Source organism: Lynx canadensis, chromosome X (assembly GCF_007474595.2).
Source record: "Lynx canadensis isolate LIC74 chromosome X, mLynCan4.pri.v2, whole genome shotgun sequence".
Lineage (NCBI taxonomy): Eukaryota > Metazoa > Chordata > Mammalia > Carnivora > Felidae > Lynx > Lynx canadensis.
Genome location: NC_044321.2, coordinates 122,460,654 through 122,532,742, shown reverse-complemented (window position 1 = coordinate 122,532,742; position 72,089 = coordinate 122,460,654). Strand labels below are relative to the sequence as shown.

Here is a 72,089-nt window from a genome sequence, read left to right as displayed (position 1 = left end):
GGACCTGGAACATCACCATGTCATTTCCAAGGCACGGCTGCAGCTTCCCGAGAGGATTCCAGAGGCCTACATGACCAATGGCCGATAAAGTTGTCTGGCATTGGAACCCAAATACTAAACCTGACAACCACACTCCCATGTGCACTCCACTGAGCCCTTTGGGTAGACAACTGCACTGCTACGGTTTCAGCGCCTGGAGTCTCCTGAGACCTAAATGTAACCCTAACTATAACCCTACCCTAACCCTAACCCCTAACCCCTAACCCTAACCCCTAACCCCTAACCCTAACCCCTAACCCTAACCCCGAACCCCTAACCCTAACCCCTAACCCTAACCCTTAACCCTAAACCTAAACCATAACCAAAGCTAAGGTTCTCTCTCCATGGGGACACACTTCAAAAGACTGACAACTCCACCTATATGGGGTCCAGAAGCGATGCAGGTTCATTTGTATACAAAATAGAACAGCAACATATCATTTGCAAAGCTCGGATGCAGCTGCTCCAGATAATTCCAGAGGCCTAACCTTAGAGTTGCCCACAGAGTACTCTGGCTTTCAAACGAAAAGTCTTATCCTTACAAGAACCGCAAGAACTCTAACCCTGACCCTGACCCCTGACCCCTGACCCCTGACCCCTGACCCCTGACCCTGACCCTAACCCCTAACCACTAACCCTAACCCCTAACCCCTAACCCTAACCCCAACCCCAACCCAAACCCCAACCCCAACCCTAACCCTAATGCTAACCCCTAACACCAACCCTAACAGTAACCCTAACCCCTAACACCAAACCCAAACCCAAACCCAAACCCTAACCCAACGCTCATGACACCCAGGAATGGTGTCACTTCAGCACTGGTGAAGTCCCTGGACCGAACATTAACCCTAGTTAAGGATCTCTCTGGTTGGGGACCCAAACTCCTATCTCTGAGAACACCACAAACAAAGATCCCAAAGTGGTGCAGGGTTACTCAGCATGGAACGTGGAACAATCATCATGACATTTCCAATGCCTGCATGGAGCTGCACAAGGGGGATCCCGAGGCCCAACTGAAGATGGCACACACACGAGGCTGGCCCTGGCACACAAAGACTAAGCCTGAACAGCCCATTCCGATGAGGCCTACACTCAATCCTCCAGGGAGACCACTACCGTGCTGGAGTTTCAGCACTTGGAGCTTCCTGGGACTTCACCCTAACCTCAACCGTGACACTCAGCATACCGCTCAACCTAAACCTCACCCCAACTCTAAACCCAAACCTACACCTGACCCGCACCCGTGCATGGACCCTCATTCAGCCCTCCAGGGTGATTATGGCACTGGTGTCGCTTTGGCCTTGGCAATGTCCCTGGACCAAACCTTAACCTTGGCTAAAGATTTCTCCCAATGGGGACCCAATTCCTAAATCCGAGGACACAACGGACATGGGGCCCAGAGGCAGAGGAGGATTACTCAGCAAGGAAATTAGAACATCACCATGTCATTTCCAAAGACAAGAAGGAGCTTCAGAGGGGACTTGATAAGGCCTGAGGAGTGGCCCCGGCACCCAAACTCAGCCTGACAGGGACACTCACAAGAGCCCTCCACTCAGCCCTGCGGGAAGACCACTGCCCTACCAGGGGTAGATCTCCAGGAGCCTAGTGTCCAAACCCTAATCTTAACAGGGACCTTAGTATACACCAGAACCTAAGCCTCACCTCATCTTTAACACTCACCCTGCACCTGAACCGAACCCTCGCTGTGGCATCAGTGCCTAGAGCCTCCTGGGACCTCACCCTAACCCTCAACATAACGCTAGCCATAACCGTCCACCGAAACCTTACCCTATCCCTAATCCTAACCGTAAACTCCACCAGCAGCCCTACATGGGCCATCACTTCACCCTTGTGGGAGATCACAACACTGGAGTCGCTTTGGCCCTGGCAACATCCCTGGTCTGAACCCTAACCCTAGTTAAGGTTTCCTCCCCATAGGGACACAATACCAAAGTCTGACAACACCAGACATGTGGGGTCCAGAAGTGGTGGAGGATCACTCGGAATAGGACCTGGAACATCACCATGTCATTTCCAAGGCACGGCTGCAGCTTCCCGAGAGGATTCCAGAGGCCTACATGACCAATGGCCGATAAAGTTGTCTGGCATTGGAACCCAAATACTAAACCTGACAACCACACTCCCATGTGCACTCCACTGAGCCCTTTGGGTAGACAACTGCACTGCTACGGTTTCAGCGCCTGGAGTCTCCTGAGACCTAAATGTAACCCTAACTATAACCCTACCCTAACCCTAACCCCTAACCCCTAACCCTAACCCCTAACCCCTAACCCTAACCCCTAACCCTAACCCCTAACCCCTAACCCTAACCCCTAACCCTAACCCCTAACCCTAAACCTAAACCATAACCAAAGCTAAGGTTCTCTCTCCATGGGGACACACTTCAAAAGACTGACAACTCCACCTATATGGGGTCCAGAAGCGATGCAGGTTCATTTGTATACAAAATAGAACAGCAACATATCATTTGCAAAGCTCGGATGCAGCTGCTCCAGATAATTCCAGAGACCTAACCTTAGAGTTGCCCACAGAGTACTCTGGCTTTCAAACGAAAAGTCTTATCCTTACAAGAACCGCAAGAACTCTAACCCTGACCCTGACCCTGACCCCTGACCCCTGACCCCTGACCCCTGACCCTGACCCTAACCCCTAACCCCTAACCCTAACCCCTAACCCCTAACCCTAACCCCAACCCCAACCCCAACCCCAACCCCAACCCTAACCCTAATGCTAACCCCTAACACCAACCCTAACAGTAACCCTAACCCCTAACACCAAACCCAAACCCAAACCCAAACCCTAACCCAACGCTCATGACACCCAGGAATGGTGTCACTTCAGCACTGGTGAAGTCCCTGGACCGAACATTAACCCTAGTTAAGGATCTCTCTGGTTGGGGACCCAAACTCCTATCTCTGAGAACACCACAAACAAAGATCCCAAAGTGGTGCAGGGTTACTCAGCATGGAACGTGGAACAATCATCATGACATTTCCAATGCCTGCATGGAGCTGCACAAGGGGGATCCCGAGGCCCAACTGAAGATGGCACACACACGAGGCTGGCCCTGGCACACAAAGACTAAGCCTGAACAGCCCATTCCGATGAGGCCTACACTCAATCCTCCAGGGAGACCACTACCGTGCTGGAGTTTCAGCACTTGGAGCTTCCTGGGACTTCACCCTAACCTCAACCGTGACACTCAGCATACCGCTCAACCTAAACCTCACCCCAACTCTAAACCCAAACCTACACCTGACCCGCACCCGTGCATGGACCCTCATTCAGCCCTCCAGGGTGATTATGGCACTGGTGTCGCTTTGGCCTTGGCAATGTCCCTGGACCAAACCTTAACCTTGGCTAAAGATTTCTCCCAATGGGGACCCAATTCCTAAATCCGAGGACACAACGGACATGGGGCCCAGAGGCAGAGGAGGATTACTCAGCAAGGAAATTAGAACATCACCATGTCATTTCCAAAGACAAGAAGGAGCTTCAGAGGGGACTTGATAAGGCCTGAGGAGTGGCCCCGGCACCCAAACTCAGCCTGACAGGGACACTCACAAGAGCCCTCCACTCAGCCCTGCGGGAAGACCACTGCCCTACCAGGGGTAGATCTCCAGGAGCCTAGTGTCCAAACCCTAATCTTAACAGGGACCTTAGTATACACCAGAACCTAAGCCTCACCTCATCTTTAACACTCACCCTGCACCTGAACCGAACCCTCGCTGTGGCATCAGTGCCTAGAGCCTCCTGGGACCTCACCCTAACCCTCAACATAACGCTAGCCATAACCGTCCACCGAAACCTTACCCTATCCCTAATCCTAACCGTAAACTCCACCAGCAGCCCTACATGGGCCATCACTTCACCCTTGTGGGAGATCACAACACTGGAGTCGCTTTGGCCCTGGCAACATCCCTGGTCTGAACCCTAACCCTAGTTAAGGTTTCCTCCCCATAGGGACACAATACCAAAGTCTGACAACACCAGACATGTGGGGTCCAGAAGTGGTGGAGGATCACTCGGAATAGGACCTGGAACATCACCATGTCATTTCCAAGGCACGGCTGCAGCTTCCCGAGAGGATTCCAGAGGCCTACATGACCAATGGCCGATAAAGTTGTCTGGCATTGGAACCCAAATACTAAACCTGACAACCACACTCCCATGTGCACTCCACTGAGCCCTTTGGGTAGACAACTGCACTGCTACGGTTTCAGCGCCTGGAGTCTCCTGAGACCTAAATGTAACCCTAACTATAACCCTACCCTAACCCTAACCCCTAACCCCTAACCCTAACCCCTAACCCCTAACCCTAACCCCTAACCCTAACCCCTAACCCCTAACCCTAACCCCTAACCCTAACCCTTAACCCTAAACCTAAACCATAACCAAAGCTAAGGTTCTCTCTCCATGGGGACACACTTCAAAAGACTGACAACTCCACCTATATGGGGTCCAGAAGCGATGCAGCGTTCATTTGTATACAAAATAGAACAGCAACATATCATTTGCAAAGCTCGGATGCAGCTGCTCCAGATAATTCCAGAGACCTAACCTTAGAGTTGCCCACAGAGTACTCTGGCTTTCAAACGAAAAGTCTTATCCTTACAAGAACCGCAAGAACTCTAACCCTGACCCTGACCCTGACCCCTGACCCCTGACCCCTGACCCCTGACCCTAACCCTAACCCCTAACCCCTAACCCTAACCCCTAACCCCTAACCCTAACCCCAACCCCAACCCAAACCCCAACCCCAACCCTAACCCTAATGCTAACCCCTAACACCAACCCTAACAGTAACCCTAACCCCTAACACCAAACCCAAACCCAAACCCAAACCCTAACCCAACGCTCATGACACCCAGGAATGGTGTCACTTCAGCACTGGTGAAGTCCCTGGACCGAACATTAACCCTAGTTAAGGATCTCTCTGGTTGGGGACCCAAACTCCTATCTCTGAGAACACCACAAACAAAGATCCCAAAGTGGTGCAGGGTTACTCAGCATGGAACGTGGAACAATCATCATGACATTTCCAATGCCTGCATGGAGCTGCACAAGGGGGATCCCGAGGCCCAACTGAAGATGGCACACACACGAGGCTGGCCCTGGCACACAAAGACTAAGCCTGAACAGCCCATTCCGATGAGGCCTACACTCAATCCTCCAGGGAGACCACTACCGTGCTGGAGTTTCAGCACTTGGAGCTTCCTGGGACTTCACCCTAACCTCAACCGTGACACTCAGCATACCGCTCAACCTAAACCTCACCCCAACTCTAAACCCAAACCTACACCTGACCCGCACCCGTGCATGGACCCTCATTCAGCCCTCCAGGGTGATTATGGCACTGGTGTCGCTTTGGCCTTGGCAATGTCCCTGGACCAAACCTTAACCTTGGCTAAAGATTTCTCCCAATGGGGACCCAATTCCTAAATCCGAGGACACAACGGACATGGGGCCCAGAGGCAGAGGAGGATTACTCAGCAAGGAAATTAGAACATCACCATGTCATTTCCAAAGACAAGAAGGAGCTTCAGAGGGGACTTGATAAGGCCTGAGGAGTGGCCCCGGCACCCAAACTCAGCCTGACAGGGACACTCACAAGAGCCCTCCACTCAGCCCTGCGGGAAGACCACTGCCCTACCAGGGGTAGATCTCCAGGAGCCTAGTGTCCAAACCCTAATCTTAACAGGGACCTTAGTATACACCAGAACCTAAGCCTCACCTCATCTTTAACACTCACCCTGCACCTGAACCGAACCCTCGCTGTGGCATCAGTGCCTAGAGCCTCCTGGGACCTCACCCTAACCCTCAACATAACGCTAGCCATAACCGTCCACCGAAACCTTACCCTATCCCTAATCCTAACCGTAAACTCCACCAGCAGCCCTACATGGGCCATCACTTCACCCTTGTGGGAGATCACAACACTGGAGTCGCTTTGGCCCTGGCAACATCCCTGGTCTGAACCCTAACCCTAGTTAAGGTTTCCTCCCCATAGGGACACAATACCAAAGTCTGACAACACCAGACATGTGGGGTCCAGAAGTGGTGGAGGATCACTCGGAATAGGACCTGGAACATCACCATGTCATTTCCAAGGCACGGCTGCAGCTTCCCGAGAGGATTCCAGAGGCCTACATGACCAATGGCCGATAAAGTTGTCTGGCATTGGAACCCAAATACTAAACCTGACAACCACACTCCCATGTGCACTCCACTGAGCCCTTTGGGTAGACAACTGCACTGCTACGGTTTCAGCGCCTGGAGTCTCCTGAGACCTAAATGTAACCCTAACTATAACCCTACCCTAACCCTAACCCCTAACCCCTAACCCTAACCCCTAACCCCTAACCCTAACCCCTAACCCTAACCCCGAACCCCTAACCCTAACCCCTAACCCTAACCCTTAACCCTAAACCTAAACCATAACCAAAGCTAAGGTTCTCTCTCCATGGGGACACACTTCAAAAGACTGACAACTCCACCTATATGGGGTCCAGAAGCGATGCAGGTTCATTTGTATACAAAATAGAACAGCAACATATCATTTGCAAAGCTCGGATGCAGCTGCTGCAGATAATTCCAGAGGCCTAACCTGAGAGTTGCCCACAGAGTACTCTGGCTTTCAAACGAAAAGTCTTATCCTTACAAGAACCGCAAGAACTCTAACCCTGACCCTGACCCCTGACCCCTGACCCCTGACCCCTGACCCTGACCCTGACCCTAACCCCTAACCACTAACCCTAACCCCTAACCCCTAACCCTAACCCCAACCCCAACCCAAACCCCAACCCCAACCCTAACCCTAATGCTAACCCCTAACACCAACCCTAACAGTAACCCTAACCCCTAACACCAAACCCAAACCCAAACCCAAACCCTAACCCAACGCTCATGACACCCAGGAATGGTGTCACTTCAGCACTGGTGAAGTCCCTGGACCGAACATTAACCCTAGTTAAGGATCTCTCTGGTTGGGGACCCAAACTCCTATCTCTGAGAACACCACAAACAAAGATCCCAAAGTGGTGCAGGGTTACTCAGCATGGAACGTGGAACAATCATCATGACATTTCCAATGCCTGCATGGAGCTGCACAAGGGGGATCCCGAGGCCCAACTGAAGATGGCACACACACGAGGCTGGCCCTGGCACACAAAGACTAAGCCTGAACAGCCCATTCCGATGAGGCCTACACTCAATCCTCCAGGGAGACCACTACCGTGCTGGAGTTTCAGCACTTGGAGCTTCCTGGGACTTCACCCTAACCTCAACCGTGACACTCAGCATACCGCTCAACCTAAACCTCACCCCAACTCTAAACCCAAACCTACACCTGACCCGCACCCGTGCATGGACCCTCATTCAGCCCTCCAGGGTGATTATGGCACTGGTGTCGCTTTGGCCTTGGCAATGTCCCTGGACCAAACCTTAACCTTGGCTAAAGATTTCTCCCAATGGGGACCCAATTCCTAAATCCGAGGACACAACGGACATGGGGCCCAGAGGCAGAGGAGGATTACTCAGCAAGGAAATTAGAACATCACCATGTCATTTCCAAAGACAAGAAGGAGCTTCAGAGGGGACTTGATAAGGCCTGAGGAGTGGCCCCGGCACCCAAACTCAGCCTGACAGGGACACTCACAAGAGCCCTCCACTCAGCCCTGCGGGAAGACCACTGCCCTACCAGGGGTAGATCTCCAGGAGCCTAGTGTCCAAACCCTAATCTTAACAGGGACCTTAGTATACACCAGAACCTAAGCCTCACCTCATCTTTAACACTCACCCTGCACCTGAACCGAACCCTCGCTGTGGCATCAGTGCCTAGAGCCTCCTGGGACCTCACCCTAACCCTCAACATAACGCTAGCCATAACCGTCCACCGAAACCTTACCCTATCCCTAATCCTAACCGTAAACTCCACCAGCAGCCCTACATGGGCCATCACTTCACCCTTGTGGGAGATCACAACACTGGAGTCGCTTTGGCCCTGGCAACATCCCTGGTCTGAACCCTAACCCTAGTTAAGGTTTCCTCCCCATAGGGACACAATACCAAAGTCTGACAACACCAGACATGTGGGGTCCAGAAGTGGTGGAGGATCACTCGGAATAGGACCTGGAACATCACCATGTCATTTCCAAGGCACGGCTGCAGCTTCCCGAGAGGATTCCAGAGGCCTACATGACCAATGGCCGATAAAGTTGTCTGGCATTGGAACCCAAATACTAAACCTGACAACCACACTCCCATGTGCACTCCACTGAGCCCTTTGGGTAGACAACTGCACTGCTACGGTTTCAGCGCCTGGAGTCTCCTGAGACCTAAATGTAACCCTAACTATAACCCTACCCTAACCCTAACCCCTAACCCCTAACCCTAACCCCTAACCCCTAACCCTAACCCCTAACCCTAACCCCTAACCCCTAACCCTAACCCCTAACCCTAACCCTTAACCCTAAACCTAAACCATAACCAAAGCTAAGGTTCTCTCTCCATGGGGACACACTTCAAAAGACTGACAACTCCACCTATATGGGGTCCAGAAGCGATGCAGGTTCATTTGTATACAAAATAGAACAGCAACATATCATTTGCAAAGCTCGGATGCAGCTGCTGCAGATAATTCCAGAGGCCTAACCTGAGAGTTGCCCACAGAGTACTCTGGCTTTCAAACGAAAAGTCTTATCCCTACAAGAACCGCAAGAACTCTAACTCTGACCCTGACCCTGACCCCTGACCCCTGACCCCTGACCCCTGACCCTGACCCTAACCCCTAACCACTAACCCTAACCCCTAACCCCTAACCCTAACCCCAACCCCAACCCAAACCCCAACCCCAACCCTAACCCTAATGCTAACCCCTAACACCAACCCTAACAGTAACCCTAACCCCTAACACCAAACCCAAACCCAAACCCAAACCCTAACCCAACGCTCATGACACCCAGGAATGGTGTCACTTCAGCACTGGTGAAGTCCCTGGACCGAACATTAACCCTACTTAAGGATCTCTCTGGTTGGGGACCCAAACTCCTATCTCTGAGAACACCACAAACAAAGATCCCAAAGTGGTGCAGGGTTACTCAGCATGGAACGTGGAACAATCATCATGACATTTCCAATGCCTGCATGGAGCTGCACAAGGGGGATCCCGAGGCCCAACTGAAGATGGCACACACACGAGGCTGGCCCTGGCACACAAAGACTAAGCCTGAACAGCCCATTCCGATGAGGCCTACACTCAATCCTCCAGGGAGACCACTACCGTGCTGGAGTTTCAGCACTTGGAGCTTCCTGGGACTTCACCCTAACCTCAACCGTGACACTCAGCATACCGCTCAACCTAAACCTCACCCCAACTCTAAACCCAAACCTACACCTGACCCGCACCCGTGCATGGACCCTCATTCAGCCCTCCAGGGTGATTATGGCACTGGTGTCGCTTTGGCCTTGGCAATGTCCCTGGACCAAACCTTAACCTTGGCTAAAGATTTCTCCCAATGGGGACCCAATTCCTAAATCCGAGGACACAACGGACATGGGGCCCAGAGGCAGAGGAGGATTACTCAGCAAGGAAATTAGAACATCACCATGTCACTTCCAAAGACAAGAAGGAGCTTCAGAGGGGACTTGATAAGGCCTGAGGAGTGGCCCCGGCACCCAAACTCAGCCTGACAGGGACACTCACAAGAGCCCTCCACTCAGCCCTGCGGGAAGACCACTGCCCTACCAGGGGTAGATCTCCAGGAGCCTAGTGTCCAAACCCTAATCTTAACAGGGACCTTAGTATACACCAGAACCTAAGCCTCACCTCATCTTTAACACTCACCCTGCACCTGAACCGAACCCTCGCTGTGGCATCAGTGCCTAGAGCCTCCTGGGACCTCACCCTAACCCTCAACATAATGCTAGCCATAACCGTCCACCGAAACCTTACCCTATCCCTAATCCTAACCGTAAACTCCACCAGCAGCCCTACATGGGCCATCACTTCACCCTTGTGGGAGATCACAACACTGGAGTCGCTTTGGCCCTGGCAACATCCCTGGTCTGAACCCTAACCCTAGTTAAGGTTTCCTCCCCATAGGGACACAATACCAAAGTCTGACAACACCAGACATGTGGGGTCCAGAAGTGGTGGAGGATCACTCGGAATAGGACCTGGAACATCACCATGTCATTTCCAAGGCACGGCTGCAGCTTCCCGAGAGGATTCCAGAGGCCTACATGACCAATGGCCGATAAAGTTGTCTGGCATTGGAACCCAAATACTAAACCTGACAACCACACTCCCATGTGCACTCCACTGAGCCCTTTGGGTAGACAACTGCACTGCTACGGTTTCAGCGCCTGGAGTCTCCTGAGACCTAAATGTAACCCTAACTATAACCCTACCCCTAACCCCTAACCCCTTACCCTAACCCCTAACCCCTAACCCTAACCCATAACCCTAACTCCTAACCCCTAACCCTAAACCTAAACCATAACCAAAGCTAAGGTTCTCTCTCCATGGGGACACACTTCAAAAGACTGACAACTCCACCTATATGGGATCCAGAAGCGATGCAGGATCATTTGTATACAAAATAGAAAAGCACCATATCATTTGCAAAGCTCGGATTCAGCTGCTCCAGATAATTCCAGAGGCCTAACCGTAGAGTTGCCCACAGAGTACTCTGGCTTTCAAACGAAAAGTCTTATCCTGACAAGAACCGCAAGATCTCTAACCCTGACCCCTGACCCCTTGACCCCTGACCCCTAACCCCTAACCCCTAACCCTAACCCTAACCCTAAGCCTACCCAGAACCGGGACCCTCCATCGAAACCTAAGCCTGCCTCGATCCCTAACCCTGCAATTGACCGCATTCTGCCATGGGCCCTCACTCCAGCCCTCGAGGGAGATCACGAGACCGCCGTCGCTTCAGCCCTGGCCGTGTCCCTGATGTGAACTCTCACCCTAGCTAACGCTCAGTCCCCATGGGGACCCAATTCCAACGTCTGACAACACCACGTGCCTGGGGTCCAGAATCAGTGCAAACTCACGCGGCATGGAACCTGGAAGCTCACCACATCGTTTCCCAGGCCAGGCTGCAGCTCCCAAGAGGATTCCGGAGGCCTCCTTGATCACGGGCGGAACAACATGTGTGTCCTTGGCAGCCAAAGAGGGATCCTGACTGGCACCGCCCCTTGTGCCCTCAACTCAGCCCTTCGGGGAAACCACTGCCCTGCTGTGGGTTCGGCGCCTGGAGCCTCCTGGGAGCTAGCCCTAACCCTAACCCTACCCCAAACCTGCACCCTCCCCCAAAACCTAAGCCTGCCTCGATCCCTATCCCTGCAATTGAGCCGCAGTCTGGCATGGGCCCTCACTTCAGCCCTTGAGGGAGATCACGAGACTGGAGTCGCTACGGACCTGGCGACGTCTCTTTACCGAACCCTAACCCTAGCTAAGGCTCTCTCCCCATGGGGACCCAATTTTTACGTGTGACAACACCATGCGCCTGGGGTCCAGAAGCAGTTTATACTGACTCGGCATGGAACCTGGAAGCTCACCATGTCATTTCCCAATCCCGGCTGCAGCTGCCCGAGAGGATTCCGGAGGCCTCCTCGACCAGGGGCCCAATCACGTGTGTGGCCTTGGCAGACCAAGAGGGATCCTGACCAGCACCCTCCCTTGTGTCCTCAACCTAGCTCTTCAGGGAGACCACTGTCTTCCTGTTGGTTCATCGTCTGGAGCCTCCTGGGTTCTAAACCTCACCCTAAACCTACCCTGTGTCAGAACCCTCCACCGAAATCTCAGCCATCCTCAAAACCTAACCCTCTACTTGAGCCACCCCATCATGGGGCATGGGCCCTCATTTCAGGCCTTCAGAGAGATTACGGGATCAGTGTGGCTTCGGCCCTGGAAACATCCCTCGACCAAACCCTAATCCTAGCTAAGGCTCTCTCCCCGTGGGGACCCAAACCCTACGTCTGACAACACCATACGCCTTGGGTCCTGAAGAGTTGCATGGTCACTTGTTATGGTATCTGGAAGCTCACCATATCGTTTCCCATGCCTGTTGCAGCTGCCAGAGAGGATTCCTGAGTCTTCCCCGACCAGGCGCTCATAGAGTTGTGTGGCCTTGGAAGAACAGAGTCTGATCCTGCCCGGCACTCTCCCTTGTGCCCTGAACTCAGTCCTTCGGGGAGACCGCTGAAGTGTTCTGGCTTCAGCACCTGGGGCCTCCTGGGATATAACCCCAACCCTACCCTTAACCGGACCCTCCTCCGAATCCTAAGCCAGACTTGAACCCTATCCCTTCATTTTAACCTCACCTTCACATGAGCCCTCACTTCATCTCTTAAGGGAGATCTCGAGACTGGAGTCACTTCGATCCTGGCTACATCCCTGGTCCAAACACTAACCGTAGCTAAGGCTCTCTCCCCTTGTGGACCCAATCCCAAGGTCTGGCAACACCACGCGCCTGGGGTTCCAGAAGCGGGGCAGTGTCCCTCGGCATGGTGCCTGGAACCTCACAATGTCATTCTGCAGGCCCGGCTGCAGTTGTCTGAGAGAATTCCTGAGGCCTACCCGACCAGTGGCCCATAGATTTGCGTGGCCAGGAAGCCAAAGACTGAACCTTATCGGCCCTCTCCCCTGTGCCCTCAACTTAGCCCATTCGGGTGACCACTGCCCTGCTGTGGGTTCAGTACCTGGAGCCTCTTGGGTCCTAACCCAAACCCTACCCCTAACCGGAAACCTCAACCGAATCCTAATCCTAACCCGATCTTGAAACCTAATCAAACACTTGACCCCCGCTGTCTCCTGGTCCCTTACTTCATTCCTCTAGGGAGATCATGAGACTGGAGTTGCTTTGGCCTGGGCAACGTCCTGGACCGAACCCTAACCCTAGCTCAGACTCTCTCCAATGGGGATGTAAACAACAAACTATAAATCGTCTATGAGAAAAATTGAAGAAACCCAAAGAAATGGAAAACATTCCATGCTCACGTATTAGAAGAACAAACATTGTTAAGATGTCAATACTACCAAAGCAATCGACACACTCAATGCAATCCCTATCAAAATAACACGAGCTTTCTCCACAGAGCTAGAACAAACAACCCTAAAATGTGTAAGGATCCAGAAAAGATACCAAAAGCCAAAGTCATGTTGAAAAAGAAAACAAAGGTGGAAACATGACTATTTTGGATTTATGGTGTATTAGAAAGCTGCATTCATCAAGACAGTATGTACAGGCACAGAAACGGAGACAGACGTCAATGGAACAGAATATGGAACCCAGAAATATACCCTCAAACATACGTGAGTAATCTTTGTTAACACAGAAAGAATATCCAATGGAATAAGAGTCTCTTCAGCAAATGGTACTAGGAATACTGGACAGTGAGAATGATGAACCTGGACACTGTTCTTAAACCACACACACACACACACACACTCACACACACACACACACACACCTCAAAATGGATGAATTATCTAAATGTAAGTCAGGAACCATCAAAATCCTAGAGGAGATAACAGGCAATCTACCTCCTTGATCCTGGCCGCAGCAACTTCTCGCTTGTCATGTCTCCAGAAGCAAGGGCAATAAAATCCACAATGAACTATAGGGTCCTGAAGATAAAAAGCTTCTGCACAGCAGGGGACAAAATCAGCCAAACTAAAAGGCAACTGAATGAAATGGGAGAAGATATTTGCAGGTGACATATCAGATAAAGGGTTAGTATCCAAAATCTATAAAAAACTGATCACACTCAACACCCAGAAACCAAATAATCCAGTGAAGAAATGGGCAAAAGACATGAAGAGACACTTTAAGAAAGATGACATCCAGATCGGTCACACATGAAAAGATGCTCAATCTCACTGGTCATCACTGAAATACAAATCAAACCCACAATGAGATATCCCCTCACACCTATCAGAATGGCTAAAATTAACATCTCTGGAAACGACAGATGTTGGCAAGGATGCAGGGAAAGGGAACCCTTTTGCAATGCTGGTGGGAATGCAAAGTGGTGTAGCCATTCTGGACAATAGTATGGAGATTCGTCACAAAAACAAAAAAATAGAACTACACTAGGACCCAGCAATTGCACTACTAGGTATTTATCCAAAAGATACACTAACGCTGACTCGAAGTGGCACGTGTACTCCAATATTTATAGCAGCATTATCAATAATAGCTAAGTTATGCAAAGAGCCCAAATGACCACTGACAGATGAATGGATAAAGAAGATATGGTATATTCATACAATGGACTATTACTCGGCGATCAAAAAGAATGAAATCTCGCTCTTTGCAACAACGGGGATGGAACCAGACTTTATTGAGCTAAGCAAAATATGTCAGAGAACGACATACATCCTATGATTTCTCTCATCTGTCGAATTTAATAAAACTGATGAACATAGTGCAAGGAAAGCAAAAATAAGATACACACAGAGAGGGAGTCAAATGATAAGAGACTGTTAAATAGAGGGAAGAATCCCAGGGTTCCTGGAGGGTTACTGAATAGGGGTATGGGCTAAATGGGTGATGGGCATTAGGGGTGGACCTTGGGATGAGTATTGGGTATATTTTGTACTTGATGGATCACTAAATTCTACTGCTGAAACTGTATTCCTCTATAAGGTAACTAACTTGGGCTTAAATTGTAAAAAGAAGAAATATTAAAAATAAGTAAAGAAATGTACCACCAGTCAAAAGAAAAGAATATTTAAATCGGGCTCTTGAGTGGAAAGGAAAGACTAAAAGTGTTACAGACAAGAAAGGATCAGAGAAAACATTAAGAAACAATGACAAAACAACCAGTAGGATGGGACTAAATATATACCTATCAATAATCACTCTGACTATAAATGGACTAAATTCTCCAATCCAAAGACATTGGATAGGGCATCAGAATGGACAAAACAAACAAACAAACAAGCAAACAAAAAACAATGTCTATCTAGATGCTGCCTACAAAGCCTTATTTGGACTTAAGTCTCCTGCAGATTTGTTATTTTTTTAAATTTCTTTAATGTTTATTTATTTTTGAGACAGAGAGAGACAGAGCATGAACGGGGGAGGGTCAGAGAGAGGGAGACACAGAATCTGAAACAGGCTCCAGGCTCTGAGCTGTCAGCACAGAGCCCGACGCGGGGCTCGACCTCACGGACCACGAGATCATGACCTGAGCCGAAGTCGGCCCCTTAACCGACTGAGCCACCCAGGTGCCCCAAGTCTCCTGCAGATTTGAAGTTAGGGAATGAAGAAATATTTATCATGCCAATAATGTCAAAAGAAAGCCAGTAGCAATACTTATATCAGGCAAAATAAACTTTAAAACCGAGACTCTATTTTGGTACCCTTTGGGTAAATACCTAATAGTGACATTGCATGCACCCAATATTTATAGCAGAATTATCAACAGTAGCCCAACTATGGAGAAAGCCCAAGTATCCATCAACTGATGAAGGTGTAAAGAAGTTGTGGTGTATGTATACGTATGTATATGCATATGGACATATGTGTATGTTCATATATACATACATACGTATATACAATGAAATATAACTCAGCTTCAAGAAGAATGAAATCTTGCCATTTGCAACGATGTGGATGGAGCTCGAATGTATTATGCTACGTGAAATATGTCAATCAGAGAAAGACACATCTATGATTTCACTCATGTGGAAGTTAAGAAACAAAACACATGAAAACTAAGGAAGGAGCCAGGAAAAGAGAAGCGTGGTAACAAACCACATGAGTCTCTTAATGTTAGAGAAAAAAAAAAGTGAAAGTTGATGGAGGGAGATGGGTCAGCGCTGGGCTAGATGGAGGACGAGTATTAAGGAAAGCACTTGTTGTGATGAGCACTGGGTGTTGTATGTAAAGGATGAATCACCGAATTCTACTCCTAAACCCGAGAATGCACTGTATGTCAACTAAGACTTAAATTAAAATACATACATACATACATACATACATACAGCTATAACAAGAGATGAAGACAGACACGATCTCATACTAAAGGGGACAGCCAAACAAGAAGATCCAATGATTGTAAATTTTGATGCACCCAACATGCGATCACCAAGTATACAAAACATTTAGCAACAACCGTAAAGGAACTCATTTATAATAATATGATGATAGTAGAGGACTTTAACACATCACTCACATCAATGGACAGAACCTATAAACAGAAAGTCAACAAGGAAACAATGGCTTTGAATGACACACTGGACCAGAAGGGTTTAACAGATATATTCAGAACACTCCATACTAAAATGGCAGAGTACACATTCTTTTCAAGCATACCTGGGGCGTTCTCCAGAATTGATCACATTCTAGGTCACAAATCAGGCCTCAAGAGGTACCCAACGACAGAGATCAGACCAAGCATCTTTTCTTTTTTTTTTTTTTTTTTTTTTTCGTTTATTTATTTTTGGGACAGAGAGAGACAGAGCATGAACGGGGGAGGGGCAGAGAGAGAGGGAGACACAGAATCGGAAACAGGCTCCAGGCTCCGAGCCATCAGCCCAGAGCCCGACGCGGGGCTCGAACTCACGGACCGGGAGATCGTGACCTGGCTGAAGTCGGACGCTTAACCGACTGCGCCACCCAGGCGCCCCCCAAGCATCTTTTCTAACCACAAAGCTAGGAAACTTGAAGTCAACCACAAAAAGAGGGTGGGGGGGGAGGCGGGAAGGCCACAAATAAAGGGAGGTTAAGTAACATGCTACTAAATGAATGGGTCAAACAGGAAATCAATGAGAAAATACACTGAAACAAATGAAAATGAAAATACACTGGTAAACCCCTTTGGAATGCGGCAAAAGCAGTCTATGATGGAAGTATATAGCAATACAAGCCTACCTTAAAGAGCAAGAAAAATCTCAAAGAATCCTAACTTACACCTAAAGGAATGAGAAAAAGAGCAGCAGAAGGAAGGAAATAATAGAGTTTAGGGCAGAAATAAGGAATATAGAAACCAAAAAGACACTAGACCAAATCAATGAAACCAGGGGCTCGTTCATTGAAAGCAGTAATCAACTTGAAAACCTCCTAGGCAGACTCTTCACAAAGAAGACAGAAAGGACTCAAATAAATGAAATCACAAATAAGAAAGGAGAAATGACAGTCAACACCACAAAAATACAATTAGAAGATAATATTATGAACCATATGCAACAAATTGGACACTCTGAGAAAAATGGACAAATTCCTAGAAACAAACTACCAAAACTGAAACAGGAAGATACCTAAAATCTGAAAACAGAAAGATACCCCATCAGTAACTAAAAAAATCTCCCCCCAACACAAGAGTTCATGGCCAGATGGCTTCATTGATGAATTCTACCATCCATTCAAGGAAGAGGTAATATGTATTCTCCTCGAATTATTACAAAAAATAAAAAAAGAAGGAAAACTTACAAATTCATCGTATGAGGCCATCATTACCCTGATACCAAAACGAGATGAAGCCTCCACTAAAACCGAAAACTGCAGCGGCGCCTGTGTGAGTCGGCCGGTTTACTGTCCAACTCTTAATTTTGGATTAGGACATTATCTTGCGGTGCGTGGGTTCAAGTCCCACATTGGGCCCTGCCATGACGGTGTGGGGCATAGCCAGGATTCTCTCTCTCCCTGTCTCTCTGCCCCTCCCTCACTTTTATGTACTCTATCTAAGGAAAGAAATAAGCATTTAAAAAGATGTTTAAAAAATTTTAAGTAAAACTGCAGAGCAATAGCCTGATGACTATGTATGCTGAAATTCTCATTAAAATACCTTCAAATTAAAGTCAACAATACATTAATAGAATCATTTACCATAATCAAGTGGGATATATTCCTGGGCTGCAAGCGTGGTTCCACATTCACATATCAATCAACATGATGCACCACAGTAATAGAAGAAAGGATAAGAACAATAGGATGCTTTCAACAGATGCAGGAAAACTATCTGATAAAATGTCACATCCATTCATGATAAAAACCCTCAGCAAAGTACATTGAGACTCAACCTACCTGCACATAATAAAGGTCATCTATGAAAAACCCACAGCTCAGCTCATCCTCAATGGGTAAAAATTGAAAGTTTTTCTTCCAAAGTCAGGGACAAGATAGGAATGACCCCTCTCACCACTGTTATCCCACATAGTACGGGAAACCCTAACCACAGCACTCAGACAACAAAAAGAAATAAGAGGCATCCAAATCGGCAAGGAAGAAGTAGCACTTCCGCTGTTTGGAACTGACATGATAGGTTCTATAAAAAAACATGAAAGCCTCCCTTAAAAATTGCTAGAATCGGTATATGAATTTGACAAGTCACAATCTACAGAAATCAAGGAACATAGATGTATTGAATTTCTAACACAAATCATGAATTAACACAGAGAGAAAGTAAGGGATCAATCCCATTGACAGGCTCACAAATACCACAAGAAACCAGGAATAAACCTAACCAAAGAGGTGAAAGACCTGTACTCTAAAGGCTATGAAACACTGATGAAATAAATGGAAGAGGACACAAAGAAATGGACATACATTTCATGTTCATGGATGGGAAGCACAAAATACTGTTAAAATGTCTACACTCCTCAAAGCAATCTACACATATAATGAAATGAAGTGTGATAGGGATATCACACTAACAAAAACATTTGTCACAGAACAAGAACAAATAATCTCAAAATTTGTATGGAATGACAAAAGTCCCCAAACAGCCAACACAAACTTGTAGAAGAAAAGCAAAGCTGGAGACATCACAATTCCAGACTTTAGGTTATATTACAAAGCTATACTGATCAGAACAGTATGATCAGTATGTCCGTACTGAACAGTACTGACAAAACAACAACAAAAAATAACACAACAACAAACTCATACGCATAGATCAATAGCATGGAAACCCAGAAATAAACTCACACCTCTATGGTCAATTAATTCTCAACAAAGCAGGAAAGAACATCCAATGGAAAAAAAAGATAGTCTTGGGACACATGGGTGGCCCAGTCACGAAAGCGTGTGATGGTGGGTTCAGCTCAGGTCATGATCTCAGGGCAGTGCAGAGCATGCGTGGGATTCTCTCTCTCCATATCTCTCTGCCCCTCTTCTGCATGCTCGCTCGCGCTCTCTCTCTCTCTCAAAACTAAATACATAAATTTAAAAAAAGGCTCCTCAACATATGGTTTTGGAAAAACTGGACAGCAATCTGCAAAACAAAACAAAAACAACGGACCACTTTCTTACAACATACACAAAAATAAATCCAACATGGACAAAGACCTATATGTGAAACCTGAAACCATAAAAATCCCAGAGGATAACACGGGTAGTATCTTGCTTGACATTGCCTGTACAAACGTCTTTGTAGATATATCTCTAGAGGTAAGGGAAACGCAAGCAAAAATAATGAGACTTTGTAAAAATTAAAACCTTCCGTCACCAAGGAAATAATCAACAAAACTAAAACATCAACAGAATATTTGCAAACGACATCGGATAAAGGGTTAGTGTCCAAAATATATACAGTTATACAGCACCCAAAAAATGAGAAATCTGATTAAAAATGGGCAGAAGACACGAGTGGACATTTCCCGAAGGAAGACATATACATGGCCAAGAGACACATGAAAAAATGCTCAACAATACTGATCTTCAGGGAAATACAATTCAAAAGTACAATGAGAGAACACATCACATCTGTCACAATGACTAAAATCAATGAAGGATGAAACAGCAGGTGTTGCCCAGGATGTGGGGAAAGAATAACCCTCTTGCACTGTGGGTAGGAATGCAAACTGGTGCATCCACTCTGGAAAACCACATGGAGATGTCAAAAAACAAAACAAAACTGGAAATAGAAGTACCTTACAATCCAGCAACTTCACTACAAGGTATTTCCACAAAGAATACAAAATCTTCAAAGGGATACATGCACCATGATGTTTACAGCAGCATTTTCTACAAAAGCCAAATGACAGAAACTATCCAAGCACCCATCAACTGATGAATAAATTGAGATGTGGTATAGGGAATGTAATATTATTTAGCCGTAAAAACATGAAATCTTGCCATTTGCCACGAGGTGGATGGAGAGAGAGAATGTTATGTTGGATGAAATAAGCCTGTCGGAGGAAGACAAATACCCAATGATTTCACTAACACATGGCAAGAAAACAAAACAAAGGTGGGGGGGGAGACAAACGGACTCTTAACTAGGAAACAAACTGAGGTGTTCCACAGCGAGGTGAGGGAATGGGTGAAACAGCTGATGGGGATTAAGAAGTGCACCTGGGATGAGCACCGGGTGACGTGTGGAAGTGTTGCTCTATATTGAGCACCTGAAACTAATATTACACTGTGTCTTCACTCACTGGAATTTAAATTAAAAGATAACATAAGGTTAATGAGACTTACCTACCAGGTTTTCTGTAGTTTTCAATCACTTCACTAGGTTGGAAAAATAACCATGAAATTTTTTTAAAAAGCATGTATGATGTGCGGGACAATTTGTGCCCTTACCTTGGTCTCTGGTTCCAGCAGGACTCGGAACATGGGTCCCAGCTCATTCTTCTAGAAGGTCGTGAGACGAGCATTTCATTATCCACGTCCTAATTGAATGCAGCTCCTGTGCTTCTGAATTTCTGTTAGGGTTACTTCCCGGAAACAAGCCTAAATCTGGAACAAACCATCGACTGCATCTATGAGGTGATGTCGCGGGACCCCGCAATCCACAAGTCCTTTAGTAAAATACGTCTTGTTCAAAAACTGTCCGGGAAGGGGTGGAATGAAACACGGGAACAGCCCAGAAAATGCAAAGGCCTGTGCAGCTCAGCAACCAGCTTGACCAGGGAAGCCATCCGGCGCCCCCTCCTCAGCACTCAGTACAACAAGGCAGCTTCTCTCTGGCGACTCAGGAGATGCCAAGTTGCTAAGCTCCCAAGGTTTCCCCTGGGGCGGGTGGCAGAACCTGCTGGAAATGCATCTCTGCTCTCTGTACTGAGGCACCAGCAGAGGCCTGAGTCCTCTGAGAGCAATCTAAGCCCTTCCTGCTCTGAGGTGCCCTGGGTCAGAAAAGCAGATGGTGCGCCCTCTGCTGGCTATCACTGCCCAGCAGAGGAAACCGCCCCTCGGGGGTCTGTGGTTCTTGAGCTCTCTCTGCTGGCCACCATGGGAATTCCTTCAATGTTGAAGGCCCTGGTTGCTCAGCTGAGAGACCGAAGGTGCTCTGGGCAACTAAGCCTGTTCTCCTCGTTGGGAAGGTTTTAGTGACAGGGCCTGGGACACAAAATCTTTTCCTTCTCTTTCTTGTGAGTGAAGAATGAAACCGAATTTATTAACGTAACGACATAATTTGTAATGTTTTAAGCAATATTCACAGAAAAATAGACCACCGATTTACACATGCTGAACAAGAGGTGATTTTGTTTACCACCAAAATACTTAGGTTAGATACAGAATGGACACCTTTGAGAGAGAGAGATACCGGCGTCCAGCTATGGAGTGAATGAGTTCTAGGGATACAAGGGACAGCCAATGGAATGGAGTCAATCCTGTAACAATATTGTTGCATGCTTTCACAGGATAGCTCCACTTGTGGTTGAGTACAACATAACGTATAGACATATGGAATGACTACAATGTATGCCTAAAACTAACACAACAAATGTGTGAACAATATTTCAATTAAAAATAGACATCCTTTACACTATCTTGAATTTCTTCTTCTTTGCCACTAAACTATCCTTCCTGGGGCGCTTGGGTGGCTTAGTCGGTTAAGCATCCGACTTTGAGTCAAGTCATGATTTTGCAGTCCACGAGTTTGAGCCCCGCATCAGGCTCTGTCCTGAGAGCTCAGAGCCTCGAGCCTGCCTCAAATTCGGTGTCTCCCACTCTATCCCCCTCCCCAGCTCGGGTTCTCTCAAAAAAAGAAACATTAAAAATGAAAAATCATTCCTCATTTAGCATCTGCAAATTTCCATTTATACCAGATTCTCTAACATCACCTTCTTGATGTTGAAAGCTTATCTGAAAAGTCACGAATAATATCTTTGACAAGGTCAGAATGCAACTTCCAGGGAGCTACACATCTGTTGTGAATTTACAGTGTGTATCCTTGGCTGATATTTCCAATGAAATGTGCTTTAGGGATGCGGATGGATGGAATAATGTCCATCAGTCATATAGGTCAATTTCCTATAGGGCTATTATGCCTTCAATTACTAATTGCCATCTCTTCAGAATTAAAAGAAAGCTGGGTCAAGAAAAGGTCTTTGAATTTCTTGTAAGAGAAGACTAGGGTGTCTGAAAGGGTCCACCTACCTTCTGGATTCCTCAGATTGGTTGTGGAGAGGAGGATAGCAACCTTTGATTTGGACGCACACCGCTAGTCCCAGAGGGAGGATGTGTACCTTATTCTCAAATATATATATTTTTTTATCAATATTACTAGTCCACCTCTGCCAGGTGCAGACTGCAGGACCTGGGGGCAACACGATGCCTGATGCCTGCGTTCAGAACCTGAGGAAGGCCAGCTGGTGGGGGAGGGGGGAAATCCAACAGGGCCTGGGGCAGTGAGGGAGATGGCCCCGGGACACCCCCCACAGGGCAGGCTTGGAGCTTACCTGCCAAAGAGCAGCACAATCTCTTGCCTGAGTCACTCCCAGTGACTGAAGTCAAAGTCACACTCAGTGTCTGCAGTTACTCCTAGTGACGGCAGTCGTCATTCCCAGTGACTGAAGTCGTCACACCCAGTGCCTGAAGTCTCCACTGCCAGTGCCTGAAGTCGGCACTCCCAGTGCTGAAGGAACTGCAAGGGAATTACAGAGAGACAGGAGACACAGAATCCCAAGCAGACTGCAGGCTCTGTCGCCTCAGCACAGAAACTCCAGGGGAAGGTCAGAGAGAGAGACACACACACAAAATCCCATGCAGCCTCCAGGCTCTGTGCTGTCATCACAGCGACTCCCGGGGAAGGACATAGAGAGAGAGACACAGAATCCCATGCAGCCCCTCCAGGCTCTGTGCCATGAGCACCGTGCCTCCAGGCTCTGCGCCGCGAGCACCGGGCCTCCAGGTTCTGTGACACGAGCCCAGAGACTCCAGGCCCTGAGCCACTCACCATGGATGATGGCACTCCCCATGCATGAAATGCACAGGCACATTCTGAGGATGCACGCCATGCCCGAGGGTAGTCTCTCTGTCTCCTTGAGTTCCCTGTGCATGATGCGGCACCCCTTGTTGAAAGACACATGTACTCCCCTTTCCTGAATGGCACATGAGCTCCCCGTCCTGAAGTTGTGCCACATGCCTGAAAAAGCTCCCAGTGCCTGAAGGCAAGCCCCATGTCTCAAGGCGCTCCCCATGACTCAAGGGCACAGGCACTCCCGGAAGGCTTGCCCCATGCCTGACTGCGCACCCCTTGCCTGAGGGCGCCATGTGCCTAATGGCGAGCACAGTGCCTGATGGCGTGCCCAGTGCATGAAGAGCACAGAGGCTCCCCTTGCCTGAAGTGGCGCCCTGTGCAGGAAGCGGCTCCCTGTACCTGAAGGTGCTCCCAGTGCCTGAAGACAAGCCCCATGGTTGATAGTGCGCCCCATGCCTCAAAACGCTCTGTGTGCCTGAAGCCGCTCCCTATACCTGAGAGAAAAGAGTCACAGAATCCCAAACAGCCTCCAGACCCTGTGGTCTCACCTCAGAACTCCCGGGAAGGTCCGAGGGAATGCGAGGACAAGAATCCCAAGCAGCCCCTATGAGCCCAGGGCCCCCAGCCCATGGGCTGCGTGCCCAGGGCCCCTAGGCACTGGGCAATGAGCCCAGGGCCCCTGGGCCCGGGGCTGCGAGCCCAGGGTGCCCAGGCCCGGGGCTGCAAGCCCAGGGCCTCGAGGTCCTGAGTCACTTACCATGGCTCACCATGGCTGAAGCCGCTCCCTGTACCTGAGAGAAAGGGGTCACAGAACCCGAAACAGCCTCCAGACCCTGGGGACTCAGCTCAGAATCTCCCGGGGATGGTCGGAGAAATCAGAGGGACACAGAATCCCAAGAAGCCCCTCCAGGGGCTCTGCAGCGAGCACAAAATCCCAAGCGAGACACTAACTAGAATCCCAAAAATCCAACAAACCCTGTGGTCTCAGCTCAGAAACTCCCGGGATAGGTCCGAGGGATGCGAGAACACAGAATGGGTAGCAGCCCCTGGGAGCCCAGGGCCTCCAGGCCCTGAGTCACTTACCATGGCTCACCATGGCTGAAGCCGCTCCCTGTACCTGAGAGAAAGGGGTCACAGAATCCCAAACAGCCTCCAGACCCTGGGGTCTCAGCTCAGAAACTCCCAGGGAAGGCCCAAGAAATGGGAGACACAGAATCCCAAGCAGCCCCTCCAGGGGCTGTGCAGCGAGCACAAAATCCCAAGCGAGACACAAGCTAGAATCCCAAAAAGCCAAAAAACCCTGTGGTCTCAGCTCTGAAACTCCCGGGATAGGTCCGAGGGATGCGAGACACGACGGGTAGCAGCACCTGCGGGCTGCGCCTCCAGGCCCGGGGCTGAGGTCCCCGGGCCTCCAGGTCCGGAGTCACTTACCATGGCTCACCATGGCTGAAGCCGCTCCCTGTACCTTCTCGCCCCGGGCCTCCAGGTCCTGAGTCACTTACCATGGCTTACCATGGCTGAAGCCTCTCCCTGTACTTGAGAGAATGGGGTCACAGAATCCCAAACACCCGCCAGACCCTGGGGTCTCAGCTCAGAAGCTCCCGGGGAGGTCCGAGAAATGGGAGACACAGAATCCCAAGCAGCCCCTCCAGGGGCTGTGTAGCGAGCACAAAATCCCAAGCGAGACACAAGCTAGAATCCCAAAATGACATCAAACCCTATGATCTCAGCTCAGAAACTCCCGGGATAGGTCCGAGGGATGCGAGACACACAATCCCAAGCAGCCGCTTCGAACCCTGGCCTCCAGGCCCTGAGTCACTTACCATGGCTCACCATGGCTGAAGCCGCTCCATGTACCTGAGAGAAAGGGGTCACAGAATCCCAAACAGCCTCCATCCCTGGGGGTCCTCAGCTGAGAAACTCCCGGGGAGGGTCCGAGAAATGGGAGACACAGAATCCCAAGCAGCCGCTGCGAGACCCGGGCCTCCAGGTCCTGAATTACTTACCATGGCTTACCATGGCTGAATCTGCTCCCTGTACCTGAGAGAATGGGGTCACAGAATTCCAAACACCCGCTAGACCCTGGGTTCTCTGCTCAGAAACTCCTGGGGAAGGTCCGAGGGATTGGAGACACAGAATCCCAAGCAGCCCCTACAGGCTATGGAGTTTACCTGCCAGAGAGCAGCACACTCTCCCTCAAGACTCCCTCTCCACGACAGAACGTGAGGCTGAACCTCACAATTCCAGAAGAAATGAGGGCTACCCATCTTTTCAATTCCAATGGCCTCTGCAGAACTTGGACCCAGGGATGTTGGAGTCTTGGGGCCATGGAACTCTGATGCCCATGATAGAAGCCCTTTCTGCCCCAGCACTCAGAGCCACTTCCTACATCCCCTCTCCCCTGGCCCATCTAACCGTGTCCACATACCGGACCAGGTCTCTACTTTCCTTCTTGTACTTCCTCTTTGTCTCTGTTTCTCTCTAACCACATTTCTATTTCTTCCTTTCACTCTCTAGGGAGTGGTGTATTATGCGGTGCTAAACTTTGTTCTTATACATGTGAATATCCAATTTTCCCAGCACCAGTAATTCAAAAGACTACTCTTCTCCACTCTGTATTATTGACTCCCTTGTTGAATACTAGGTGACTGTGATGCATGGGTTTAGTTTGGGCTCTCAATTTCGTTCCATTGTCTTTGGCTGTGCTTATGCCAGTGACATAATTGATGTTCTTTGTGTGAGAATGACGCTTGAAATCAAGAAGGGTGATGCCTCCTGTTTTGTTCTTTCTTGCGTTGGCTGCTTGGGGTCTTTTTTGTGGTTCCAAATAAATTTTAGGATATGATTTTCTAATTGCATAAAAATTGCATCGGAGTCTCGATAGACACTGCACTGAATCTCTAGATGGCCTTGGGTAATATGGACATTGTATCTGTATTAATTCCTCCGAAAGTTGGACATGGGATGGCCTTTCACTGACTCGTGTGTTCTCCCCTTTGTTTCACCCAAATTGAATTTCTTCCATTCCTGCACACAGGTTTTATAGTTTTCTGTAGAGAGGTTTTCATTTCCTTGGCTAAATGTATTGCTATAATTTTTATTGTTTTTGATGCTATTGTAAATGGGATTGTTTTCTCTACTTCTTCTTAGATAATTGGGTTAGTGTATAGGAATGATACAGAATTTGATATGGTGACTTTCTACTTTGGAACTTCACTGCATTTCTTGATTAGATATTAAGAGGTTCTTTTACATTAAACTTTTTATTTCAGTCCTTTACCTTATTTTTAAAAAAATCATGTTATTTGGGAATAGCTGACACACTGTGTTACATTAGTTTCAGAGGAACAACATAGTGATTGGACAAGTGTATACATTCTGCTACGCTAACACAGGTGTAGCTATCATCTGTCACCATGCATCACCACTCCAGTACCATTCTCTATGTCCCCTATGCTATATCTTCTATCTGTGATTCATTCATTGCATAACCAGAAGCCTGCATCACCCAATCCCCTTCACATATCTAGGGCATCCTTGCCTTGTGCCTGATCTTAGTGGAAAACCTTTCACAATTTCACTACTGAGTATGACATTAGCTGTGGGCTTCACATACATGGCCTTCGTTATGTTGAGATTTGTTCCTCCTACACAGAATTTTAAAGAGATTTTTAGCACAAATGGGTAACAAATTTTCTCAGAACGCTTTTCTGTGTCTATTGACATCATCACATGAGTTTTCTTGTTCTTTTTTAACATGTATTTATTTAGGTTAGTTTAAATGTATTTATGTAATTCTTTAGTATTCATTTTTTCAAGTTTTTATTTAAATTCCAGTTGGTTAACATACAGTGTAATGTTAGCTTCAGGTATAGAATGTAGTCATCCATCACTTACATACATCACCCAGTGATCCTCACCACTAATGCCCTCCTTAGCCCATCACCCATTTAACCCATCGCCCTACGCCACCTCCCTGGCAACGTCCCTGGACTGAACCCTAACTAAGGCTCTCTCCCCATGGGGACCCAATTCCAACGTCTGACAACACCACGCGCCTGGGGTCCAGAAGCGGTGCAGGCTGACTCGGCAAGGAACCTGGAGGCTCACCATGTCGTTTGCCAGGCCCGGCGGCAGCTCCCGAGAGGATTCGGGAGGCCTCCTCGACCAGGGGCGGATCGACGTGTGTGGCCATGGCAGCCAAAGAGGGACCCTGACCGGCACCGTCCCTTGTGCCCTCAACTGAGCCCTTCGGCGAGACCACTGCCCTGCTGTGGGTTCGGCGCCTGGAGCCTCCTGGGACCTAACGCTAACCCTACCCCGACCCGGGACCCTCCACCGAAACCTAAGCCTACCTCGATCCCTAACCCTGCAATTGACCGCATTCTGGCATGGGCCCTCACTCCAGCCCTCGAGGGAGATCACGAGACCGCAGTCGCTTCGGCCCTGGCGGTGTCCCTGGACCGAACTCTAACCCTAGCTAACGCTCAGTCCCCATGGGGACCCAATTCCAACGTCTGACAACAAAACGCTCCTGGGGTCCAGAAGTGGTGCATGCTGACTCGGCAAGAAAACTGGAAGCTCACCATGTCGTTTCCCAGGCCCGGCTGCAGCTGCCCGAGAGGATTCCGGAGGCCTCCTCGACCAGGGGTGGATCAAGGTGTGTCGCCTTGGCAGCCAAAGAGGGATCCTGACCGGCACCGTCCGTTGTGCCCTCAACTCAGCCCCTCGAGGAAACCACTGCCCTGCTGTGGGTTCGGCGCCAGGAACCTCCTGGGACCTAACCCTAACCCTAACCCTAACCCTGAACCGGGACCTTCCACCGAAACCTAAGCCTGCCTTGATCCCTAACCCTGCAATTGAGCCGCAGTCTGGCATGGGCCCTCACTTCAGCCCTCAAGGGAGATCACGGGACTGGAGTCGCTTCGGCCCTGGCGACGTCCCTGGACCGAACCCTAACCCTAGCTAAGGCTCTCTCCCCATGGGGACCCAATACCCAAGTCTGACAACACCACGCGCCTGGGGTCCAGAAGCGGTGCAGGCTGACTCGGCATGGAACCTAGGGGCTCACCATGCCCTATCCCATGCCAGCTTCAGCTGCCCAAGAGGATTCCGGAGACCTCCTCGACCAGGGCGGATCGACGTGTGTGGCCTGGGAAGCCAAAGTCGGATCCTGAACGGCACCGTCCCTTGTGCACTCAACTCAGCCCTTTGCGGAGACCACTGCCCTGCTGTGGGTTCGGTGCCTGGAGCCTCCTGGGACGTAACACTAACCCTAACCCTACCCCGAACCGGGACCCTCCACCGAAACCTAAGCCTGCCTCGAACCCTAACCCTGCAATTGAGCCGCCTTCTGGCATGGGCCCTCACTTCAGCCCTCGAGGGAGATCACGATACCAGGGTCGCTTCGACCCTGGCGACGACCCTGGACCAAACCCTAAACCTAGCTAAGGCTCTCTCCCCATGGGGACCCAATTCCAACGTCTGACAACAAAACGCTCCTGGGGTCCAGAAGCGGTGCAGGCTGACTCGGCAAGGAACCTGGAAGCTCACCATGTCGTTTCCCAAGCCTGGCTGCAGCTGCCGAGAGGATTCCGGCGGCCTACTGGACCAGGGGCCGATCGACGTGGGTGGCCTTGGCAGCCGAAGACGGATCCTGACCGGCACCGTCCCTTGTGCCCTCAACTCAGCCCTTCGGGGAGACCACTGCCCTGCTGTGGGTTCGGTGCCTGGAGCCTCCAGGGACCTCACCCTAACCCTAACCCTACCCTGAACCTGGACCCTCCACCGAAACCTATGCCTCAAAACTGAACCCTGCACTTGAGCCGCCTTGCTGCATGGGACCTCACTTCAGACCTCGAGGGAGATCACGAGACCGGAGTCACTTCGACCCTGGCGACGTCCCTGGACCGAACCCTAACCCTAGCTAAGACTCTCCCCACATGGGGACCCAATTCCAACGTCTGACAACACCACCCACCTGGGGTCCTGAAGCGGTGCAGGCTCACCCGGCATGGAACCTGGAATCTCACCATATCGTTTCCCAGACCGGGCTGCAGCTGCCCAAGAGGATCCCGGAGGCCTCCTCGACCAGGAGCCCATCGACGTGTGTGGCCTTGGCAGCCAAAGACGGATCCTGACCGGCAACCTCCCTTGTGTCCTCAACTCAGCCTTTTGGGGAGTTCACTGCCCTGCTGTGGGGTCGGCGCCTGGAGCCTCCTGGGACCTAACCCTAATCCTAACCCTACCCCGAACCGGGTCCCTCCACCGAAACCTAAGCCTGCCTGGAACCCTAAACCTGCACTAGAGCCGCCTTGCTGCATGGGCCCTCACGTAAGCCCTCGAGGGAGGTCACGAGCCCAGCGTCACTATGGCCCTGGCGACGTCCCTGGACCGAACCGTAACCCTAGCTAAGGCTCTCTCCCCATGGGGACCCAATCCAATGTCTGACAATACCATGCGCCTGGGTCCAGAAGCAGTGCAGGCTCACTCGGCATGGAACCTTGAAGCTCACCATGTCATTTCCAGGCCCGGCTGCAGCTGCCCAAGAGGATTCCTGAGGCCTACCCAACCATTGGCCCACAGAATTGACTCGCCTTTGAACCCAAAGACTAATCATGCCTGGTACACTCCCATGTATACCCCACTCAGTCCTTCTGGGAGTCATTTTTCTACTGTTTGTTCAGTGCCTGGAGACTCCTGGGGACTAATCCTAAGCTTAACTCTCACCCTAATCATAATCCTCAACCTACACATAACACTATACATCTCCTTAACTCTACACAAGACTACAGTCGCATTTGTGCCCTGACAAAAGGCTTCCAACTAATTCAGAAGACTGGTGTCCTTTCTGCCATGGAAATATGCCTGGACACAGCCTCACCCTAGTTAAAGCTCTCTCCCATGGGGACCCCATTCCAACGACTGAAAACAGCACACACAAAGTTTCGAGAACAGGTGCAGAAATACTCTGCCTAGAATCTGGAACATCACCATGTCTCTTCCAAAGTCTGACTGCTGCTACAATAGATGATTTCTGAGGACTACGAGATGAGCATCGATAGAGTTGTCTGACCTTGTAACCAAAAACTTATCCTGACTGGCACCCTCCATGGTGCTCTCCACTCAGCCCTTCTTGGATCCAACATCTCTGCTGTGGGGTCAGTGCCTGGAGCCTCCTGGGACCTAACCCTAACCCTACCCATAACCCTAACCCTAATTCTCAACCTACACCTAACCCTATCTCTAACTCTAACCCTACACTTGGCCTGCACCCTTTCATGGGCTCTCAATTCAGCCCTCGAGGGAGATCACGATATTGGAGTCGCAATGGCCCTGGCGAGGCTCCTCAGCCCTAAACCTAGACATAACCCTCACCCTACACCTAACCCTTTCTGTCTCACTAAGTGACGTCCGTGGACCGAACTCTAACCCTAACTAAGGCTCTCTCCCCATGGGGTCCTAATTCCAAAATCTGACAGCACGCACACGGGTTCGAGAATCGGTACAGAAATACTCCGCATGGAAAGTGGAACATCACCATGTCACTTCCAAAGCAGGACTGCAGCTGCACGAGAGGATTGCTGAGGCCTATCCGAAGTGTGGCCCATACAGTGGTCTGGTTTTGGAAACCAAAGACTAATCGTTACCAGCACCCTCATTTCTGCAATCCACTCAGCCCTTGGGGGAGACAACTGCACTGCTGTGGGTTTAGGGACTGGAGCCTCCAACGACTTAACCCTAACGCCTAACCCTAGCCTATCTGTAACGCTGACCCTCCATAGGCCTAACCATACCGTAGCGGGACTCTGGCTCCAAGAAGCCCCACCTGTCTGTACAAAGCAAAGAATAGATTTGGGGCCCATAACCAGTGCGGGATTCTTAAGCAAGGATCTTGAAATTTTGGAAAACATATTCAGTGCGTGGGTGGAGCTAAAGGAGGGGATCCTGAGCCCGACATAAGGCAGGCTCACAACTCGGTCAGACCCTGAATCAGAACGCTAACCCTGGGGTGCCTGGGTGGCTCAGTCGGTTGAGCGTCTGACTTCGGCTCAGGTCATGATCTGACGGTCCGTGAGTTCGAGCCCCGCGTCAGGCTCTGTGCCGGCACCTCGGAGCCTGGAGCCTGCTTCGGATTCTGTGTCTCCCTCTCACTCTGACCCTCCCCCCGTTCATGCTCTGTCTTAAAAATAAATAACATTTAAAAAAAATTTTTTTAAATAAAAAATAAAAAAATAAAAACAGACACTAACCCTAACACAGTCTTCACTGAGCCCTGATATCAGCGCTATGGAAAATCCTATCACTTCAGGCGGATTGGGGTCGACGGTGCCCAGGCCCTATTCCTAGTCCTAATCCTAACACTAACCCTCAACCCAGAACTGTAACCTGGAACCCTAATCCTCATCCAAACCCTAACCTCTACCCCGTACCCCATAACTCCAAACCCCAACCCAAAACGTGCACCTAAAACCTAAGCCTAAAGCTTATAGCCTAAACCCAACCCCTTCCCTATCTGACCCTTGCTGTTCGTGGTATCACCCCTACCCCTCCGCCCTGACCCCTCGCTTGAGACCATGATGGTGTAGTTTCCTGAGACAGCATCTTCCGAGAATGTGAGAATTCACCCCAGATGGGAGAAACCGCAGAGCGCCTGCACAGATCCCCCGCACTGAAAGAGAGGGGCGTCCCTGGGTCAAGACCAAGAATGGGCGCGCGACCGAAAGACCGCGGGATGGGGAATAGGGCCGAGGCCGTGCGCGGTGCCGATCATCGACGGGGACAGCCGAGTGGCGGCGGGCAGCTACGAGGGAGGATGGAAAGGGCGGAGACTGAGCGGAAAGAGCCGAAGCTGAGCCGATGTCGAGCGATGGTGGCCGAAAACTGACGGAAGAATCCGAAGGCCCAAGGGAGGGCTCCAGGGCCGCTCGGCGCGTTGACCCAGTCGGGGAGCCGAGGCTGAGGACCGAGCGGCGACGCCGTGGGAGCGAGCGGGCCACGCCGAGAGCGGCGGTAGGTAGGACCAGGACTTTAGTGCAACCTCCAGGGGTGATCGGGAAGGGGGCGACTGGGGGCAGGCCAAGAACTGGGTTGGCTGGGGGAGACGCCCGGGGTTGTGGTGGGGGTGGGGCACCAGCTAGGAGGGACCAGTGAGCAGGGGGAGGGGCGGGGGAGCTGGCGGCCGGCGGTCCCTAAATAGGGGCGGGGCAGGAATGGACAATCCAGGGGCGCCGGGGAGGGACAGAGGGAGGCCCAGGATCCTCAGTTGGGAGGAGTGAAGGTCGGGGGGGGGGGGGGTAGCCGGGGTCTTTGGTTGGGGTCGGGGCCCGAACCGGCTGGGGGCGCCGTGGGAGGGCCGGTGGGGCCTTAGGCGGGGATGGGCTGGAATGGAGGGTCTGGGGTGGTGTGGGAGGCTGGGGTCTCCTTCCCAGAGTCTACTGGGACCCTGGGCAGCACGATGCGGGTCCAGGACGCGGGTCCCTGGAGCCAGGGCCCCACAGGGCACGTTGAACTCCCCAGAGGTGTCTTTAGGGACTCGAAGCTCAGATGCCCTATTCCCGACCTGAATCAGGCCCGGCCCAGGGAAGGTGCGGGCCACGCCAGGGTTGCGCGTTCACGGGCACGACTGGCGACACGGGACGTGGGCCGGGCCGTCATTCGGGACCCTGGCGCGGGGTCCGGGGCTCAGGCCTCATGGCGCCTGACACCCGCGGGCGCGGGAGCCCACCGACACCTGCCAGCGTGGCAGCGCGTGGCGCAGTCTCAGCTCACAGGAAGGTCGGTTCGTTTGTTACTTGCTTCTTGCTGGCTGCAGGTATCCTGGGGGGAACGGCCTTTGTTTGACACTGACGTGCCTTCGTTCCTCAGCTGCCTTGTCTGGTTGCGCAAAGCACTTTCCACAGAGTGGCAGTGGGAGCGGGCTGTGCGCAGTCACTGGCCGGTGTGTGTGTTTCCTTTTCGGGGAGGACAGCAGGTTTGCTGCGCGGGGTGCGCCCCACTTCTCTTTTTGGGTTTCAGCAGATCCTTAACAGTCTGTCCTGCGTAATTGTCGAAACAGGCGGGTCAAAGTTGCATGGGCTTAAGCTGTCCCCCAGATCCTTCCGTCTGAGAGTAACCGCCCCCCCCCCAACCCGGTGCTCTAACATCTCAGAGTAACTCCCCGGCGCTCGCTCTCATGTCTGAGAGTAACTCCCCCGGTGCTCGCTCTAACATCTGAGAGTAACCCCCCCCCCCCGAACCCGGCGCTCGCTCTAACATCTGAGAGTAACCGCCCGCCCAGCCCGGTGCTCGCTCTAACGTCTGAGAGTAACTCCCCCGGCGCTCGCTCTAACATCTGAGAGTAACCCCCCCCCCCCCCGGCGCTCGCTGTAACATCTGTAACGGCCCCCCCCAGCCTGGCGCTCACTCTAACATCTGAGAGTAACCGCCCCCCCAGCCCGGTGCTCGCTCTAACGTCTGAGAGTAACTCCCCAGCGCTCGCTCTAATGTCCGAAAGTAACTCCCCCGGTGCTCGCTCTAACATCTGAGAGTAACCCCCCCCCGAACCCGGCGCTCGCTCTAACATCTGAGAGTAACCGCCCCCCCAGCCCGGTGCTCACTCTAACATCTGAGAGTAACTCCCCCCCAACCCGGTGCTCGCTCTAACATCTGAGAGTAACTCCCCGGCTCTCGCTCTAATGTCTGAGAGTAACTCCCTCGGCTGCTCGCTCTAACCTGAGAGTAACCCCCCCTCAGCCCGGCGCTCACAGTAACGTCTGTAACCGCCCCCCCCCCAGCCTGGCGCTCACTCTAACATCTGAGAGTAACCGCCTCCCCCCCCCCCACCCCCGTGCTCACTCTAACATCTGAGAGTAACTCCCCGGCGCTCTAAGTCTGAGAGTACCCCCCGGTGCTCGCTCTAACATCTGAGAGTAACTCCCCCGGTGCTCGCTCTAACATCTGAGAGTAACTCCCCGGCTCTCGCTCTAATGTCTGAGAGTAACTCCCCCGCGTTCACTCTAACATCTGAGAGTAACCTCCCCCAACCCGGTGCTCGCTCTAACATCTGAGAGTAACCCCCGACACTCGCTCTAATGTCTGAGAGTAACTCCCCCAGCGCTCGCTCTAACATCTAGAGTAACCTCCCCCAGCCCGGTGCTCGCTCTAACATCTGAGAGTAACTCCCCAGCGCTCGCTCTAACGTCTGAGAGTAACTCCCCCGGCGCTCGCTCTAACATCTGAGAGTAACCCCCCCAACCCGGCTCGCTCTAACATCTGAGAGTAACTCCCCGACACTCGCTCTAATGTCTGAGAGTAACTCCCCCAGCACTCGCTCTAACATCTGAGGGTAACCCCCCCCAGCCCGGCGCTCACTCTAACATCTGAGAGTAAACCCCCCACCACCACCTGGCGCTCGCTTGTGCTAACGAGCGCTAACATCTGAGAGTAACATCCCCCCAGCCCTGCACTCGCTCTAATGTCTGAGAGTAACCCCCCCGGCGCTCGCTGTAACATCTGAGAGTAACCCCCCCGAACCCGGTGCTCGCTCTAACATCTGAGAGTAACCCCCCCCCAACCCGGTGCTCACTAACATCTGAGAGTAACTCCCCGGCTCTCGCTGTAACATCTGAGAGTAACTCCCCCGGCGCTCGCTGTAACATCTGAGAGTAACCCCCCCGAACCCAGTGCTCGCTCTAACATCTGAGAGTAACCCCCCCCAACCCGGTGCTCGCTCTAACATCTGAGAGTAACTCCCCGGCTCTCGCTGTAACATCTGAGAGTAACTCCCTCGGCGCTCGCTCTAACATCTGAGAGTAACCCCCCCCAGCCCGGCGCTCCCTGTAACGTCTGTAACCGCCCCCCCCCCAGCCTGGCGCTCACTCTAACATCTGAGAGTAACCGCCCCCCAGCCCAGTGCTCACTCTAACATCTGAGAGTAACTCCCTGGCGCTCGCTCTAATATCTGAGAGTAACTCCCCCCGCGCTCGCTCTAACATCTGAGAGTAACCTCCCCCTACCCGGTGCTCTCTCTAACATCTGAGAGTAACTCCCCGACACTCACTCTAATGTCTGAGAGTAACTCCCCCAGCGCTCGCTCTAACATCTGAGAGTAACCTCCCCCTACCCGTGCTCTCTCTAACATCTGAGAGTAACTCCCCGACACTCACTCTAATGTCTGAGAGTAACTCCCCCAGCGCTCGCTCTAACATCTGAGAGTAACCCCCCCCAACCCGGTGCTCGCTCTAACATCTGAGAGTAACTCCCCGACATTCACTCTAATGTCTGAGAGTAACTCCCCCAGCGCTCGCTCTAACATCTGAGAGTAACCCCCCCCCCAGCGCGGCGCTCGCTGTAACGTCTGTAACCCCCCCCCCAGCCTGGCTCTCGCTCTAACATCTGAGAGTAACCGCCCCCCAGCCCGGTGCTCACTCTAACGTCTGAGAGTAACCCCCCCCAGCCCTGCACTCGCTCCAATGTCTGAAAGTAACACCCCCAACCCGCGCTTGCTCTAACATCTGAGAGTAACCCCCCCCCAACCCGGTGCTCTAACATCTGAGAGTAACTCCCCAGCGCTCGCTCTAACCTCTGAAAGTACTCCCCCAGTGCTCGCTCTAACATCTGAGAGTAACTCCCCGGTGCTCGCTCTCATGTCTGAGAGTAACTCCCCCGGTGCTCACTCTAACATCTGAGAGTAACCCCCCCCCCCGTGCTCACTCTAACATCTGAGAGTAACCCCCCCCCAACCCGGTGCTCGCTCTAACATCTGAGAGTAACTCCCCGACACTCGTTCTAACATCTGAGAGTAACTCCCCGGCTCTCGCTGTAACATCTGAGAGTAACTCCCTCGGCGCTCGCTCTAACATCTGAGAGTAACCCCCCCCCCCAGCCCGGCGCTCCCTGTAACGTCTGTAACCACCCCCCCCAGCCTGGCACTCACTGTAACATCTGAGAGTAACCGCCCCCCAGCCCAGTGCTCACTCTACATCTGAGAGTACTCCCCGGCGCTCGCTCTAATATCTGAGAGTAACTCCCCCCGCGCTCGCTCTAACATCTGAGAGTAACCTCCCCTACCCGGTGCTCTCTCCTAACATCTGAGAGTAACTCCCTGGCGCTCATTCTAATGTCTGAGAGTAACTCCCCCAGCGCTCGCTCTAACATCTGAGAGTAACCCCTCCCCAGCGCGGCGCTCGCTGTAACGTCTGTAACCCCCCCCCAGCCTGGCGCTCGCTCTAACATCTGAGAGTAACCCCCCCCAACCCCATGCTCACTCTAACGTCTGAGAGTAACCCCCCCCCAGCCCTGCACTCGCTCCAATGTCTGAAAGTAACACCCCCAACCCGGCGCTTGCTCTAACCTCTGAGAGTAACCCCCCCCAACCCGGTGCTCGCTCTAACATCTGAGAGTAACTCCCCGGCTCTCGCTCTAATGTCTGAGAGTAACTCCCCCCGCGTTCACTCTAACATCTGAGAGTAACCTCCCCCAACCCGGTGCTCGCTCTAACATCTGAGAGTAACTCCCCGACACTCGCTCTAATGTCTGAGAGTAACTCCCCCAGCGCTCGCTCTAACATCTGAGAGTAACCTCCCCCAGCCCGGTGCTCGCTCTAACATCTGAGAGTAACTCCCCAGCGCTCGCTCTAACGTCTGAGAGTAACTCCCCCGGCGCTCGCTCTAACATCTGAGAGTAACCCCCCCCCCGGCTCGCTCTAACATCTGAGAGTAACTCCCCGACACTCGCTCTAATGTCTGAGTAACTCCCCCAGCACTCGCTCTAACATCTGAGGGTAACCCCCCCCAGCCCGGCGCTCACTCTAACATCTGAGAGTAAACCCCCACCACCACCTGGCGCTCGCTTGTGCTAACGAGCGCTAACATCTGAGAGTAACATCCCCCCAGCCCTGCACTCGCTCTAATGTCTGAGAGTAACTCCCCCGGCGCTCGCTGTAACATCTGAGAGTAACCCCCCCGAACCCGGTTCGCTCTAACATCTGAGAGTAACCCCCCCCCCAACCCTGCTCGCTCTAACATCTGAGAGTAACTCCCCGGCTCTCGCTGTAACATCTGAGAGTAACTCCCCCGGCGCTCGCTGTAACATCTGAGAGTAACCCCCCCGAACCCGGTGCTCGCTCTAACATCTGAGAGTAACCCCCCCCAACCCGGTGCTCGCTCTAACATCTGAGAGTAACTCCCCGGCTCTCGCTGTAACATCTGAGAGTAACTCCCTCGGCGCTCGCTCTAACATCTGAGAGTACCCCCCCCCAGCCCGGCGCTCCCTGTAACGTCTGTAACCGCCCCCCCCCCAGCCTGGCGCTCACTCTAACATCTGAGAGTAACCGCACCCCAGCCCAGTGCTCACTCTAACATCTGAGAGTAACTCCCTGGCGCTCGCTCTAATATCTGAGAGTAACTCCCCCCGCTCGCTCTAACATCTGAGAGTAACCTCCCCTACCCTGCTCTCTCTAACATCTGAGAGTAACTCCCCGACACTCACTCTAATGTCTGAGAGTAACTCCCCCAGCGCTCGCTCTAACATCTGAGAGTAACCCCCCCCCACCCGGTGCTCGCTCTAACATCTGAGAGTAACTCCCCGACATTCACTCTAATGTCTGAGAGTAACTCCCCCAGCGCTCGCTCTAACATCTGAGAGTAACCCCCCCCCCCAGCGCGGCGCTCGCTGTAACGTCTGTAACCCCCCCCCCCAGCCTGGCTCTCGCTCTAACATCTGAGAGTAACCGCCCCCCAGCCCGGTGCTCACTCTAACGTCTGAGAGTAACCCCCCCCCAGCCCTGCACTCGCTCCAATGTCTGAAAGTAACACCCCCAACCCGGCGCTTGCTCTAACATCTGAGAGTAACCCCCCCCCAACCCGGTGCTCTAACATCTGAGAGTAACTCCCCAGCGCTCGCTCTAACCTCTGAAAGTAACTCCCCCAGTGCTCGCTCTAACATCTGAGAGTAACTCCCCGGTGCTCGCTCTCATGTCTGAGAGTAACTCCCCCGGTGCTCACTCTAACATCTGAGAGTAACCCCCCCCCAACCGTGCTCACTCTAACATCTGAGAGTAACCCCCCCCCCCAACCCGGTGCTCGCTCTAACATCTGAGAGTAACTCCCCGACACTCGTTCTAACATCTGAGAGTAACTCCCCGGCTCTCGCTGTAACATCTGAGAGTAACTCCCTCGGCGCTCGCTCTAACATCTGAGAGTAACCCCCCCCCCCAGCCCGGCGCTCCCTGTAACGTCTGTAACCACCCCCCCCCCAGCCTGGCACTCACTGTAACATCTGAGAGTAACCGCCCCCCAGCCCAGTGCTCACTCTAACATCTGAGAGTAACTCCCCGGCGCTCGCTCTAATATCTGAGAGTAACTCCCCCCGCGCTCGCTCTAACATCTGAGAGTAACCTCCCCCTACCCGGTGCTCTCTCCTAACATCTGAGAGTAACTCCCTGGCGCTCATTCTAATGTCTGAGAGTAACTCCCCCAGCGCTCGCTCTAACATCTGAGAGTAACCCCTCCCCAGCGCGGCGCTCGCTGTAACGTCTGTAACCCCCCCCAGCCTGGCGCTCGCTCTAACATCTGAGAGTAACCCCCCCCCCCCCCTGCTCACTCTAACATCTGAGAGTAACCCCCCCAGCCCTGCACTCGCTCCAATGTCTGAAAGTAACACCCCCAACCCGGCGCTTGCTCTAACCTCTGAGAGTAACCCCCCCCAACCCGGTGCTCGCTCTAACATCTGAGAGTAACTCCCTGGCACTCGCTCTAACGTCTGAGAGTAACACCCCCCCCAGCCCGGCGCTCCTGTAACATCTGTAACCGCCCCCCCACCCTAGCGTTTGCTCTAACATCTGAGAGTAACCCCCCCCAACCCGGCGCTCGCTCTAACGTCTGAGAGTAACCCCCCCACACCCAGCGCTCACTCTAGCATCTGAGAGTAATCCCCCCCCCAACCTGGTGCTCGCTCTAACATCTGAGAGTAAACCCCCCACCACCACCTGGCGCTCTCTCGCGCTAACATCTGAGAGTAACCCCCCCCAGCCCTGCACTCAGTCTAACATCTGAGAGTAACCCCCCCCCCCTGGCACTTGCTCTAACGTCTGTGAATACCACCCCCTCAGCCCAGCGCTCCCTGTAAAGTCTTTAATCCCCCCCCCCCAGCCCTGCACTCCTTCTAACATCTGAGAGTAACTCCCCTGGCGCTCGCTCTAACGTCTGTGAGTAACCGCCCCCCACCCAGCACTCGCTCTAAAGTCTGAGAGTAACACCCCCAGCCCGGCGCTCGGTCTAACATCTGAGAGTAACCCCCTCCCCCAGTCCGGCGCTTGGTCTAACATCTGTGAGTAACCCCCCCCCCCATCCGGGTGCTCGCTCTACCATCTGAGAGTAACTCCCCAGCGCTCACTCTAATGTCTGAGCGTAACCCCCCCCCCGCGCTCGCTATAACGTCTGAGAGTAACTCCCCCCCCCCCAATGCCCTGTGCTCTCTCATGTCAGAAGCCCAGATTTCCAAGCCTAACCAAACAGCCAGACTGGGTCCCCAGGCATGACAAGTAGGAAGCCTGGCCCCACCAGGTGACGATGGCCTGGCAGAGCGGTGCCCAGAGGTGTCAGGATGCTGAACGGGACCACCTGTGACTCTCTGCGCACCCTTTGGAAGGACCAGAGATGCCCACTTTGACCCCCATTGCAATACATTCTTAGGCGTCACCAGCCGTCTAGCTGATTTCAAGCAGAACTTTGTGCAAAGTACACCTGCATGGGACAGGGGGTGGCGTTCACTTCTTGGCAGTTTGCATTCAAACGAATATTCTAGTTAAACATTTTCGTGTAAGACAGGACGTATCTGAACTATAGGAATCCTTTTACTTACAGTTTTATAATCCTTTTATAACAGTCTTTAACCCAAAACAAAAACCCCTGCTTTAATACACTAACGTTAACCTTTAAAATAAGTTATTTTACCAGCGAAAAAGGGTTTATCTGGGAGTAAGAGAACTGTGACTTGGGACAAGGAAGCAAAACTGTGGACAAGCCCAACAAACAAGGGTTCTGCTGTGTGGAGAAGCAGTAAGTTGGCAGGGGTTGTTCTGGAAGAAACTTTGGACGAATCAAGACTTGAGATGACACTTTCTGCCTGGTTGACTTGCAGGGGTGGGGGTTCCTCCTGGTAGGTGCAGGGTGCCCATTCCCCTGCTGGGATCTGTAAGGGATGAGTCTTCCTGTTGAGACTTGCATCTGGGGTCCCTAATTGAGTGCTCCCGCTGCAATGAGCACGGAGAGTGATGGCTCCCTCTTGCAGCCCCCCACCCCCGTCCTCTTTAGTGAGGGCCTGTCACCGTCTCCCTAACCGAGGAGGGTACCCACATTCCCTGCAGGAAGGGGAAACCTGTGTGAGGTACTGAGCCAACAGTGGTGCTTTGAGTCCTGTTCCCGGTTGTGCCAGCCGTCAGGGCAGTCAGGGCGTGCACACGGTAAAACAGGGCAAATACCCGCTCCACACATTCAGTGTTTTCCTCTAGGTTTCTCCAAATAAAGCGGACATAAGTATAAGTCCAAGTCAAGTTCCTGAAGGTATGAAATTCTACTTGCCAGCCTCTCAAGCCGAATTTTTTAAAGTAGTGTAATCTGTTCTTTGAAGCAATTTCATAGACGTAAGACGTCTAGGTTATTTCACGGTCTTGTTAAATGATGAGGACGCCTTAAGAATATGCGAGGAAAAAAGTGGTAAGATATAAGCTTTTCCAGGCATTTTCCATGTTTTCAGAAGTCTTAAAAGGGGGAAGTATTTATTTTAATGTTTATTTACTTTTGAGGGAAAGACAGGGAGACAGAGGATCCAAAGTGGGCTCCACGCTGTTAGCAGAAGCCCGACTGGGGATTCACACTGACCAACGGTGAGATCGTGACCTGAGCCGGAGTCGGGCGCTTAACCGACTGAGCCACGCAGGCGCCCCGAGAGTGGAAGTATTTTGATGAGACTTTCAGAGATTTGTAACCACCAGTGTTGTGGCTGGACCAGCCCTTGTACTGCTTCGTGATCCCAACACGCCTTTCAGGAACAGCCCTCAGGAAACATTGAAGGGGGGAGAAAAGCTTATCGCTTGTAGGAAGCGTGGGTTACACGGCACGCCTGGGGCCACACAGCTGGAGACAGCGGCTTCACCTGCCTGGGGTTCTGCTTTTATCGGCCGCAGGGGCGCAGGCGTAGAGTTTCACTCTTTACATCCAGGAATCTGGGGTGCCTGGTGGGCTCAGTCCACAGAGCATCCGCCTCTACTTGAAATACACTTACTGGGGCACCTGGCTGGCCCAGCAAAGCATTCGACCGTTCTTCAAGAATAAACGTGTGAAACACACAGGGATTTGAAGTGCGGCAGGAGCGAGACCACACGGCCCAAACGGTCCGTCATGAAAATCCCCCAAGCGCTCTAAACAGAGGAGCCCCTTGTGGAGCGGCGCCTGTGTCTGTCCCGGCTCGGCTCGTGGCTGGCCGTGTGCGCAGCCATCAGTGCTGAAGTCAGGCCCTTGTGGTGCAAAAGGGGGAACCCCCAGGTCGGGGTTTACTCACCAGCAGCAGCACCACCTGGCCGTGAAGGGGCTGCCGGCCCCCTCATCCTCCCCAGAAGCCCGCACAGCCTTTCTGCCCCACTCAGTCGGGTGACCACGTGGCGTGTGCGGGGCTGGCCCCAGGGACTTGCGCTCTGCAAGGAAGGGGAAGGAGCGGCTGTGACAGCTGGCACCGCAGTGGCCCTGGAGGCCCCAAAGATGCAGTCCTGATATGTAGACATGCCCCGCCGCCCCCCCCCCGGAAGATGCGGTCCTGATCGGTAGGCACGCCCCCCCATCCCCCGGGAAGATGCGGTCCTGATCGGTGGGCATGCCCCCCACTCCACCCCGCAGGGAGGCAGAGACTCAGGCTTTTCCGTCCTCTGCCCAAGGCCTGGACGTGCCCTCTGACACATTGCCACAGTGTGGCGCCAAGGAGTATATTTGGTCATTCTAGCACTAGCTGCAAAAATTCTTGTCGATTCTCTGGTACAAGTGTGTTTGTGTGGGTGATGGGTCATCCTCACATGGTCCCTGTTGTCCTAGTCCCTGCTGACACTGTCGGCCTAGTTTCTTCTTGGGAGCCTCACCTCTCAGCTGCCCTCAGCCTGCAGCCCACCCCCTGTGACAACCGTGTCTGGCTCGATGGGCCCCAGACTAATGGGTACCAAGCGGGAGAAGCTGAGAATACAGAGCAGTGGTGTCCTCGGTGTCTGAGGCAGGATTATAGCACCCCCCCCCCCAAGAAACCCCAAAGTGGAGCTTCACCGAGGGAACAAAGCTGCACTTTTGAGTGAGCAGAGCAGGTGACCATGGTGTCTCGCCTCCCCCGCCCTCTCCACCCTGGGTTTACAGGTTCGTGTGCCCTGGGCTCCTAGAAATAGCAGTCCAGGGAGAGCATTTCGGACATCCTGTGGGCAGGTCACTGCCCCCAGACTCGGTGGTGCCATCACTAAACAGGGGCTCCGGCGTGGGGAGAGTGAGGTCAGAGGAGGAGAGAAGGGCAGAGTCATGGGACAGAAATGTCCTAGCCAGAGACTCAGGAGGGGCAGAGTGAAGGGATCCTTTGGGGTGACTTTAGGGACCCCACTGTGACCCCCTAGTCTCGGCGACCACATAGTGGGTGTAGCAGGCCAGTGTCCATGGTCCGATGCCAAGAGGTGCTGGGGGGGTGGGTAGTGCCACCAGGCCCTGGTCTCTCCTGTGGGTCGCTCCATCCAGAGGAGAAGATCCGCAGGTAGGTCACAGTGTGTCCTCGATGGGACTGCAGATGGCACCTGATCCCGTTCAGGGTAGCCCTGCAACACAAGGTTATGTCCACGTGAGACCCTCCTTAGTGGGTCTTTTACAACGTTTGGGAAGAGACGTGTCGCAGGGGGCGCAAGCCATGCCAGCCCTAGCATCTCAGGGACACTGAGCTCTGACCGTGGTTCTGACTTTGACGCTGACCTCCATTACTCTCCCATGGCCCTAGCCCTCACTCGTAACTCCTACCCTCACCCTGAACAGCCGAAGATCCACAGAAGTTGCAACCCATGCAACACTGTCAGCCTCATGAGCTTTATAAACCCCTGGCCCCTGACCTGAGACCTGCCTTAACCACAAACCCAGACCTGGAGTTTACGCAGGGCCGAACCCGAACCCTAAGCTCCCACCTTAGACTTAAATCCTGCCCCGGTGCTAACCCTACAATGCAGGCTCCCATCCTCGCGGTCCCCACGCGCCACTGGGTCCCACCCACAGAAGCAGCCGTGCAGTCCAGGATGGGAGGCAGGTGTCCAGGCCGCCTGGAAACGGCAGGGCTGCAGGATGGGGGAACCTGCAGGACACCGGATCTGGACTCCCCGTTTGGAACGGAGGCTGTCCCCAGCAAGTCCCCGAGGCCTGCGGCTCCTGGAAACACCAGGCTCAAGGTGGGAGCCGCGTGTCACACAGACGTCTTTGAGCTCGACCCATTTCTTGTCCCTTCCAGTGTGAAAGGACACATCCCCGCCCTCCTAACACGGGCTCCTTCTCCGTCTGCGGAGGGGCGCGGGCGCCCACGGTCCGTCGGTGTACAGAGGGACGCGGGGCGCGTGGTCTGTGTGCAAAGCAGCTGACGTGCATTGTCTTGTTGGAAACAGCCGCGGAGGTCCCTGCTGTCAGGACAGGTGGGAGGTGTGGGGAGGGGGTTAGGGTTTAATCAACTGTAGGTTACGTAGACGCATCAGGCCTGTCTACACACGCACACGCACGTATGCACAGATCCGGGGCCGGGGGCTTCCTGCCCACCGCCCAGCACCGTTCTGAGGGTCACATCGCACAATGCGCGGATGAATCCTCCGTTCCTAGGTCACTTGCCCCGAGAACTCACAGTCAGGTTGTGCCTGAACGTTGGTAAAGACTCAGGCCCCACGGCTCATACCTCCTGCCATTTGGCCTTGTTCTCTCGACCCTGCGGACCCTGAGGGCGCCTGGCGGCACCAGTTCAGCTTCTCATCTGGCTGGCAGACTTCCCCTCGGCCTCATTCACAGACCTGTTGTGTCGTGGCCATGAGGGAGCTCTGACGGTGCCCCCTTTCCCCAGCGGACATCGGGTGGGGCTCCCAGGCCTGATGTTAGCCTCTCACCCCCCACCGTGAGGATTCAGCCTCTGCAGGTGAAGACAGCCCTGTTCCAGGTCCCCGGGCAGTGACACCGCGGGGCACACCCTTCCCCTGCCCTCTGACCACCGTCCTGGTCCAACCAGACCCCTCCCGCTCCCCACGAGTGACACAGGCTGAGCGCGTGCCGGGCAGGCATGTACCCAGCGACCGGGTCTAATCAGAGGAGCAGCGGTCAGTCGGGGATGCCACCTCTCCCGTCGGCTTCAGTACAGACAGCAGGGACTGGAACAGTCTGGGTGGGACTCTTGGCGTCCCTGTTTCCGGGGCGGCGTGCTGGGCCAGTAGGATCCCTCAGACCCGCCGCCCTCTTCTTGACGGTGTTGATGGGAATTTCCGCTCTGGGCCGGTGTGCAAGAGCCCCGTTAGCAAGCTGGCCCAGGCACCGTGCAGGGGCTGCGTCCCCTTTCTGTGTGGCACACGGGGCCCTGTGAGGAGCGGAGTCGCCCGGGCCAGGCCGGCCCTGTGAGGAGTGCGCAGTTCCGACTGTCGACATCCCCGGCAGCCTGCTCGGGGGCCCCGAGTCCTCCTCCCCACTCGCAGGACGTGCTCCAGCAGCCTGTCCTGCAAAGCAGCTGAGGAGCAGGACGCCTCCTTGGAAGTAACCGGAAAGGCAGCCTGTCCCCTTAGAAGGGAGGGAGAGCCAGTGGGTGTAGCAGGGGGTGACCGGGGACACGCTGGGGTCGTGGCGCACAGTGACAACGGTAAAGTAACAACTGCGTGCAAAGGCCCCTGGGAAAGCGGAGATCGGACTGCTGTTCGGGAGTTTGACGAAGTGGGAGAGGCACAGACGGGAGAATATTCCAGAAAGAGGGAAGTACCTGCAAAAGTTGGAGGGAACAGCACGGACTGCGCGTGACCAGAAACGGTCACTTTGGCTGTGGGAGGCCTGCGGGCAGAGACTCTGAAGGAGCGGCCAGCACGGCGGGCTGACTTCCCAGGGCCGCAGGGGTACCAAGCGCACGGGGTCGGAGAGAAGAGGGCTCTTGTTCAGAGACCCTAATCGGACACCCAGGCGCACCTGGGTGGCTCCCCGGGGAGCAGGGACCCTCCACTGAAAGGCAGACCGGGGTAGGGGTGCTGTTCTGGACGCAGACATGGCACCGGAGGCCGTAGGAGCTCGTGAGGTATCGGCACCGTGTCCCTGGAGCATCACAGAGGAAGCTGGCCTAGCAGGCAAGTCCCCAGTACAGAGGCCAGCAGCACTCGAGGGCTCCTGGGCAAGGGAGGGTTGGTTGGTTTCTTAGGACACCTGCGACGCGAGGCATCGTAAGGGCTGCTGGTACGCAGCCTGTGCGGGGTGGGTGGACCGCAGGGACGAGCACCTGAGCAGAAGTGACGCTACAGGTGACAAGGGCCCAGTGGACAAGCATCGGAAGGTGGTAGGTCAAGGGACAGAAAAGGAGTGTCTGCAGGGGGCTGCAGTAGGCAGGTGCATGTGGGGGGGGGGGGCACCTCCTCCCGCCTGGTGCACCTGGACCTCGGACCTGTGCCCTGGCAGGACCGGGCCGGGTACGTGCTGGCCACCGGGACGGTGCATTTGTTCTCAGGTGGGAATGCTCAGCTCTCCTGCGTTTGCAGGGTCACAGGGCCCAGGGAGGCCCAGCTGCTCAGACCCCAGCTCATCTCCGCACTGGCTTGCGGCAACAGGCCGGGAGCCTGGGTACAGGGTCTACACTGCCTCCGGCTGCTGGTGTCTGGAGCTGGTTGTTGTCTGAGCCCCGTCCCTATATCTGAGAATGGGGACAGTTGACCGACCAGGGGTGGTATAGTGAGAGGGGGGAGGAGACAGATTGGGGTCGTGTGCAGGGGTGGTGTTGGGGGAGGTGCAGAAGACAGGTCGGGATTGCGAGGAGGGGCTGAGGGGCCAGGTCCACGTGACACACACACCCGCCCCCCGCAGGGGCAGCTAGGAACAGGTCAGGTGAGATCAAAGTCCAGTTCCGTGGCCAGGACACGGGACGGAAGCGTGGATGAGGGAGACAGCACATTCTCTTTCACGGCGGCCGTGCCGTCAAGGTGCAGCATCGTTCCCAGGCCCCTGGCCCCCGTCCTCTCCCCCTCAACTGGAGGTTGCCAGTGTCCAGACCCTCCTGTCTTCTGGCTGCACTGCCAACCCTGCTGACCTGTCAACTGCTCCACACTCACAGGCCCGGACACGCGGGACACCGAGGACGGCGGGACACCGAGGACGGAGCGGCTGTTGTGAAGCCCAACGGCCACAGGATGGAAAGTACGGTGTTACTGTACCCTGATACACGACCCCGTGCTGCGCAGGGAAGTGTCCCCGAGGCCACGGCCAAGCCCCTCGTGGCACCCGGGCACCCGGAGAACCTTGCAGACCACAGAGACAAGGCTGGATCGCAGCTGCCCGAGCCTGGGGGTCGGGAGGGCACACAGGGTCCCAGCACAGCAAGAAAGGCAGGCTTTGGGGGGCTGCTCAGAAGCACGTGCTCAGCTGCCCCTGCAGAGACCGGCCGCCCGTCCACCTGCCTCGTTCGGGTCACGTCCGGGGCTTCCTGCTCCCGGGGGGGGCAGCTGCAGGCCAGAAAAGACTGCACTCTTGGCTGAAGCAGCAAAGTACACGACCGTGCACCCAGCTTGACGTCTGGCCCCCTTTGTTGTACTGTGGTCTGTACAGCAAGGGTTCCAGGAAGCTGACGAGGATGCTAAAAATCCTGGAGGATGGGTTGGGCCAGGTGTCCCACAGGTGAAAGGCAGGTGAGGATCACGGCCCTGTCCCCACTCACCCCCACGTGTCAACTGTTTCTTCTCCCGCCAGTCACACGATGACCGCGTACCAACCACTTTACCCTTTTCTCACGTCCTGCCACTAACCAGGGTCCCGGGTCCCGCGTCCCCTGTGCTCAGGAGACCCTGGGGAGGGCGGGGGGGGGGGGGGCCCCACCTTATCCCCTCCTAGAACATACCCCGTCCACTGGCTGAGGCACAGATACCGTGACCGCCGCCCTCAGTGTCCAGGACCGCGCAGACGCAGCAGGGATTCACAGGAGGTAAGGGAAGCGCCTGCTTACTCTCCCACCCCTGTGTGGTCTGTCGACTGTGGGCTGCAGACACCCACCTTCTCAGGGGACGCTGTGGCACAGAGCTTGACACAGGTTAATTAATTGCAGAGTTTGTTATTTCTTCTAAATGTTTGTTTTGTTTTGTTTTGGAAGAGAGAGAGACACATGGGTTCAGGGGGGCGGAGAACCAAGCAGGCTCTGTGCTGTCACCTTAGACTCCATCACGGGACTCGAACCCACAGACTAGGAGATCATGACCTGAGGTGACATCCAGAGTCAGACGCCTGCCGACTGAGCCCCCCAGGCCCCGAGTTTGGATTCCTAAAGCCAGGCCAGAGTTCCTTGTCCCCTCCCCAGCGTCACACACATTCTCTCCCAACGGGAAGGCCCCTTCTGGGGAACTGCTGTGGGAGAGCCCCGAGTCCCCATCCTGAATGTGCTCCCTGGGGAGCCGAGCTCCGCTGGTGCACGTGCCTCTCGCACTGGAAGAGTCTGGAACAGTCGTGAGCAGTAGGTCACCCTGCAAGGTGGGACTGGCTGTGCCGGCGCTGGAGGCTGTGTCCCTCTCGTGTACGACCGGCAGGATGCTTGGGCCTGTAGGGTGTTTAGCAGGGATGGCGCCCAGGCCACACGCCCAGAGTGAAAACCTGGGAACACTGTAGGGGACACGGCTTCAGGCCACGGACGGGACAGACTCCCATGGCACCACGTGGGCACTCACCACCTAGACATGGACGCACCGTTTCCGGTCTGCGTCTCCACAGCACTGCACTGGGCCAGCTCAGAGGCCTCACGAGTTCACATTAACTTCGTCTCCTTATTGCTAGTTCTAGACCATGAGTTAAAGCTGGATTCAAATGCTCTTTACCCAAAAAATTACAAAAAGAAAACGTTCACCATATGCACTTGAGGCATCACGGTGGCGGCTACTAGAGCTTTCCTGCTCGGCTGGGAACACAGCCAGTGCAGGGCAGTGTCGGGGGGCAGCTCCGTGTGCAGGGTCAGGTACAGCAGCAGGACTCCCCCTCCTGGGGCGTCCGAGGCTGAGGGAGACGGAGACATTGGAGCACAGAGAGGGAGCCCACACCACACATGCCGGTCTGCACTGTTTTTTGTTTTGTTTTGTTTTAACATTTATTTATCATTGAGAGACAGACACAGAGCGTGAGCCGGAGAGGGGCAGGGAGAGAGGGAGACACAGAATCCGAAGCAGGCTCCAGGCTCCGAACTGTCAGCACAGAGCCCCACGCTGAGCTCGAACTCACAAACTGGGAGATCATGACCTGAGCCGAAGTCGGTCGCCTAACCAACTGAGCCACCCAGGCGCCCCGAACTCACCGTCTGTTTTAATGCACTTGCACTCAGCCTCACCAAGTGGACTCTGACCAGCAACTAAGGCACCATTTGGACAGCAGGTTTCAAGCCCGTCCCTTACCAAGACAGCACTGCAGCGAAGGGGTGGGTGCTCCGTGGGAGGTCCCGTCCTAGGGAGGCGGAGGACACACGGACTCATCAGCCTCCCCAGGACAGCGTGCCTTCTGCGAAACAGACAGGGGGAACGATGTCAGAGCTCCGCACTGGGCCACCTGTCTGGAGTAGGTGGGTCACCTTCTAGAAGGACCGCCACGCATTATGCCAAGACTTGTCTCCGACTCCGCTTCAGCCTGCCCTTTGTGGACACGGTGCAGAGCCACTCGAGTGCCCTACACAGATCAGTGGAGACGGACAGAGAATCTGGGACTGACCCACACTTACAGGATCAACTCCGGTTTGACGAAGGCTCCAGGACAGTCCGATGTGGGAAAACATGGTCCTTTCAACAGAAAGTGATGGGGAAAGTGGACATCCATATGGCCAAAAAAATAACGTTGATCCTTGCTTCACACGGTGCACGACATAAATTCCAAATGGGTCACGTACATAATCATAGAATCAAACGTGTAGGAGAAACATGGGATAAAACATGCCCTGTGTGTGTCCGGATGTGCACGCAGTGGAGACGCATACTTCACAACTTAATACGGAATATACACAGAACTGTTTCCACAATAACACAAACAAGTCCCCAAGATGATGGGAAGACACTTCCCAAAAAATGCACGGTTGCCCAGTAAGTACACAGAAATGCTCAACGTATTAGTCGCCGGAGAAATCTAAATTAAAACCGCGAGATCCCACTAAACACCCACGTGAATGACCACAGTGAAAAAGACAGACGCGCCACACGGCGAGGCTTTGGAGCAGTGGGGACTCTCCTACGCTGCTCACGGGAGCGGTGCTCACACTTTGCAAAACTACTTTCATCAGTTTCTTTTAAAAGTTAAAATACAGGGGGCGCCCGGATGGCCCAGTTGGTTAAGTGTCTGACTCTTTGTTTCGATTCGGGTCCTGATTCGTGATTTGTGAGATCGAGGCCCGCGTCGGGCTCCACGCTGACAGCACAGGGCCTACTTGGGATTCTGGCTCTGCCCCTCCGCTGCTCGTGCATGCACAGACGCACGCGTGCCCTCTCTCTCTCATAAAGAAATGAAAGTTAAAAAAGGAAATGAACTCGCAATCCTACTTTTAGGGTTGCCAAAACCAATGAAATATACGTGCACACGCATGTGTACGTAAATGTTTACAGCAGTTTTATTCATCATAGCCAAACTTGGAAAAAAAACACAAACATCAACTAAGATATCTCTACAGTGTAATATTACACATCTATTAAAAATGGACTTCTGACACACATAATCCACGAATAGCAAAATTGATATGTTGCAAAAGCCAGACAGAAAAGAATACATATAATTCAACACGTATGAAACTCTGGATGAGATAAATCTAACCTTCAGTGGCAGAAAACAGATCACTGTTTGCCCTGATGCTGGGGATAATTGGGAAGGTCAGGGTCGGTGGGGGCGGGGGGGGTGGAGGGGAGAAGACTGTGGTGACAGAAGTATTCTGTATTTTCATTGTAGTTACATCTTTCAGATATCGTGCCCGGGGGGCTCAGTCGGCTGAGCAGCTGACTCTTGGTTGCAGCTCAGGTCATGATCTCACAGGTTCGGGAGTTTGAGCCCCACCTCAGGTTCTGTGCTGGCAGCACGGGGCCTGCTTGGGAATCTCTCTCTCCCACTCTCTCTGTCTCTCCCCACCTGCTCTGTGTCTCTCTGAAAATAAAAATCTTAAGCTTTAAAAAAATTGGTCAGATATCAAAACTGGACACTTAAATTATGTATATTGTATGTAGATTATGGTTCAACCAAGTTCTTTTTTATTACTTTTTTATGTTATTCTTGAGAGAGAGACAGAGAGAGACAGAGTATGAGCGAGGGAGGAACAGACAGAGAGGGAGACACAGAATCCAAAGCAGGAACCAGGCTCCGAGCTGTCAGCACAGAGCCTGACGCGGGGCTTGAACCCACAAACCGTGAGATCACGACCTGAGCCGAAGTCAGAGGCTCAACCAACTGAGCCCCCCCAGGTGCCCCCAAGTTCTTTTTTAAAATAGAGAATTGACAGCCCAGAAAAAAAACCCTCGAGTTATGGCCAGTTGATTCTGACAATTTACACCATACAAATATTGACTCAAAATGGATCAAAGGCCTACATTTCGGAGCCACAACTACAAAACCATGAGAAGAAAGCATAGGAAAGACCTTCATGACCTTGAATTGGGCAGCTTTCTTAAATATGGCACCAAACGCAGAGGCAGCGAAAGGAAAAATAGATTCAACTTACTAAAATTAAATACTTTGCTACAAAGGACACGGTCAGGAGATTTAAGCAATACAAAGCAGCACATGGCTGGCTCAGTTGGTGGAGCGTAGGACTCGATCTCAGGGTTGTGAGTTCGAGCCCCATGTTGGGTGTAGAGATTCCTTAAGAAGAAAATCTTGGGGCCCTAGGGTGGCTCAGTTGGTTAAGCTCAGTCTTGATTTTTGGCTCAGGTCATGATCTCTCGGATTGTAAGTTCGAGCCCCACACAGGGTTTCTGTGCTGACAGTGCAGGATTCTCTCTGCCCCCTCCTGCTTTCCCTCCCTCCCTCTCTCTCAAAAATAAACTGAAAAAATAAAAATTTAAAATTTTTTTTTAATCTCAAAAAGAAAAACAGGGAGAAATATTTGGACGTAATCTATCTGATAAGGCAGATACGGAACATGTCCAGAATATATAAAAACGCCTACAATACAACAACAAAAAGAATTTTTTTAATGCTTATTTCTTTTCAGAGAGAAAGAGAGAGCACAAGCAGGGGAGGGGCAGAGAGAGAGCGGGACACAGAATCTGAAGCAGGCTCCAGGCTCTGAGCTGTCAGCTCAGAGCCTGACGCGGGCCCAAAGTCACGAACCACGAGATCATGACCTGAGCCGAAGTCAGACGCGTAACCAACTGAACTACCCAGGCGCCCCTATGTTATTTTATTAATATTTTAGAGAGCACACGTACCCGAGCGGGGGAGGGGCAGAGAGAGGGGGACACAGGATCTGAAGTGGAGTCCTCACTGACAGCAGAGAGCCTGACACGGGGCTTGAACTCATGAACCGTGAGATCATGACCTCAGTTGGATGCTTAACCGACTGAGCCACCCAGGTGCCCCAAAAGACAATTCAATATGAAACTGGGCAAAACACCAATAGACATTTCTTCAAAGAAGATCTATACAAAGGGCCAATAAGCACATAAAGATGCTTATCATTGGTCATCAGTCAAAGGAAAAGAGTGACAAAAGGACTATGGTTTTAAAAATGTCAAAAAAATATAAATGAGTTTGGAGATAAACCTGTATTGGAATATGGAGAAACTGAAACCATATTTCCTAGTAACAAGGTAAAATGATGCTGGCAGTATGGAAAACAGTTTGGGTTTTCCTCAAAAGTTAGATTTTCCACATGACCTTGCAGTTACATTCCTGGGGATGTACCCACAAGGATTGCAACAGGAACTCAAGTAGATACTTGTATGTGAACATTCAGAGCATTGTGATTCACCCAGTGTTCACAGTACGTGAATGGATAAACAAGTTGTGCTATGTACATGCAGTGGACAATTATTCAGCCCTAAAGAATGATGAAGGTATGAGATACATACATGGATAAACCTGAAAAACATACTCAGTGAGAGAAGCCAGACACGAAATGGATTATACGATTCAATTTATATGAAATTCTAGGAAAAGCTACTTCGTGGAGACAGAAAGGACATCAGAGTGGCCAGGGGTTGGGAGGGAGGACTTGAGAGTAAGTGCTTAATAGGGACAGTTTTGCTGGGGGCAGTGAAAAAGTTTTGGAAATAATGGTGAAGGATGTAAAACACTATGAACGTAATTAATGCCACAAAATAGACACTTAAAATGGATTAAATTGCCAACTATCAACAGTGACATGAAAAGAAACAGTGATGTGGTTATTCAACAAAAGAACGCAAAGTGAAACATTACATAGAGATTTCGTAAAGGTAATGGTTCTCAGAGATAGAATTTGATTGTGTTATATGCACCTGCCTACCCGACCTCTTCACCTTGGTGTCTGAGAGATGCCTCAAGTCCCCCAAGTGCTTAAGCCTCCAATCTGTTCCTGCCAGTGCCCTCCTCCCTATGGACACCTGCCACTCGTTTCTCAGGATCAAACTGTGGAGTCATTCTTGGCTCCCTTCCTTCTCGCCAACTCCTGATCGAGTCTGAGGGAAAGTAAAGCTGATCTACTGTTGAAATAGGTCTAGAACCAAACATATATGAGCACTTGATTTATTACCGTGTTAACCACTGTTGAGCACTGAGGAAAGTAGCTTTTTCAGCAAGTGGTGTTTAATCAACTGACCATCTACATGGAGTAAAATGATTAATAAAAATGTGATTTGTGGATCTAAATGCGAAAGGTAGGGCTGCCTGGGTGGTTCAGTCAATTGAGCGACCACTCCTGGTTTTGGCTGCAGTCACGATCTCATGGTTTGTGGGATCGAGCCCCACGTCGGGGTCTGCACCGACAGCGTGGAACCTCCTTGGGATTCTCGTCTCCCTTTCTCTCTGCCCCTTCCCCACTCGTTCTCTCTCTCTGAATAAGTAAATCAACTTAAATAAACGTGAAAGGTAAAACCAGCCAGCAGACAACAGGAGAACAGTGGCTTTATGCTGTGAAGGTAGGCAAAGATCTGAGTGCGGATATCTTGTCTGCTAGGTTTATCCTGTGTCCCCGGTGCGAGGACAGGCCTGCCCCATAGTAGACGTCCAGTAAATATGTACAGAACAAGTAGAAAGGACAGTTTCCTTGACACCCTCTGAAGGAACCACATACACACACAAATTGTATCCTTGTGAAGACAGTGTTTTTCATGGTAAGATTTCATGTAAATGTCACTTCTTCATTAGACTAACGCAATGTTAATAAAAACCCCAGTCAGACTTATTTTCAGAATGCAAGAATTTGATCGTAATTTCAGAGAAAAATGAACAATACCTGGGAAACACCCAAAGGAATGGCAGGAACAAAAAATGGGCAGGGAGATGTGACCAGGCCTCGCAGGCAGTAAAGCAAATTTACAACCACAGTGGAGAGCACCTCACTGCATCCAGGACACCACCACGCATTGCAGGGTTCGTGTGCCGCTAAGAAACCGCCACCAGTTAGCCTAGGACTTGTCAGATGGATCAGGACCGACAGCTCACAAGTGTGAGAAACCACGTGCCTCGGCATGGTATCCACAGACTCCCAGGAGAAGGAAAATACAGCAGACAGAGCTAAAAACATGCATGGTTTTAGCATAAAAATGAGAGAATATTGCAAATAGGAAGAGAGATCTAAGAATGCTAGAGAGAAAATTAGGGAGGTGAGCCGCATAGCCGGCCTCTCACACTCCAGCAGGACCGGTAGGTACAACCACAGGTGAGCCTCGTACACGCTCCGGCCAAACCACGGATCTACAACCACAGGTTAGTGGTGGTCTCACATTACACACGTTCCACCAGGACTGTGGATGTACAACCGGGTATCTCCCATGTGCACGCGCTCCGCAGGACCGTAGATGGACAACCGCATAGGTCACGTGTACACGCGCTCTGGCAGGATCGCAAGTGTACAACCACAGGTTAGCAGGGTATCTCGCGTGTACACACGCTCGTGCGGGACCGCAGATGTACAACCCCGTATATCACGTGTACACACGCCCCATCAGAGCCGCGGATGTACAACTGCGTATATCACATACACGCTCTGCGGCAGGACTGCAGGTGTACAAGGACGGACAGTAGCAGTTGTCCAAGAAGTGGAGGGCATCGGGGTTTACACCGTCGTAGTGGGAAGGCCTTTCCAAGGGGGCCCTGGGTCAAGAAGTGACGCGGGACACGGTGCTCCGTGCGACTGCGCAGGCTGACCGGCCCTGCTTCAGGGACGGTGCCGCGAGCCCCGACCCACTCCTGCCCCGCTGCCTGCGTGCTCGCACAGGGGCAGGAAGGCGGGGTGGCCGCGTGCCACGCATGTGCAGGAGTCCGTGCACACCCGCGACAACACCCGCGTGCCCAGGGAGAGAGCTGACAGGACAGCGCAGTCACCGAGAACAAGGGCCAAGGCCACCCGAAGTGCGCACGGAGGGAGCCGAGCCTGGACGAAGGGCCAGAGGGAGGCGCCAGGGACCAAGGACAGAGAGAGAGAGAGAGAGAGAGAGAGACACACACACACCACACGAACCGCGGACGGAGGGACCCGATGGTGACGGGCGTGCCGAGCGGTGGTGGGTGATACATGGCGCCGAGCGGTCCAAGCCCGGACGGAGGGCGCCAAAGGGCCGCCGGACGAGATCGGGCAACTTGAAGGGAGACGGACAGGAAGTGACGCAGCGCAACGAACGGAGACACGGGAACAGACGGAGAGGCACGACAGGTGCCGAAGCTGGTGATGGAAGATCGCCGATCGATAGGACGGAAGTGACGCAGAGGGACGGAGCGACAGGTGCCGATAGCGACAGGACAGGAAGTGACGCAGAGCAATGGAGTGACAGGTGCCCAGGCTGCTGATGGAAGACCGCGGAGCGCCTAGCAACAGGACAAAGTGACGCAGAGGAATGGAGTGACAGGTGGCGAAGCTAGTGACAGAAGGCTGCAGAGCGCCGAGGGACAGGACGGGAATGACGCAGTGACGAGAGCGAGCGAAGATGCGACTGGTGCCGAAGCTGGTGACGGAAGACCGCGGAGCGCCGAGCGATAGGACGGGAAGTGACGCAGAGGAATGGAGTGACAGGTGCCCAGGCTGGCGATGGAAGACCGCGGAGCGCCTAGCAACAGGACAGGAAGTGACGCAGAGGGATGGAGTGGCAGGTGCCCAGGCTGGCGATGGAAGACCGCGGAGCGCCGAGCGACAGGAAGCCAGCGTGCACCCCGGAGAGGCCGCATGCAGAGCGGACGTGACGGGAGGCCCCGCGCGGGTCTGCTACAGCCGCCCGGGACAGTCCTGCTCCAGCTCGGGGCTCCCAGCTCCCGCACACCCCCCGGGGGGAGTCTGTGCTTGAAAGCCCACCCTTTGTGTGGGTGCGCCAACATTTCTCTCTCACATCACGCACTCACGGCAGTCCCCCCTTCTGCCATCTTTCTGGAAAGGGGGCCCTAAGTGTTCCCCCTAAGGACCTCCACGCAGCACCCCGAAAACAGCCCTGACTCGTCTGTCCCACAGGGGTCCTCGCGGGGGGGGGGGGGGGGGTAGGACAGGACACTGACTCCCAGCAGTCCTGTGTCTGAAGTCTAGGATTCTCCCCAACCCTTGCCAGAGGCTTCGCTGCACCTGGGAAAGAGGGGCGAACGTGCCGGTTACTTTGGGGACACGGAAGCAGGCCGTGTGCAAAGAACTGGCCTGGCGGAGGGTGGACAGGGGGCCGGGCTCAGCTGGGGCCCCCGGAGCCCCTCCTGTTAGCCGCAGTGAGCAGCGGGCCTTCTCGGAAGCAGTCACGGGGTCCGATGCCGTAACCATGGCGCCCGCAGCCGGTGTGGGGATTGCACGCTGCGCAGACCTCCCGCTGCAGCTAATCAGTCCCTGATGGCAAACGCGTTGACAATAGACTGCTCGCCCACCCCGACCAGACGACAGGGGGGCTGTGCTCGGGGGCCTGGGCTTTCTGGCTAGATCATAAAGCTGCAGCAACGGACAGCTGTTCGCGTCTGCGCCTCACAGCTGCTTCCATCAGGCCCACAGTCAGCCACACAGGGTCCGCTCCTGACCCGCCTGCCCCCACCAGAACGTCATCGCCCTGGCGCCTCCGACATGACCTTTCTCCCCCCCCCCCCCCCAGATGGATACATCTATCCAACCAAGAATCACACTCTCGACTTCAGACAAACGGCCAGCTCCCAGGACTGATCTCGGATGCGCTCTACACGCTAGTTGCTGAGCCCAAATACACGGGGCCATCCTAGTCTCCCCACTCTCCTTGTGTCCCAGTAACATCTGCAGCTCTATGCCCCAAGTCGGTCTCCAGTCCCGACACTAATTCCCACATGCAGCACAGCCCTGGCCCAAGCCCCAGTCTTGGGCCCGACTCCTGCATGGGGCCCAGACGAGGTTCCCTGCTCCTCGGTGCAGCTCACATCTACCCCCGAGGGGATCCTTCTGGACCACAAATGACACCATGACACTTGTCCACCTGTAACTCCACCCAAAGGTTTCTCGATACTTTCTGGGGTGTCTTTTGGAAGAGGCACCTGCTCCTGAGAGCCCCCGACACCCTCAACTGACACTGTTGACTCCCAGGTTTCCCAACAGGGAGCACTTCCTGGGGCGGGTCACCTGGGCATTCCAGTGGTCAGATGACACAGACGGACACCTCAAACTACTCGCCCCAGCAGGGGGCTGGCTCCTATGCTGCAAAGAGTTCAAAGACAGGTTCCCCAGCTGGGATCAAACCACTGCCCGTGTGGTGTTTCCCTTGGCCACTGCATCACACCCATGGGACTTGATGGAAGGAGGGACCAGAGCACATGTTTCTAGGCAGGATGTTACAGGCTAAATGAGGTCCCCAAAATCCAGATGTTCAAGTCCTACCCCCACCCCCAGCACCTCAGAATGCGGATGTATTTGGATATAGGGTCTTGAAAGAGGTAATTAAATCAAAATGAGGTCATTAGGATCAGCCCCGAACCCAAAGGACTAGAGTCCTAGAACATGAGGAGACAGACATACGCAGAGGGCAACCACAAGAGGACCGGGATAAAGATGGTATCTACACACCCAGGAGAAGGGGCTCTGCAGGAACCAGCCTCAGCCCTGCCTGGATCTCAGACTCCCAGCCTCCAGAACCCTGAGAAATGAATACCTACGGTCTAAGCCGCCCAGTCTGGGTATTTGCTATGGCAGCGCGAGCATGCCGTGAAAATATCAGGTCTCAGAACTGACAGAACCTGCCACTTGTTCCCCTGGTCCACAAGTCACAGGGGCCCCAGGGACAGGATCGTCGAGGGACGCAGGGACCTGGCTCCGGACCCTCACGGTCTGGATGCGGCATCTGCCTGACGCTGTGAGCACCTTCTGTGTAGCAGGTCCTTTGCGTCGATGGTCACATGGGAGCGTCACAGCAGTCCTTGGACTGGGACATCCTTATACACTGTTTGCTCATGGTGTAGCGACTGAGGCCCCAAGAGGGAAGTGGCTGTCCTGCATCGCACGCTGGTAAATGGCAAAACCAGACTCCCAACCACGTCTGCACGCAGACTCAAACTCCCCGTGCCATCTGTACGCGAGGCAGAATGCTTTCAGCCTTCGAGCAAGGAAAATCTTGGTTCCCCAGGGGCAGGGTCCGTCGGGACGAGGCGGGCTGGCTGCCAGACGGGCTCAACAGTGACGATCAGAGAAAGCCTGGTGCGTAAGCGGCACGGACTTCTCTGCCTTGTCGGGCCATGCCTCCCGGCCACCACGGCGCCCTGCCCTTGTGCTCTGGATTATCACCCACATTCATTCATTTCAAACACCCTTTCTGGCCTCCCAGGCACCAGGAGCCGGTTCCTGCCCTGTACCCACCAGGGACGTCCAGACACCTTGTACATCTGAGTCCAAGTGAGCGCCCCGCCCCTGAGTGGCCACTGTCGTCCCCCCTCCCCGACCACTTTCTGGGTGCCTGGCCCCTGACCAGGACTCTCCCTTTGGGGACCAGGCCCTGAAGTGGCACCTGGGGGTTGTCCGCATCCTTTGGTCTCACCAACGTCCCCAAGAAGAGCGAAGGCAGAGGCCGACTTTGCTGCATCACTTAGACCTGGGTCGTGGCGAGCCCATGCTGCGCAAAGGGGTGTTTGTAAAGGGTTCGTCACATCTTGTGGCCCCTGGCTCCAAGGCTGCTGGAGAACACAAAGGTGACACCATAGTATCTCTAGGTGGCACTGAGGGCATTTAACGTCACTCGGACCACAGTGGGAGCACGTCCCCTCGTTACCAACGCTCACCGGCACTTTGGAACCGTAAGTGTGCGGCTCATGTCAGACGCAGGATTGGCCATTCCCTACCAGGCATCTGTGATTACAGTGGATTTGCTTAGTATTTTTTAGTTTTTTAACATTTATTTTTGAGAGAGACAAAGCGTGAGTGGGGGGAGGGGCAGGAAGAGAGGCAAACACAGAATCTGAAGCAGGCTCCAGGCTCTGAGCTGTCAGCACAAAGCTCTATGCGGAGCTCGAGCTCACAAAGCGTGAGATGGTGACCTGAGCCGAAGTCGGACGCTTAACCGAGTAAGCCACCCAGGCGCCCCTGCTTGTATTTTTTAAATGACACCGTCTGGATGTGAACATGGCTGCTCTACTCACAGCATCTTGGAGAGGCAGAGGCGAGAATCACCAGAGCAACAAACACGTCACCAGGTTCACTCCCAGTCACTGAGAAAGCTCTCATTACATATATGTTCACCTGAGGGGCACCTGGGGGGCTCCGTCAAGTAACCATCCAACTCTTTTTTGTTAATTTTTTTAATGTTTATTATTTTGACAGAGAGAGACAGAGCATGAGCTGGGGAGAGCAGAGAGAGAGGGACACACAGAATCCCAAGCAGGATTCAGGCTCCGAGCTGTCAGCACAGAGCCCGACGTGGGGATCGAACTCACGGACCGCGAGATCATGACCTGAGCTGAAGTCGGGCGCTCAACTGACTGAGCCACCCAGGCGCCCCTCAGCTCTTGATTTAGGCTCAGCTCACGGCCTCACGGTTCATGGCTTTGAGCCCCGCATCGGGCTCTGTGCTGACAGTGCAGAGGATGCTTGGGATTCTCTCTCTCTCTGCTTCTCCTCTCCTTCTTCTCGGTCTCTCTCTCAAATAAACTTAAAAAAAATTATTTTTTAAATAGGTTCACCTGAGCGCACATTTCGAGGCAGCAACGTTACAAGTACCCTAAATACACGCTGAGGGTGACTGTGCTCTTCTGGGGCACAAGCACGAGGGACATGTACCAAGTTACCTGCTACTCCAGCATCCGCAAAGCCCAGCAAGGGCCCCACAGTAATTGTGTTAGTTGAATTCTCTAATAACGCACAAAAGCTTGTAATAGGTATTTTTTTTAAAAAAAAAAAAAGCAATAGAAGAGATTTTAGGCATAACACGACCACATACAGGTTTAATGCACCCTATCCACATTCCCACAAGGTGGTTTCGTTCTTGCCAATTTTCTGCACCTACATCGGCACCTCCAGACTGAACCACAGAACTTTGCTGTGACCGCGTCCATAGCTTAACAAGCGATGTGAGCCACCTCCTATGGGGCTTCCAAAACAAGGAAACAGCAGAGTCCATAGTAACGTGTATGTTCACATCGTATGCGACCCAGAGACTGTGAACCGGGAGCCTGGCGACCCCACTGTGGCAGAGGCTCCTTGCCAGAGCCGTCTTCCTACCTTTTTCCTGCTCATGTCTGCATCGCGCTTCCCAGCCTATCCCCACCTTGCAGTGTGGACTCCACGTCTCTGGGTGTTCCCGGGGGGATGTAGTCAGATCCGTGAGGGTCTTAGGACAAGGGGTCTGGCTCCTGCAAGGTCACCCAAACAGCCCCACCCACTACTGGCGGGAACCCTCCATCCAGAAGGAGGAGGGAGAAACCACACGGACAAGGCTTGACCGGCCTGAGATTCACATGACGAAGACATGGCCTGAATCTTTCATCCCTGATGTGTTGGGACGCTCTGCTGTGGTAACATCTGTTGCCCTAAACACAAAGGTGCTTTGCAAACCCCTCCACGACTGTGACAAAAAAAATAAGGCTTAATGGAACTCACTTCCCCAAGCCACAGCCCACTAGAAGGGTACTCAGAGAGCCTCACTCAGGTAAATGGGGCTTGAAAGCAGGGGCCCCTTTGAAAGGCTAATCCCTCAGTTCAGGTCCCCCCACCTCCGCCTTCCCGGTGGAGGAGAAGTTTCCTTGACAACCCTGACAAACCTGCTCGGTTCCCTTGGCAACCAACTTTCTGAATTGCCCAAGCCTTCCCCATTAACAGCATTCCTATTTCAGTCTTGCAGAGCCTACGGTGACAGTGCTGTCATTATGTTCCAGCGATCAATTACTCCAAACCTGCAATTATTGGCTACGTGAGGTTATTAATCATAAAATCCCGTAAGAACCAGCGTTACAAGGTGACTAATTCTGCACTCGGCACCCATGAAAAGGATGGGGTAACTGTTCTCATGGCCGAAGAGCCCGCCTTGTGATGGAGCCAGGACTTGGGTTCCTTCCATCAGAGATTTTTCAGTGTCCCTATACCCACACCCCAATAATACTGCTGCCAACACCAGTCCATAGAAGACCTGACTCATCCAGGATGAAAGAATGATCTTAACACAGATAGCGGACTGAATGGTGACCTCTAGAAGGGGTTTCTCCCAGAACATGTGAACAGCACCTTATTTGGGAAAGGGTTCTTTGCAGTGAAGGATTTTGAGCTGACACTATCCTGGGTCAGGGTGGCTCTAAGTCCAGTGACAGGTGTCCTTAGAAGAGACAGAGGAGGAGACACGGATACAGAGGAGGGACATGCTCCCGAGAAGCCACGTGAAGACAGAGGCAGAGTTGGAAGGGACACGGCCACAAGCCCAGGAGCCCCAGAAGCTGCAAGAGGCAGGAAGGACCCTCTCCTGGAGCCTCTGGAGGGAGTGTGGTCCTGCCCCTCCTGGATCTCAGCCTTCTGGTCTCCAGAACTGGAGGAGGGTAGACTTCTGTAGTTGTAAGCCAACCAGCTGATTTCGTTTGTGACCGCAACCATAGGAAACTAATTCCCACAAAAAGTGTGTTCCGTCCTCTTTGCTCGGATCCTGGACGCAGCTCACGTAAACGCTAACATTTGGGCACTGTGAATGCACATTATACAGGAATTCTTTGTACCATATTGTTGCCTTTTGGAAAGTCTGTCATTGTGTCCAAACATTGAAACTTCTCGACAGAAGTCTTATGTTTATGCTTGCTACGGAGACATTCTTTGCTCACTAATATGTCTGTGCCTTTGCTCTGGGAGGAACTTGATGGACTGGTGCAAGAACACCTGCTCTTTGTCTCAAGTTATTCAAAGGCCACATAAGCACAGGCAACAAAAGCAAAAATACACACATGGGACTACCAACTTAAAAGCTTCTGCACAAAGGAATCCACAGAGTGAAAAGGAGACCTAGAGTAAAAACTAATCCCAAATCCTACTTCTGATAAGGGTTGGTATTCAGAATATACAGAGAACTCCTACAATAAAAGCGAGTGAGCTACTTAATAGGTAGACCTGAACAGACATTTCTCCAAGACGACACAAAGATGGCCAACAGACATTTGAAAAGATGCTCAGCATCTCTGGTCATTAAACACACATGGGAAGCACAAGGAGCTACCGCCTCACGCCCATTAGGAAGGCCACTATCAACACAGAAAACAAGCATTGATGAGGATGTGGAGAAATCGATGCAGCTGCCATGGAAAGCAGTATGGAGGTTCCTTGATAAACTAAAAATAGAACTACCCTTTGACCCAGCGATCTCACTTCTGTGCACATAGCCAAAAGATTGAAAGGAGGATCTTAGATATTTGGATGCCTGTGCTCATGGCAACATCATTCACAACAGCAGAGAGGTGGAAACAGCCCAGATGGTAAGGGTTAAATTGTAGTGTAGGGCTAACCCATAGCCTTAAAAAATAACAGCTTTAACACTACAGGTTAAGAGACAACAGCCTTATCCTATCAATCAAGGGATGGATTAGTGTTTGATTGGATTGGGGCAAGGGCTTGTTTGAACTGTTTCCACCTGGGAACTATTCCTTTGTTCTGCTCCCAGGTGATAAGACAATGTGGTCGGCTATAAAAACTCTGTACCCCAGCTGTTCGAGACGGCACTCTGATGAAGAGTGTCGTCCCCATAGGTCGGTTTGCCTTGCCTCTCATTGCAATAAACTTTGTTGGGACTGTCACTGGTGCCCATGGCATTCCGTTTCAGGAGTCGTGTGGATGCAGCAAGATGTCTCTGGGAAAATGGGCACAGAAGATGTGGCATATACATACAATGAAGGATTACTCAGTCGCAAAAAGAAGAAATCCATGGGAACGCAAGCTGGTGCAGCCTCTCTGGAAAACAGTATGGAGGTTCCTCCAAAAACTAAAATAGAACGACCCTACGACCCAGCAATTGCACTACTAGGCAATTATCCACGGGATACAGGTGTGCTCTTTCGAAGGGACACGCGCACCCCCATGTTTATAGCAGCACTACCAACAACAGCCAAAGTATGGAAAGAGCCCAGATGTCCGTCGACGGATGAATGGATAAAAAGATGTGGTACATATGTACAATGGAGTATCACTGGCAATCAAAAAAAAAAAAAAAAAAAGAAATCTTGCCATTTGCAACTACGTGGATGGAACCGAGGGTATCATGCTAAGTGAAATTAGAGAAAGACAAAAATCCTATGCTTCACTCATATGAGGGACTTTAAGAGACAAAACAGATGAACTTAAGGGAAACAAAATAATATAAAAACGGGAGGGGGACAAAAACAGAAGAGGCTCATAATATAGAGAACTGAGGGTTACTGGAGGGGGGTTGTGGGGGGGGGGGATGGGCTAAATGGGTAAGGAATCTACTCCTGAAATCATTGTTGCACTGTAGTCTAATTTGAATGTAAATTTCAAAAAAATAAAATAAAATTAAAAAAGAAGAAATCCTGTCATGTTACAACATGGATGACCCTTGAGGACATGATGAGTGAATGAAGGGAGTCACAAAAGGACAAACACCATGACTCCGTTATATGGAATTCCAGGAAGGAGATAGAAGGATGGGTGCCAGGCTGTGGGGGGGGGGGGGGGAGGAGTTGTTGAACAGGCACCGAGTTCAGTTTTGCAAGATGAAAAAGTCCTAGAGATCCGTACACAAAATGGAATACAGTTACTCACTCCTGAACCGTAGGCTGAAAATTGTTCAGAGGATAATTTTTGTATTCTGTGTTCTTTACTACAATTAAAATAATTTTTGGGGGGGGTGCCTGCGTGGTGCAATCGGTTAAGCATCTGACCTCGGCTCAGGTCACGATGTCACAGTCCATGGGTGTGAGCCCAGCACTGGGTTCTCTGCATACAGCTTGGGACCTGGAGCTGCTTCCGATTCTGTGTCTCCCTCTCCCTCTGCCCCTCCCCCGCTTGGGATCTCTCTCTCTCTCTCTCTCTCTCTCTCTCTCTCTCTGCCTCAAAAATAAACACTTTTAAAAGTTTTTAAGGCAGGTTAGCTTTGTTCTTCAATAAATATGGAAACTAGAATTAAAAACTTTAATAAATTCACAATACTTCAAAATACAGGGTCCCCGGTGGAAAAAAAGCATAGCATACAGGTCCTTGATCAGAAAGAACTTGCATACAGTTCAAGTGGACACTTCCTGAGGCCACTCCCGGCTCTACAATTCTACAGTTTATGGCCTAAGACATCTTCCCGCCCCCCGCGTCGTTCCCATGTGCACGCTACGACTGGAATGTTAAAAACATGGTCGTCCCTCAGATTGTGGCCGCATGGGACACCTTGAACATATCGTGTGTCAGCCCACAGCCCGCCTCCCAAAGGACGAGAGGCAAGTCTGCCCCGGATTCTGCAGCTCACGAGCTCAAGTCAAGGAGGGTTTCGCTGAGGCTGTGAAGTGGCCTCGTGGGAAGTCACCTGGCTTCAGGAGTGACGGTGAACTGTGCTTAGTAACCAGGAGAACTTGCCAGGAGAGAAGGTACGATGTAGAGTCGGAGACCACGGTGTCCTAACAGCGACTCTCAGAGCCAATTCTGCACCATACCTTTGCGAACGCATGCCAAGGACTTCACACACCCTGTGTGGGGTTGAATTGTATTCCCCCCAAAAGATAAGCTCACATCCTAACCCCCAGTACCTGTGAACATGTCCTCATTTGGGTTAGGGTCCTTGCAGATGTGACCAACTTGAGGTCCCACTGGAGTAGGGTGGGCCCTAATTCGGTGACAGGTGTGCTTTGTAAGAAGGGGAAAGGGGAAAGAGAACCTGCGGGGACAAAGCCGATGGGACGGCAGAGCCAGAGACTGGAGTGAGGTCTAATAAGCCAAGGATTGCCAGCAACCACCCGAAGCTGGAGAAGCTGGAAGGACCCCACCCCCACCCTCCGGAGCCGCCAGAGGGAGAACGGCCCTGCTCCGCCTAGATCTCAGACTTCCGGCCCCAGAGCTGAGAGAGGTTACCTTTCTGTTGTTTTCAACACCAGCTTGTGGACCTTGTTACAGTAAGCTGCAGGGAAACTCACACCCACGGCCCCTGCTCTGTAGGCTCCCGGGGGCATGGGTCCCCTAAAAGGCAGATGGACTACGGAAGCCGCAGAGTCAGCAGTGGGCCCCCACAGGTCCCACAGCAGGGGCTGGACACCAGACTGCGGAAGGGTCAAGTCTGGAGCCCTGAGCCCCTAAGTGTGCAGACTGCCTACTGGCCTCCCAAGGGGTCAAGTCTGGAGCCCTGAGCCCCTAAGTGTGCAGACTGCCTACTGGCCTGCCGAGGGGTCAAGTCTGGAGCCCTGAGCCCCTAAGTGTGCAGACTGCCTACTGGCCTCCCGAGGGGTCAAGTCTGGAGCCCTGAGCCCCTAAGTGTGCAGACTGCCTACTGGCCTCCCGAGGGGTCAAGTCTGGAGCCCTGAGCCCCTAAGTGTGCAGACTGCCTACTGGCCTCCCGAGGGGTCAAGTCTGGAGCCCTGAGCCCCTAAGTGTGCAGACTGCCTACTGGCCTCCCGAGGGGTCAAGTCTGGAGCCCTGAGCCCCTAAGTGTGCAGACTGCCTACTGGCCTCCCGAGGTTTTGGCGCCCTGTACGTGTGGGGTCAGAAGCATCGCAGACAATCTCCTGGTTCAACACCTTCCATGCCCCCGTTCTCAGTGGTAACCAAGAGTCCGGTCGTCCCAATGACAAAAACCCCATTGGGACACCTGCCACGCTGTCAGAAGCTGATTGGAGGTGGACAAACGGCGTGAGGGAGGGGACTTCCTCATGTGAGGCCAGCAGGCACCCATGCAGGGAGCGTCCCCACCGGAAAGCTGCTGGGCCCCACCAGGGGCCGCCTGGCTGGTAGCCGAGCCCAGTACCGTCTGCCCAGCCACAGTTCCCCACTCCACAGGCCACACCACACAGATTACGTGCGACAACCTTAAATGTGGGGAAACACGTAACCAAAAGTCACACAAAACCAAATCAGTAAACACAAGCAAACCAGCCTAGTTCGGCACCTTGAGGCCACAGGGCCTGGTTTCGAGCACGTGCTCTTCTGCAAGCTTTTGATTTACCCGAGTCGGCCCCTCCTTCCTCACCCCAGGGCCTTATTTTCCTGCTTCCTCACCTCTACCTGGCGTGAATTTCACACAGTGGGTCGTGCCACGCAGTTCTCTTCCTTGGCAGGCTGCAACCCAGCAATTTGATAGAAGATTCCAGCAAAGGCCACTCAGACCAGGCAAACTGCCAGCCCGTGACCCCTTGTTCTCTCCCAGCAGCCCAGCCCTGAAGCCACCGGCCAGATCAGGCGTGCCTACAGGTGCCCTTACTTTGAAGGGGGTATTTATACAAACCTCTTTTGCAGGGGACACCTGTGCCCCACTCCCAGGAAGGCTGTCTTGGCTGGGGGAGGCTGCCCCGTAGGCCAGTTCTCCAATTCTCGCCGCCCCGGTAGGCCAATCCGGGGTCGCAGGCGGAGAAATGGGCCTTGCTGCCCCAGCCAGGAACAGGTGTGGGGCATCAGGACAGAGTGGGGAGGCTTCTCTGGTTCGTTTTCCTGATCATTTCAGCCAGCTGGTGAGTCAGAGGGCGCTTCGAGAAGACCCGGTCCTCACGAGGAGTAAGGAAGAGGGGAGGAGGGGTGGTGGGCAGAGCCACACGCCCGGAGCCCCTGGGGGCAGCAGGCACGGCAGCCCAGAGCGGCCCCTCTCTATGCAGCGCAGGTCTGTGCACCTGCCGGAGGAGGAAAGCCACACAGTGCAAAGCCCTCTGCACCACGGCCGTGGCGGACTCATCCAGGAGCAGCTGGGGGCCTTGAGGGGGCCCAGTGGGGCCTCCCCGAGTCGTGCCCCAGAGCAGCTCGTGGTGATGGGAAATACAGAACCTGCTGCAGGGCGACCCCAATGGTAGGATTGGACACGGAATCCCATTGAAGGAAGGCTTTTTTCTTTTTCTTTTTTTCTTTTTTTTTTTTTTTTTTTAATGTTTATTTATTTTGAGAGGAGAGAGCGCAAGCCCGGGAGGGACAGAGAGAGGGGACAGAAGATCCAAAGCAGGCCCTGTGGTGACAGCAGAGAGCCTGACGCTGGGCCTGACCCCACGAGCGGCGAGATCATGACCTCAGCCAAAGTCGGTAACCAACAGAGCCACCCAGATGCCCCAAGGGAAGGTGTTGCCAAGTAAGTCCTGAGGGTCAGGTTTTGCCAAGGGGCCGTCAGAGGGGGTGGGGAGGGGCGCAGAGGGCAGGCCCACTCCCGCCAGCCCCCAGCCCCCAGGCGGCGAACCGCACCAAGGCCCTGCTGTGTGCTGTGTACGTGTTATTAGTGTCCCCCAGCCTGGGCGTGGGGCCGTGATGGCGACATTGGCAACTGTCCCTTGCTGAGCACAGGGCCGAAACGAGTGCTGAGCAGACTTTTCAGGAACCACAGCGGGCGTCTCCTGCAGGCATCAGGCTGCAGTGTGGGTGCCGGGTCTCGCACTGGGTGAGACTCCAGTGAGCAGTGGCAGAGTTTGCTGGCGTGAGCGTCCCGGACGTGGAACCCTCAGGATCTCACTGCGCGGCCCCCCCTCGTGCGCTGGGGCGGGGCGACCAGACCGGGCCTCCACCACGCTAGGCCTCCTTCGCAGCCTATGGCGTCCCCTGACGCCTGGGGCGTGGCCAGGGCGAAGCACAGGATGGGGGGCGTCCTGTGTGGGAAGAGACGACGAGGGAAGCGTGTGTCCGTGAACAGCGACGCCAGGACACGGCCAGGGGGGCCCATTGTGGCCACCGTGCTGCTTCCAAAGCCCCGTCTCTTCTCCCCGTTTTAGCTCTCGGGCTCCAGCTAGCAGCACAGCCGTGGCTCAGTGTGTGCCTTTGTGAGGCCCAGCCACCCCGCGGGGGCGTTGCGTGGACCAGACCCCCGAACCCAGCAGCGGGGCCTGCGGCCGGCAGGTGGGAAGGGCCGTCCACACAGGGGGCAGAGGGGGCCAGGAGAGCTCACAAGCATGTTTTCCATGGCAGACGTGACCGCGTGGGGAGAGCGGAGCCGAGTGCTGAGACCTCTGCTGTGCAAACTTCCAGTTCCTTCCTTAGGACATGGGGAAGGGAAGGATTCCAGGCCTGGGGACCGACCAGCTCTGGGTGGTTTGCACGTTCTGGGTGGGGGGTGGGGCATCGAGACAGGGGCTCAGCCTTCAAACACTGGAAATGCTCCCCAGACGGCAGGGGGAAGTGGTTCCTGCATCTAGCAGAGAGAGAGGGGAGGCGTGCGGGGGGTCCCCGAGGTCACACAACACCCCCCCTGCCCCCCACCCTCACCCCCACCCCCGGCGGAGCCGTGATGGCAGGATCCCAGGACTCGGTAGAGGGCTGCATGCGTGAGTCCGTGCGCGCCGCGGGACGCGTGGCCGGATCCGACTTTGGGACCGGGAGGAATCCGGGTGCTGGTGCCCTAATGCTCCCTGCTTCCCCGGGGGTCTCGCAGAGCCTGCCCCTCCCCCCGCAAGGAAGGGTGAAAACAGGTGGGCTTCCCCCCCTCAGAGACGCGGAGCCTGGGCTGAGGCTGTCACTTGGGCACGCCGCTGGGACGCCCCCCCCCCCCACCCCGTCTCCCGGCGCCCAGGAGGAACGCGGATGTTCTTGGCCGAACCACAGGGTTCGGTTGCAAACAGTGTCAGCACAGCTCCTCCGCCGGTTACCAGAGTTTCTGACTCCGATCTGGGTTAGAAGGACTCCGTCCCGGCTGGGTTAGCTTCCTGGGGGGACAAAGACCACACCTGGAGGCCCGGGCAGGACGGCCTGGGGGCTGGGGGGGCGGGGAGTGGCAGGAGGGGGCAACGTTGGGGAGGTGGGGGCGGGGGTGAGGCTGAGCCCGGATGGGGGCGATGTCAGGGACCAGGTGGGGGTGGGGACGGAGCTGAGCGGGGTGGGGTCAGGGACCAGGTGGGGGTGGGGACTGAGCAGGCGTCAGGGGCAGGTGGGGGTGGGGACTGGGCGGGGGTGGGGGGGTGGGGGTTGGTCAGGGCGGGGGGGGGGACTGAGCGTGCGTCAGGGGCACGTGGGGTGAGGGGCAGGGGGGCGGGGGCTGGTGGGACAACACCAGCTCCTGAGGCGGCTCTGTGGCCCGTTTCCCCCCCCCCCCCCCCCGCACCTGCTCCGTGATGAACCTGGAGTCGTCCAGGGAGCTCACCTCCGCGTCTCCTTTTCCAGGGGTACACATCCTCTCAGGTGACATGGGCCTTACTCTGGGGCTGCCAGTGACAAAAGAGGGGACTTTCCTGGCTCTGTGTACAGACACGCAGCAGGTGTGAAGGCCTAAGCTGTTAGCCTGGCCTCTGGATAACAGTACGGAAGGTTCAGGCTTCCTTCCGTCCTTCGTCTTCCTTCTGCGGTCAGTGGAGCTTTATCCCAGCCTAGTCTCCTCAGGGTCCCTAAGTGGCTGCTGCAGCTCCAGGCATCACACACGGTGGGCAACACTGATGCTTGTTCAGTCTGTTTCCTCCTGTGAACCTTTTTTTCTTTCACACGATACTATATTTCTAAACCAGTGTCTGTCTTGGCCAACGTATTAATACATTGATATTTATATGTATTTATGTGACAATACATCCGTGTGATCATCTATATTAGCAGCCTCATGTTGTAGCATAGCAAAGTCCGAACCTCCTGTTGAAGCTTAATTTCTCGTGGAAACCCTTCCCGTGGGGGGTCCCCGCAGAATGTCTCCACGACCTACTGGCCAAGATGGCGGCCAAACCCAATTCTGGCACAGGAGCTAGAATTCCTAGGATCACCTGAGACCGTGCTTCCCAGATTCCCACCAGATTCTTTTCTTGCAAACAGCTTTATTGAGATGCATTCACACACCATGCAGACCACCCAGGGTACAAGACGGTGTTGTCAGTGTGGTCACAACATCGGTAGAGTCGCAACCACCATCCCCAGGGTCCATTTTAGAACATCGCGTTCACCCCAGAAGGAAACCTGTGCCTATTAAACAGTGTCTCCCCATCCCTCTTCCCCCGGCCCTCGGCACCCACTGGTTTCCACTCTCGCTCTAGGTTTTCCTGATCTGGACATTTTGTGTAAAGGGAATCGCGTGACTTCCTCCATGGGAAGGGCTTCCATCTGGTGTCCTCATCTGGCTTGTCTCACCGAGCGCACTTTCAAGGTTCCACCCACGTGGGCACAGGTGTCAACGCTTTCACTCCCGTTGTGGCTGAGTGATATTCCAGTGTGCACACACCACATTCTGTTTGGTATCCGTTCACCCCGTTGACGGTCATGTGGGCGGTTTTCCCTTTTCTGGTGCTCGTGAACCGTGCTGCCGTGAACAAGCGGGCACGTACTGGAGACTGGAATCGCTGGTCCCCGGGGTGGCTCCCTGCTTGGCGTCTGGAGGGGACTTCCAGACTGTTTTCCAAAATGGCTATACCATTTGCATCCCACCAGCCTTGTTTGAAGGTTCCATTTCCCACCTGGTTATGCCTGTGTTCCGATTCCTCGGTGGGCGTGAGGCGGTGTCTCATTGTGGGTTCTGTCAACAGATTCGCACCCCCTTTGTATCAAATATTTGTAACCCTCCCCTCCCTTTCTGAAATCAAATGTAGAGGTAACATAGTGTCTCTGCATGTGTAACTCACTTATAATGTGTCTTATGTAGCTATAATTATACTATAAAGGAGAATGAAAGGTAAATACATTTTAATAAAATAACCTGTAATTTAATATGTCAGAGCTTGCCCTCCACTACACTAAAGACGTAACCAGTAATCAGTCGCATGCTTAAACTTAAGAAAAGAGATAGGCTTCAACTCGATTCAACATTTTTTTTGTTTATTTATCTGAGAGAGAGTGAGCCTATGAGGCGGGAAGGGGCAGAGAGAGAGAGAACCCCAAGCAGGCTCTATGCTGTCAGTGCAGAGCCCAAGTCGGGACTTGATCCCATGAACTGAGAGACCCTGACCTGAGCCGAAACCAAGAGTCAGACGCTCAACCGACTGAGCCACCCAGGTGCCCCATCAACCTTTATGATGCTTTTAAACAAGGACAAATGGGCATGTCTGTATACAATCTAAATCACCATGGTTACAGCAATCCTGGTGCATTCACTGGCAATTCAAAACCTCCGAGCCACGTAATCACTGGAGACATGATTTTCCAAAATGTTCTCAATAAGGTTCTGAATAAAAATGAGACACGTTCCTAGAATCACACCGTGGTTACATACCTGCAAAATTAAGCGCATCTTAAAGCCATTCAGAAATCATGTGTTCATCGGTAGATCAAAGTTAGATTGTTGCCCAGAATTGTGTGCTGGTCCTTTCCCAGGAAGGGTGAGCTCGACAGGGCTCTCGAGCACAGGGCTCGCTCTACCCCAGGATGCCTGGCAGCTCAGGGCACCAGCGTGGTTCACGAGCAGAACACCCAACTTTGGTGTGGACCCAGAATCTACAATTCCATGTAGAGAATGCAGCTGGGACCAGAGGTCTCCAAACTGGGACTCCCGTGTCCTCTGTCCAAGGCGCAGGAGAGGGTAGTGCTTTGGAGGGAATCCCTGCACAGACCCTCCAATTCTTGGGTGTTCCTGAAAGTGGCCCGCCTGGCAGCTCATTTGCAGAGCAAACCCCCCGTGCAGCCCTCTTCCCTACAGACTTGAAGCCCTCAAGATGCCGTAAATGCAAGACGTCTCTGCTCGGGCTGCACTATAGCAAAGCCCCACACGCCGAGTGGCCAAGTGGACCCCGTCTTCTCCCTGCGTCCTCATGTGGCTGGCCCTCTGCGCGTGCCTGTGTCCCGATCTGCTTATAAGGGTGCTCTGTGTAGAACTTGTTCGTGTGACCCGTTAAGCATTTCTGCCCAGAGCCACCCACACACCCTCACGGGGGCTTAGCTGGCGTGGGCTCCGTCTCTGGCCTCGCGATCAGAACGGCCCTTCCGTTCCTGACACCAAGAGGCATTAAAGCGACTCCCGTTCCTCCTTGAGCCAGGCCAGGCTGGCCCCCTGGGATGGATCAGGGAGGGGAGAGGACTGT

General features: G+C 53.2%; 2 long non-coding RNA genes across 3 annotated transcripts; one reads left to right on the top strand and one right to left on the bottom strand.

Annotated features, from left to right (window-relative positions):
• Window positions 1–19,250: 19,250 nt before the first annotated feature.
• Window positions 19,251–33,259, bottom strand: LOC115506965. Of its 2 annotated transcripts, XR_003966521.1 has the most exons (4): window positions 33,021–33,259; window positions 22,706–22,890; window positions 20,604–20,759; window positions 19,251–19,290 (listed from the first exon to the last, which is right to left on the bottom strand). It is a non-coding gene; the product is annotated as an uncharacterized LOC115506965 (long non-coding RNA). The 2 variants fall into 2 exon arrangements; XR_003966520.1 differs by lacking the exon at window positions 33,021–33,259 and having other exon boundaries at window positions 22,706–23,041.
• On the top strand, window positions 31,879–47,540 carry LOC115506964. The gene is made up of 2 exons (XR_003966519.1): window positions 31,879–32,238; window positions 46,537–47,540. It is a non-coding gene; the product is annotated as an uncharacterized LOC115506964 (long non-coding RNA).
• Window positions 47,541–72,089: the final 24,549 nt, after the last annotated feature.